Raw genomic sequence first — 72,089 nt, 5'->3', positions numbered from 1 at the left:
AATACTTGACGGCAGAGAGCAAAACAAACTGGACTCCAGGAATTTTACAATTCCTAAAGCGGACTTCATTGACTTATTTATTTAATGCGCTTTTATATAGCGCAAACATTACCCGAAGGTGTCCTTCCCCTCCCTTGTTCCTCCCCTCCTTCCCGCGTGCACCATGCAGTCCTTCCGCGGCTCACTTCTTTCCCCACATTTCTACCTGGGCTGCTTCTAATCCTGTGACCACCCTCTCCACTTTGCTGTCTCTTACTCCACGTGGCCTGTCTCTTTTCACTTGTTCTCTGACTGCCTTTGTCCCAGTGCCTCCTGATGCACACCACCACACACGTCACTCTCTTGACCTCTCTGCGCAGTCTCTCGTGCTCCTTCACTCCTTCCGCTATGCCACTTCCCCTCACCATTCCATTGCACCTACTCCTCTACCCCCCCCCCCCCCGCCCCCAATCTCTGGCTACGCCTCACTTCTTCCACATCATTATTTCCCCAGCCCTCCCTTTGCTCCCTCTCACCATCTGTAAGCATCTTCAGGTGCATTCTTTGCATGCCCTGTCCTCACTCTCCTCGTGTACCCTCTAGAGCAGCACTCTCTTTTATAATGTTCTCTCATCCATTTTCTTCACATCACTTCTCTTTGCCTCCCATTTCTTACAATATTCCACCCTAGAGTCCTCACCCGTCACTCTTTCTTTCCTACCCTTCTTACGCATCCACATTTCATTCTTGTCTCTCTTCCCTCTGCTTCTCCTTTCTCTTCTCCCCTCCACTATTCCCTCAGAATCTTTTTCCCTCCTCCTTCCTATGCTCGCTCCCTCACCCTTCTCCCGCCCTCCATGCCCTTCACTTCTCCAGCCTCCTTCCCATCCTCTCATCCTTATCTCATTGTTTTCGTCCCCTCCGCCATCGTCTCTTCTGTATCTCGTTATCTTCTCCACTCTTGCCTCATTTTCTTTATTTTCTCTCCCTATGCTTATCCGTCCTCATCTCCTTCTGTTCTCCCCACCCCTCTTTCTCATCTTACGATGTTCTTTCCTCGCCTTGCAGCGTCCTACTTCCCCTCTTCCTGCGTAAACCCCTTCTCTTCCCCACATCTGTTTTATTCTCTCCCTGCTCGTCATTTCTAGCATGTTTCCGTTCCCACCGCCATATGTTCACCTCCTCTCTCCCCTCTCCATCCGCCCTTCTCATCTCTTTCTGGCCTCACCTCGACCTCGCACCTTATTTTCTTCAGGACAGTCTGGATGCTTCACAGCTCCTCTGGCCTCCCTGCCCCCTCCCCCCTGATCTCTTTCTTGCTCCTCTCCTCTCCAGCCTCCTTTTCCTCTATAGTCTCTTTCCACTCCCATCTCTTTTGAGTCTGTCTCTTCCACCTACATCCTCGCCCTTATCTCATCCACCCTCCTTTCACCACCTTCCATCCTTTTCTCCTGGTCCTTCTATCCAACTCTTTATCCTCTCACCCCCATCTCTTTCCTGCCCACTCCCCATGCTTCTCCATTTCTTCTATTTTTTGTGCCTTCTTCTCCTCTGATTGTACTCGTTTTTCGTGCCTTCTGCTCCTCTGAAGGCACTCATTTTCTTGCCTTCTGCTCCCCTGATTGCACTCGTTTTTTTCTTGCCTTCGGCTCCCCCACTCCATCCATCCATCCATCCATCCCCCCCACTCCATCCATCCATCCCCCCCATTTCATCCACCCCCCCACTCCATCCATCCCACTCCACCCATCCATCCCACTCCATCCATCCACCCCCCACTCCATCCATCATCCATCCATCCCCCCACTCCATCCATCCATCCCCCCACTCTATCCATCCATCCCCCCACTCTATCCATCCATCCATCCATCCATCCCCCCACTCCATCCATCCATCCCCCCACTCCACTCTATCCATCCATCCCCCCACTCTATCCATCCATCCATCCATCCATCCCCCCACTCCATCCATCCATCCCCCCACTCCATCTATCCATCCCACTCCATCCATCCATCCCCCACTCCATCCATCCATCCACCCCCCCCACTCCATCCATCCATCCACCCCCCCACTCCATCCATCCATCCATCCCCCCACTCCAACCATCCATCATCCATCCCACTCCATCCATCCATCCATCCATCCATCCCACTCCATCCATCCATCCCACTCCACCCATCCATCCATCCCACTCTATCCATCCATCTATCCACCCCACTCCATCCATCCATCCATCCCCCCAATCCATCCATCCATCCATCCCCCCACTCCATCCATCCATCCCCCCACTCCATCCATCCATCTCACTCCATCCATCCATCCCCCCACTCCATCCATCCATCCATCCATCCCACCCCATCCATCCATCCACCCCACTCCATCCATCCATCCATCCCACTCCATCCATCCATCCCCCCCACTCCATCCATCCATCTCACTCCATCCATCCATCCATCCCCCCACTCCATCCATCCATCCATCCATCCCCCCACTCCATCCATCCATACCCCCACTCCATCCATCCATCCCCCCACTCCATCCATCCATCCCCCGACTCCATCCATCCCTCCCCGCCCCACACTCCATCCCTCCCCCGCCCCACACTCCATCCCTCCCCCGCCCCACACCCCATCCCTCCTCCGCCCCACACTCCATCCCTCCCCCGCCCCACACCCCATCCCTCCCCCGCCCCACACTCCATCCCTCCCCTGCCCCACACTCCTTCCCTCCCCCGCCCCACACTGCATCCCTCGCCCACACTCCATCCCTCACCCACTATGCGCTACCACAGCATCACTGAACGCCACAGCATCACTCGTCGCCGCCACAACATCATTCAGAGCCACCACAGCATCAATCTGTGCAACCATTCAACAACAACTGATTCAAATATGTTCTCTCAATGTTTCAAACTTTATTACAAATGTCACAAAAAAATGTTAATATTTCACTTCTGTTCTTGTATTTTCATCACAATAAAATACACTAAACATAATCTTCCAAAAAGTTATTTGCAAAAGTTTAAGCTATTGCAATTAGAAATGACAATAACTTTTATTTAAGTATTAAATATTGGAAAAAATACAACCCATTGTTATTTTTAATATTAATACATCTAAGTCATGTAAATACAACACATATTGCATTACAAATGCTATAGGTGTCACGTTTGCAAAAGTTAACACTATTGGCATTGTAAATGACAAAGTTATTAATTTCGTTATTTTCAAAACAAAAACATAAATAAAAAATTTGTCATTTACAATACTAATACCCCTAACTTTACTAATGCGAGCCCTATTGCATTGCAAACGTATTATTTATAACATTTTTAAAAGATTGTGATTTGTCAGATCAATACATGTAAGACAGGGGAAAACTAAACATGTACCTTTACTAATGCCATAGATGTAACATTTGCTAAATGTATAGCTATTGGCATTTCAAATAACAAAATTAATACTTTTATAATTTGTAAAACATAAACAAAAATTAAAAAATATTTACATTTACCACACCAAAATCTTAAACTTTTCTATTGCGAGACCTATTGCATTTTCAATGCTTGTTCTTTGTTGTATTATATATGATATACTTTTTCTCTTTTTTACAGATTCATTGTTTATATCCTTCTGTATTTTGTTCATTTCATTCAGTTTCATGCCATGTAGGAACTGTAATATGTATTCTATCGCTGTTATTTTTCCTGTTTTTCTTCAATAAATCAAACTTTAAAAAAATGAAGAAAATGGCAGCCCCACTGAATCAGTGGTGGGATCTCGACAGGTTTGCGGGGCAGACTTGAGGGGTGATTCAAGGACCTGGCAGAGTGCCTGATAGATTCAGGTTTTGCCAAGGAGGCACTGTCAGAAAGTCTTAGACAGTTTAATGAAGAAAGGTTGAGGTAAAGTACAGGAGAGAAACAAAATGATATGTTGATGGAAAGATAAGTGTACAAGTCACATCAGTAGATGAGGGCTAATCAGTTACTCCTAGAATCGTAGACGAGATAAAAGGAATCCCTGATGTAGGATGAGGTGATGATGACCTTCAGCATTTGTAACTAGGGGGGACGCAGGCGTGTCAAACAGAATGATGCTGGACCTGTACTCATTCTTAATACCCAATGAAGCAGTAGCAGAGCAATCAATACTTCCCACTTTGGCATAGCAACAGTAGCAAAACTGCGAACATGAGGAGCTCACAAACTCCTGCACACTCCATGCTGCAGAACGCAGCAGCCCTCCATTGGGATTGCTGTCCTAATATAAAACTAAAGCCATCTCATGCAAGAAACATGCTAATAAAGTAAAGAATAATATTACTCATTGTTTAGGTTGTAAAAAATGCAAAATGTACACACAAACACTGTTGTGTTTTTCTTTATTTTCAAATATATACTGTCCTCCAAAACAGTGTTTTTAAATAAATATTAGGCTGTGTTTTGTGAGCAAACATGTTTTATAAAGTTAAAAGGGAGTGTACAGAAATGGAGTCTCAAAATGATCTCTTCACCTGTGGGCCCCTGGGTAGTAGGCCTGAACATGTCCTACACACATTTTGGGGTCGATTCGGATCCGGTAAAAACCGCTCCGAATAGCGAATCATACCCTGCGACGTCCCCCGTACATACGACGAAGTACGATTCGTACCAGGAGCCGGACTCCGTACGAATCGTACAGAGACCGCTCGACTCGAATCCTCGTACGAGTCTCCGTCGGAACCCGCTGTACGCGGCATCTGTGCGGCTTGCGGCTGATTTATATGACCCAGCAAGTACGATACGTGTCGGGAACGCACCGTACTAGAAAAAATGGTTAGGGGTTCTGCCCACCTCACCCTCCCGTACCTGAGCAGGAGACATCCACAGATGAAAAAGTAGAAACAAATGGTACTGAAGGGATCAATCTACTTTTAATTATCAAACAAGAAACAATCAATTGTCTTGTGATTTGCGAATTATACGCAGCGTAAGTATATATTAGTTCATATACACATATATGAGCGAACAGCCAGAGAGGCACAATATAAACAGATAACACAGTCTATATACAACACATCACATGTACATTATATACAAATACACAGAACACTATACAATACCAAAAACACTTCTCTGTACCCTTGAGACAAAAGAATATATATATACACCAATTTACATATGTACCTCCTCTCAATTTGGGGTGGAGTACACAACAAAATGGTAGTCCCAAAAACAAAAACACCAGGGAGTTGACTTATCAACCCAGCCTACATTTGTGTTGGTGCGCCTAGGAAAAAATCCAATCTTCCTTAAATTTTTACAGGGGACTCCGTTCAAAGCATAAGGTGTTGACGCAGTCGCGGTCGCGTTTCAGCCAGATGATATAGGCTTCATCAGGACATGGGTACTCTATTCTTCGCGGCCCTGGCTAAACCTCGGGCTGGTATCGCTGGCCCCCCACAACCACCAAAGTGGGTGGGGTAGAAACCACCGTCTAGACTCTATTCCCGTAGACTCTTTATATCTTCATAATGTCTGCCCAGATAGAGAATAATCTCTGAAGTGGCTCAAGTCTCGCACTCTTCCTTCAGCATCCAAACAAGGTCGGCGGCACGTTAACTCAGTGCTCGCTCCAACGCCTCTCCAGCCAAACCACCAGAGTCAAAATGATCTCTTCACCTGTGGGCCCCTGGGTAGTAGGCCTGAACATGTCCTACACACATTTTGGGGTCGATTCCGATCCGGTAAAAACCGCTCCGAATAGCCGTTCGGAGCGTTTTTCCTGTACGAATCGTACCCTGCGACGTCCCCCGTACATACGACGAAGTACGATTCGTACCAGGAGCCGGACTCCGTACGAATCGTACAGAGACCGCTTGACTCGAATCCTCGTACGAGTCTCCGTCGGAACCTGCTGTACGCGACATCTGTGCGGCTCGCGGCTGGTTTATATGACCCAGCAAGTACGATACGTGTCGGGAACGCACCGTACTAGAAAAAATGGTTAGGGGTTCTGCCCACCTCACCCTCCCGTACCTGAGCAGGAGACATCCAAAGATGAAAAAGTAGAAACAAATGGTACTGAAGGGATCAATCTACTTTTAATTATCAAACAAGAAACAATCAATTGTCTTGTGATTTGCGAATTATACGCAGCCTAAGTATATATTAGTTCATATACACATATATGAGCGAACAGCCAGATAGGCACAATATAAACAGATAACACAGTCTATATACAACACATCACATGTACATTATATACAAATACACAGAACACTATACAATACCAAAAACACTTCTCTGTACCCTTGAGACAAAAGAATATATATATACACCAATTTACATATGTACCTCCTCTCAATTTGGGGTGGAGTACACAACAAAATGGTAGTCCCAAAAACAAAAACACCAGGGAGTTGACTTATCAACCCAGCCTACATTTGTGTTGGTGCGCCTAGGAAAAAATCCAATCTTCCTTAAATTTTTACAGGGGACTCCGTTCAAAGCATAAGGTGTCGACGCAGTCGCGGTCGCGTTTCAGCCAGATGATATAGGCTTCATCAGGACATGGGTACTCTATTCTTCGCGGCCCTGGCTAAACCTCGGGCTGGTATCGCTGGCCCCCCCACAACCACCAAAGTGGATGGGGTAGGAACCACCGTCTAGACTCTATTCCCGTAGACTCTTTATATCTTCATAATGTCTGCCCAGATAGAGAATAATCTCTGAAGTGGCTCAAGTCTCGTACTCTTCCTTCAGCATCCAAACAAGGTCGGCGGCACGTTAACTCAGTGCTCGCTCCAACGCCTCTCCAGCCAATCCACTAGAGTCAAAATGATCTCTTCACCTGTGGGCCCCTGGGTAGTAGGCCTGAACATGTCCTACACACATTTTGGGGTCGATTCCGATCCGGTAAAACCCGCTCCGAATAGCCGTTCGGAGCTTTTTTCCTGTACGAATCGTACCCTGCGACGTCCCCCGTACATACGACGAAGTGCGATTCGTACCAGGAGCCGGACTCCGTACGAATCGTACAGAGACCGTACGACTCGAATCCTCGTACGAGTCTCCGTCGGAACCCGCTGTACGCGACATCTATACGGCTCGCGGCTGGTTTATATGACCCAACAAGTACGATACGTGTCGGGTACGCACCGTACAACCCTTTTTCTACGGGAGCTAAAAACAGCCGTAAAAGTAGAGTTCGCGACGAAACAGGTACGGAACGGCCCCCCCCGGGTACGGTGCATACCCCCCACGATCGCAGGGGTACGCACCGTACACCCAGCGTACATGGGGTACGGTGCGTACCCATGCGATCATGGGGGGTACGCACCGTACCCCATGTACGCTGGGTGTACGGTGCGTACCCATGCGATCATGGGGGGTACGCACCGTACCCCATGTATGCTGGGTGTACGGTGCGTACCCCTGCGATAATGGGGGGTACGCACCGTACAGTGTGTATGTGATTGTGCGCTTTTCTGAACGAATCGCCCTTACCTGACGTGGACCGTACGGAATGCGTCCTGATACCCCAATCCGGATCGTACTCGTCGGGTCGTACGGCGTGTGTACGAGTCGTACGGAGAGGGCTCCGGATACAAATCGTACGGACGTTTTTTTTACCGGATCGGAATCAACCCCTTTGTCTTTTCAACCATGGCAGAGCCTTAAAGTTGAATATTGGAGCATTGAAAGACCAGGGAGTGACTCTCCTCTCCTATCCCCTTGAACCATAAAAGTTGGATTGTGACCCAGCCCAGGAGAGAGACAGTAACTGGTAGATATTGTAAATGTGAAGTATTCTATGACACCGCCTTTAAAATGCTCATTTATCACCCAACACTGCAGCATTAGCCTGTAATAAACAATGATAGGCATTTGACTGGACTAAATATGTGGAGTAAAATGAAACACCCATTGCGACAGAGTATCTATGCTGCCAAGACATAAATCTGCCAATTTACGTGGTAAGGCCATAATACTGCCAAACTGACACTATTCAGGACAGTACCCTGCAACGGTCAGAGGCATTCTTTTACCCAATGGTTCACCTTCTCAGGCATGCAGTTAGGCTGATGCTGCCCATTGGTGTTCAACCTCCACTTCCATAAAGAGTGAAACAATTCTTCCTTAAATTAAATTCTGCTAACACTTTACCAAACCTATTAAAAGACATTCAGTTTTAAACCCACTAACATATTTGAGATGGATACATCTCAATGCTTAGTTATATCCTGGAGGTTCTGTGCAAAAGGGCAATGTTTGTTTAACAGAAGCTGTGTTAAAGCCAGTTTGAGATTGTAATAATGTACAGGTTTTTGTAAATGCTCCAGGTCTACGCATCTAGTTTCCCTATTGGGTAAACAAGCCCTTTTGATGTTGGCTGCTGGTAATCAAGCCCAACCATACAGTACTACCTCCAGATAAAATTATCAGTGGGCAGAAAGGGAATACATATAACAGACCATCCAGGATTTCGCAATTCATAGCATTTTTTCAAGATCAGCAGTTTTGTAAAAATCCTGTACATTTAACAAAAGGACCCACGAAATTCCCAAATTTGACAAAAAGATAAATAAGTCCCCTCTGGGCCCAGGCAAGCCCTGTGGGCCCAAAACTTGATAAATGTAACACCCCCTGGGGCACCCAGGGGCATTTGTTTTTATCAAGTTTTTGGCCCGCCGCCCATAGGGCATGCGGCGGGCCCAGGGGGAATTTATCTTTATCAAGTTTCGAGATCAGCAGCCGCTCCAAAACTTGATAAAAAATAAATGCCCCCTGGGCCAGCCTCATGCCCATGGGTGGCGGGCCCTGATTGTTTAAAAACATCAATATCCCCAGGGTGCGTTGCGTGCCCTGTTGGCCCAAAACTTGATAAAAACGAATGTACCCCAGGCAGCGGGCCGATGGGGCATTATTTTTTATCAAGTTTTGTTCCGCGGCGCACGTGGGGGCACAGGGGGCATTGTTTTTTTCACATGACTAGGCCCACTGCCCACACTATATGCCCTAACCATTTGTAAAATTAAATGCCCTATGGGCCCGTAATGTGCCCCTTGGGCGGCAAACCCAAAACCTGATAAAAATGAATGTCCCCCAAAGGTCCGTCGTCCACGGGATGCCCAGGAAGCATTCAATTTGATCACGTTTTGGGTCTGCCACCTACAGGCCAAGCGGCAGGACCTGGAAAATGCTGCCCACTGAGCATGTGGCAGGCACTGGGAGCAATAATGTTTTTGATTGATTTGGGCCCGACTCCCAAGGGGCACGTGGCAGTCCCTGGGGGCAATATTTTTTTTCTAAATGATTAGAGCCCGCGCCCACAGGTTATGTGGCAGGCCCTGGGAGGCAATAATTTTTTTTAATTAGGGCCTGCCACCCAAGAGGTATGTGGCAGGCCCTGGGGAATTTAATTTCAAAATACACAAAAAAGTGATGCAAAAATGATGCAAAATTTGCATTTTTGTGGTGGAAAATTTGCACATTTGTGCGGCAAAATTTGTTAGTCCAGGCCACAATATCCTGGGGGTCTGCAGAAAAGCTCTAGGATGGAGGTGCTGACATTTCTAGTATTTCACTGGTACATGACACTCCACAGCTATGGATTTAAGACTACCGATTGTTGTGGCTTAACGAGTGGCACAATTTAATCACGTGGCCTGTCTTTTACAGTGTGCACTATGCATATATTATACCTGTGAAACATGCCCAGGATCGGAAACATGAAGGTCTTCTTAGGGGTTATGTCCAATTTAGCCACTTGCCAGGGATGATACATAATTGGTAGCAGCTGCGAATATGTGAAGTATGTACTGGAGAATCAATATTAATTATTGGCAATGTTTTCCCTGCTTCCTGCATTGCATATTAGAGGAAGTCCAGTAGTTTCCTGCTCCTTCAATATATGTTCAATTATTGGTCTGTTTTCTGATTTCCCATATGTACAATACCAAAATAATGGACTTTTTATCTGCTCGCCTTTTTCTGACATTGAATACTATGATGTCTGATTTACTAAGCTCTAATAACAAATATTCACAAATTAGGATCTTGAAATATAGTCTCCTCTTTCAAGCATGTCTCTTATTCTTGAAATAAATATCCATATGTGACCTATGCGCATGAGTTGGGTGGGAAGTGCAAGTCTATGAAGCCTGCGTATGCAATTATCAAGTGCATGGTCACAATTTATTGCATTGTTTTGCAATTACATTTATATAGCGCTTCATTCTCATACATGCTTTGGTGATTACATGATTACTTTGGTACTTACATCACACACATATATAAAGAACACATTGTACAGGATATGCCTTAAAGTAATGTGTCAGGTTTAGCATGATACACCTAACAGTTCACACATGTGCATGCGTCTGCTGTACAGCACAGAAAAAGAAAAAGAAATAATGAATCTAAAGGGCTGCTATCTAATTTGGCCATTGTGGCTTGAGGGCGATATCTGCCTTACCTCGCTCTCCACCTTGACTTGCTCTACAGACTCACAAGCTCCTAAAACACAAAAATGACATGGAGTCTGGGGTGCCAGTGTCTCATGTTCGGCCACCAGGGCTCGCAGAAGGGCGATCAGCCAGTGTCTGGTGGGCCCATCAGGGATTTCCAAGCCATAGCCAAGGTGCGTTTTGTTGCAAATGAAGTTTGTAACTTCCAAAAGAAGATAGAGAAGAATCCGTTTTGGTATGGTAAGAGGAGCTTTATTAACCCCTTCCACGCTGATGACGAGCTGGGCTCGTCATGAGGTAGCCTCCTGCTACGCTGATGACGAGCCCAGCTCCTCACGTAACATGCGCTTTTAAAAATCTCCGCGTACGAGCGGAATTCCGCCCGCACGCATGCGGTTAAGAGGATCACCTTTAATGGTTAAAAAGGATGGAGGAGGTTGAATCCCCGTCATAGTCGTTTAGAAGTTAATAACAAATCAATATAAGCAAATAAATGCAAATGAGTTATTTCACAGTTCCTTTCCCTTTTAAAATAAGAGAAAAATGAGACTCGCAATTTTGTGTGCGAATCACAGAAGTCACTTACTGTTCATTGTATCGTGGCACAGAAGATTATTAGTATTTTCTCCTTGTAAATATCCTCACTGTAGATATATTCGAGTTATCTACAATTCTTGGTCAGGTTAACTGATTTTTTTTTCCACAGAAATGCAATACCGATCAACATCCAATGAGAAGAGCCGTTTTAAATCTGTCCTTGTTATTATCCAATGAGGAGAAGAAATTAACATCCAATAGGAAGAGCCAAAAGAGAATTTTCCAATGTCAATGACCAATGAAACGAATTGTAGCCAAAATCTAGTAATTTCCTTGAAAATCCATTTTAAACACGCATGGAAACGTGTTCCCGATCGTCGCCAGTGTTGCAAATGAAGTTTGTAACTTCCAAAAGAAGATAGAGAAGAATCCGTTTTGGTATGGTAAGAGGAGCTTTATTAAACATGTGACTCCAGCAGCGTACACGTTAGAATACCGGTAAACTGTCCCCGTCTTCGCATTCATACCTACCGCTCTCATTCAAAGCACAACACGCACACGAGACATCTGATCTACTCACACTTAGCACGCGAACACAACACGCGACATACACACATTCAAATCACAACAACGCGCACATTGTTTGTGGATGACGCTTGTGCATGCACGCGCGTCATTCCAAACAATAACATTATACCACACGTTTCGCCAGAACAAGCGCCAAGTCCAGGAATTTATTGAGGTTCTTACGATGTGTATTACGTTTTGTAGTGCCTAGCAAGTAGTGTGCGCTCTGAGTTGGGATTGTTGTTCCCGTTACTGCTGCCAGAGCATCGGATACTTTCCCCCGGTACAGAGCTAGAATATCGATGTACAGAAATACTGAGGTAAAAATATTGTGGGATAGAATTATCGATGGAAAAATATTGTGGTCAAAAATATCGATTGTTAGGTAAGTAATATCGATTGCAAAAATACAGTTGTTAAAAATATAGATTTATTATTAATGTTATGTATTTTAGTATTTTGTATGAGAATTGTTTTTTATTTTTAGTACTTGTTTTAAAATTTTAGTAGGTAATATATATTTTTTTACATACAATTTTACGTTACTAGTTCCGTAGCGGGTTGTGGGTTTATAGGGGAATAGGGTGGGAAGTAATTTAATTATATAGATTTGATTTATTATTTATAGTAGTTAATAAAAAGAAATTACATTGAATTTTGTGTTTTTAGTTTTGTAGCGGGTTGTGGGTTTATAGGGGAATAGGGTGGGAATTAATATAATTATATGAAATGTATTAAATATTTTATATTTTATCATAATTGTATAATTGTGATTTTGTTGAGTTAAATGTGTACATTCATTTCTTAATAATTGTTCGATAATTAGTTTTTAATAAATTCAAATTAATTAATTATTAATTAATTATAGTAATTGTTTAATTCATTTTAGGTGTGTGTTGTGGTGTTTATAGGTGTAAATGGTGGGAAGTAATGTATTTTTTATTGACGACTTATTAATTATTTGTTAATTAATTTGTATTAATTAATTAGTAATTATGAATTGTAAATGTGTAATTAATTTTAGATGTGTGTTATGGATACTATAGTGTTAAACAATGTGTAATTAATGAATGTTTATTATATTTTTTAATAATAATATATTTACATTTGAATATTATTTATGTTAATAATGGAGATTATATTTAATAAAAATGTTGATGCTTTATTTTTTTATTGGTGTGGTATCCAGTACTTTCCCTGTATAGTAATTTTTACCCCTCCGCTAACCAACACTTTTTTCCTGCTTTTTACTAAGTGGAGTGGGAATAGCAATTTTTTACCCCTCCACTATCCAACACTTTCTCTACTGTTGCCCTCACTGGAGTGGGAATAGTTATTTGTACCCCTCCGCTATCCAACACTTTCCCTACTGTTGCACTCACTGGGGTGGGAATAGTACATTTTACCCCTCCGCTATTCAGCACTTTCCCTGCTGTTGCACTCACTGGAGTGGGAATAGTAATTTTTAACTCTCCGCTATCCAACTTTTTCCTGCTATTGTAATTATTGTGTTGTGAAATGTATGTTTTTTGTAAATAATTTAATGTGTTCATTAATTATAGGTTGTTTTATTGTATTTTAACTTATTGATATATGTATATATTTTATTTTTATATAACTTAAAAAGTTTATCTATTAAATAAAGATAATATTTAATAAAATGTATATAAGAAACTATGTGTGTATGTACACATTTTTGTGTGTTTATATTTTTTTATTACATTTATTTGTTATACTTAGTTAAAATATATATATATATATTAAATGTAATTTATTTTGATAAAAATATTAATATTATTTAATATATTTTGTTTAAGTTATATATATTTTTTAAGTCGATATTTTTTACATTCATGTTTTTTACTTCGATATTTTTGATTCAATATTAATGTACTTACCTGTTTAAATATAGGGAGTCGATTTTTTTGTATTCGATATTTTTACATCGATATTTTTGTAAACTATATTTTTTATATCAATATTTAAACATGGAACGTTTCCCTCAGTATGTCGTGATGTGACATCCAGACCATATGCACAAAGTCAGCATTAGAGTTTTGGCATCTGGGACATATATCGGTGGAAGTCAGGTACATTCACGTATGATGTAAATAGTTAAATTGAGTGAATTTTAGTCTGGCATTCATTGAAATGGTTTTGGGATTCCCCACGCATTGCTTCCACTGCTTGTCTGTTATTCAGTGGAGAGCACTATTGTTCAGTGTTCGCGTAGTGGGGTCAATGAGTGGGCTGTATCTGCTCTAAATGAGTTATAGACGGCCTTGATGGCTTCCTGCCTGTCCCATGCATCAGTAGTGTCTGCAGGGCTAAAGAAGTTGGAGGTACCGTGCTTATGTGCCCCCAGATTCATGTTGCTTTCTGTGTTAATGTCGCATAGAGAAGGAACGTTCCAGATGACACACCATAATTGTCCATCAGAATGTCATAATGACATGGGGTGGAGTCAGTATATAAATCACCCATGTTGTCAGGCCGGCTACCTGCCATTCAGCCAATTCCGGGCTCTTTAGGCGGGTCTATGTCCCTGGTAACGTCTCGATGGGGAGATCTGGGGCGTACGGTGGATGACTGCGTCTGGCTATTACATAGTTCGACCAGGCATTGCGGCTGCCCGCAGCCGAGTGCAGTCCTCGGTGCTCTGGAGCGGAGTTTTAGAGCCTGATAACCATTCAAGCAGGGATGGTTGCGATACGCCATTGCCCATATGTCTAGTTCAGCTAAGTTCTTCTTTGCAAGCCAGCGCATGGGCCACTGGAGCTGAGCGGCTGCATAGTACAGCCCGTAATTGGGCGCGCCTCTAGACCTCCCTCCGAGATGGGGAGATAAAGCTTCGAGAGTGCTACCCTTGCCCTGGAATTGCCCCATATGAAAGATACTAGCAATGACTGTAGGGCTTTGAATAGTTTCTGAGGTGATCTATAGGGGAGGACGGTGAAAAGTATAGGAGCCTAGGGAGCAGGAGCATCTTGAATATGGCTATCCGGCCCATGGGGGAGAGCAGAAGAGTGGTCCAGAATGGAAGTGTCACTCTGGCCCTGGTGATCGCCTTGCCCAGGTTACCGTCTATCAGATCGGATGGGGAGAGGTAGACCTGGACCCCCAGGTATTTGAATGAATCATACGCTCTGACGAGTGGGGTGTGAGGTTGCCTCTGCCTTTGTTCGACTGGGATGGGTGACATTGGGAATAAGACAGACTTATCCCAGTTGATTTTCAAGCCCGATAACCGTGCATGGGCGTCTAGTAATTCATTAGACTGTGGAGTGCCTCACCCTGGTTGCGGAGATAAATCAGTGTATCATCCGCATAAAGGGACTCTATATGCCACTGTGCATGCACACATATAGCCCAGTCTATGACGTGGCTACAGAGCGCAGAGGCCAGGGGCTCCATGGCAAGTGCATAAAGGATTGTTGAGAGTGGGCAACCCTGCCTGGTGCCACGTTCGATGTCAAAGGGTGGTAAAATAACGCAGCCCAATTTGTGGGCTGGTATATAATATTTTCTCCCAGTGTAGGAACTTGGGACCTATGCCGAATCGAGTCAGCACTGCCAGTAAGTAGTCCCATCTCTGGGTGTCGGAGGCCTTTTTTATGTCAAAGGCGGCAATCCAGTGCTGCTCAATTGCCGTTTGGGCCCATTCTAGGAGTTTGAATAAGCGATTAAGATTTAGCCCCGTGCTGCTGCCCGGGATCAACCCGTTTTGGTCCGTGTGGACCAGTAGGGGGACAGTCTTCAGTAGCCTGTTGGCCAGCAATTTTTCCAAGAATATATAATCCCAGGTAAGTAATGATAATGGCACAAGCTCAAAAGGAGGGGGTCCCTACCAGGTTTTGGGAGAACCACTAGCACAGCTTCGCGAAGAGAAGGAGGCAATGTGCCCCTATCAAAGGAATCTTTGTATATAGTGAGCAACCGGGGAGCCTTCTGGGTTGAGTATGTGGCATAGAATTTCGTAGGCCAGCCGTCTATTCCTGGGGTTTTACCTCTGGCTAACTGTTTGATGGTGTCAGAGATTTTGACCTCCGTGAGCGAGGCCTCCAGCTCTGTATATTGGGCGTGTGTTACCTGTGTGAGAGCCGCTTGTTCCAAAAAGAGTTGCGTTGCTTGAGGGTCACCTGATTCTGGGGCCTTATACAGTGTTGTATAGTATTTATAGAAGGAGTAGTTTATTTGCTCCTGCGTGTTGACTAGGTTACCTTCCAGGGCATATATTGTAGTGATGGGTGGTTGCGTGAGGTTGCTGTTCAACAACCATGCAAGTGTCTTGCCTGCTTTGTCACCCTCCCATTAGGGTTTAGCTGAGTATTGCTAGTAGTCTACGGCGCATAATTTATCCAATGTTTCCTTATGTGCTAGTCTGACTTTAGTGAGGGACGGTATTATGAGCAGTTCTGTGGGGGCCTTATGTTCATGTTGTTATGTGTCAGCTTCCAGCTCTTGTAATTCCCTTGTCAGTGTCATATGGGTACCATAGACTGCCTGTATGACCTGCCTGCACAGGACAACCTTTAGGGAGTCCTATTCAATGCCGGCATGTGTGGCCATCCCCTCGTTAGTTTGGAAGTATGAGGTTATAAATTGCAATATGGTGGCGCTCCAAACTGGGTCTTGAAGTGCCTCCAAAGGGAGGCACCAAGTTGGTATGCTAGATCTGGAGGTGCCCCAGGTTAATTGAATTTGCAGGAGGCTGTGGTCCGATATCGTGCGAGCTAAACAGTCAGGGTGGGTTACATGTGCCTGTGCCGTTTCCACGCAATAAATGGCATCTATGTGCATGTAAAGGTCATGGAGAGTGGAGTAGTGTGAGTATACACAGTCTGTGGGATGTTTTGGGTGCCAACCTTCGAACAACTGCATCTGTGTGACCCAGGTGGACATATTGTGTGCAAGCCCATAGCCTGTGCTCCAGGGAGGGGAGTGCGGGAATGATCCAGGACTAGGTCGGGCACGCCATTGTAGTTGCCCCCCAATAAGTAGGGACTGAAGGGTTCCTAAGAAGTGCCAGGGTTAATGTCTGAAGGAGTGCGGATTGCCCTGAGTTAGGCGCATAAAATGAAACCAGGGACAGTGTGAGACAATCTAGAGAGCCTTCTAATATCGCAAAGTGGCCATGGGGGTCAATGCGCGTGTACATTATCTGTAGCAGAGTGCCTGGTGCCACCCAATATCAGGACTCCACATAACCAGAGTACGTTGTGCCAATTGCCGTGCCCCTCCATCGTTTACTGAGCAACTGTAGTGTTTGCTGTGTTAGATGAGTCTCCTGAAGTAAAGCTATGGCAATTTTGTGTCTACTTAAGTATTGTTAAACTTTATGCCGCTTGACACAAACGACCAGGACACACACATTCCGGGGCAACAGCAGGTAGTTATTCCCTTGCATCTACTACAGTAGAAAAAAGGAGAGACAGTAGAGATACATTCCCCTCGTGCAACATAATTTTAGATAGCACGTAAAGGACAATTCTGCATCCTAGCACAGCATGTGGCCATATATTATGGACTAGCACTTTGCGGCGCATAATAAACCAAATCCCCACCCCAGGCCTAATTGCCAATGGGCAAGAGGTCATATGCACTTGAATGCAAACACATTAAACTAAAGAGAAAGAAAATATTAAATCACAGAACTCAAGATAGGTCCATAACAGACTCTTATCGTGTGTGGGGCGTGTGGAATCTCGCTCGTTCTCACCCTGTTCTCCATGACCACCTTAGTAGAGTGTTTGTATGTGAGCCGATCAGGGGTTGGTTAGATCCGTAATCCAGTGATTAATACCTGCTTGAATATAATGCTTTGTTAGTGCGTGTAGCACATTCCCAGCGAGTCCCAATATCGTGATTGATCAACCCAGTTCATCTAAGTCACGGTGGGACCGTCGCCCAGCATCAACTGTTGCTGTCAGTCCGATAGGGAGTATTGCTGCTCCGATGAGGCCTCCGTTTCTGAGTCTGAGCGGAGAGGAGAAGTGGCAGCTCCGTGCTTCTCAGCATGCTTGAGAGCTTGCTCCCTTTCCTGCACTGCCCGGGCTTTGGTGGGGTGCTGCTCATGGCTCAGACCACGGCGCCGGCAATGTGCGGCCTTTTTCCATTGTTGGTGTAGGCCCGACGTAGATTTTGGAGCTGACGCCACCCCGTTCTGATCCACCCAGTTCCAGGCGTCATCGGGAGAGTGTGTCAGACCTCCAGGACGTTCAATAAAAACAATCTGCACCTTGCTGGTTAAAAGGTTCAACAAAACAAACGATGGACGAGATAAATATCTCTCCTGGAACACGTCATGGCAAATGAAGAACTCTAAGATGGCTGCCGATCTCTCAAGCCAGTTCGCGGTCTAGTTTACTCACCACGAGCCGTTTGGAGTCTTGCTGAAGTGCGGGTCACCTGGGGAATGCGCACTTCACTGAAGTATTTTCGGAATCGGAACCTAGTTAATGTCGCTCCAAGAAATTAGTATTCATTCCCTTTTGCGTTACGTAGTTGCGTCCGGTATCCCCTTGTACTCACCTACTGCCTGTCGGGTATATGTAATCCCCTAAGTGTTGGAGTCTGGAGCAGTCTCAAGTGACCTCAATCTTGAGACTGCGCACTCCGACTGACGTACAAGTTTCTGTGGGCGTTTCCAGTTGAGGGGCTTGTTCTTGTCACTGTCAAGAAAAGGAGAAATGAAAAGCAAAGGGGCATATCATCAAGGGCCCGGGGTTAACATTATCGCCGCTTTTGCATCCCTTTTTGGCCAAAAAGCGGCAATAATGTTAACGGCCCATCAGCATGAAACGCTAACGCGTGAATCCATGCTTTAGCGCCCATATTCTAATTGCCTCTCCTCGCAACGCTAATGAGATGTGAGGTAGGCGCTCCTGTGTGAACTACAACGATTTTAATCGCTAACAGGCATTCTCACTATCATCAATGAAATCACTAACCGGCCTAGCAACATTTAAACGCTATATCGCAGGTTTCTTACGCCTGCTAGTTTTATGACTTGGCTATTTTTGTAATGGGAGGTGGATTATCATCCTGCGTCCACATCTCCCTATCAGCAATGTTATCGTCTAACTCTACTTTGTATCGCAGGTAATTGCTCCTTATTGCCGATATTGCCTGGATTTCTATCACCTCTGCGATGCGCGTTGCTGATAGTGCGCTCACCGGGCCATAGAATCCGGCGATAGGTGGCCTTAATTTTCTTCACGCTAAACACGACCAGCGATAATTTTCGCTGGCCATTGATGATAAGCCCCAAAGTTTTCAGCTGGCAGCCCACGTCATTGACGAAAGGAAAAATTCAAGACCTAAGTAACAACTAATAGCAGTTTGACTAACAAACAATTAAACTACAAATAATTAGACTAAATAAATGAGAGAACTGAAGGCTAAAAATCTGTAAATATTTTTGGGAAACTTACCTGAACGAATTCTTGGTTCCTTATATGTTTTTAGGTGGGTTTCAGTACAGTATGCCTTATCTATTTTCCTATTCATTACTCCTAACTCTGAACACCTTATTTCTCATACGTTTTTTCTTTTTTTAGATATAAACACCCCTTTGCTCACAAGAGTTACCAGAATTCACGGAAGAAGGGAATTATTCAGGTAGTTACAAACACGCATATAAGAGCCTAGATTAGAAATTTCCTGCATATGTACCTCTTTTTCTGTACTTTTATTTAACAGAGACCGCTCTTGGCTGGCTGGTTCTGTCTCAGAGTGGGGTGTGCCGTCGGACCTTTTGTTTTCTTCCTTGTTTTTCCCCTTCCTCCCCGGGTTACTGTTGGTACTTTGACTCAGTTGGGCACAATAGGTGACCAGGAGTGGTTGAGGACCTTTCATCATTTGCACGAAGTTCCTGCGGAAACGTGAGGAGAACCTGACAGTTACTGGTGCTCCAGACTCCAAGGCAGGTGATCTTGGTTTCCCTGGGTGATGTTACCTCATCCAGAAGGGAGACTAGCCGACTAAGCCCCTAGTTCTGGTCACAGGCAGAAATCTTGTAGAGCTTTCCCTCCTCATGCAGCCCAGATGGGTGCTCGACAGCTGACAAATTATGGTGTCTCAGTCTCCCCTACTTATAGTTCTTTTCCAGACACAAAATAAGATTTAGGGTCCGGACATTTGAAGTTTTTTGTTGGGGCTCTGCCTCTTTGATATGGACATAACTTCCCCCTTCATCCTTCCTTCTGAAAGATGTCACAGTAGGTAGAACTCCGAAGCTGATTAACCCACAAAACGATTAATTGGAGTGACCATATCTCACACCTGGATGTCAGCCATAGTGATCTGTGCTTCAAAGGTTAATACCAAGTCCTCATCGCTACCCTTTTTGATTCTTTTATCAGCCCATCTCCCTCTTCCTGAGATGTGTCCAGGCCATTTCCTTGTGGTCTGTCACTAAATCAAAGAGCCCTTTGAAATGCACGGGGAGAGCCTGGCTCCCCCTCACCCAGTGCTTGTCCCACCCATCTTACAGGAATGCAGCAATATACAATTCTGTCTGCAGGAGATTCCTCTACTCTTATTGCTTTCACCAGGCAGGCCTGGGCTTCCCAAAATGGAACCAACGGTCCTCCCTGTAATGTGCCAGTGCAGGTACTTCTGCAATTAGCATAAATTCAAAGCACAATCCACTGTCTAGTATTGTTGTGCCCATGTATCCTGCTACCACCAGCATTTCCACATGCAACACACACTCTCAGTCTGGGCACACTGTTCAATACTACAGTCTCTCTGTACTGCACCAGAGTGTCAATTTAAACACGAGCACACACACATTTAACATGTGCACACTGTTCCACACTACAACCTATGTGTAGTGTATTTCCTGCACGCTCACATACACTTAGCAAATGTTTTCACTACGCATCTACTTCTACTTCAACCTGATATAGGCGAAGGGTGAGTTAAGCACACAGCAGTGGAACCTTTTAAAAAAGGTGAGTGAGCCTGTAGGCTCCACTTCAATGACACAGGCTAAAAAGGACCCAGTCATTACTTCTAATAATCATATGGTATGCTGCCAGCACCATATTTCTGCTGTTTAACTGCTGCTGGCCTTCCACCACTATGAGGGTAGCACTTTGGGTGCCTCTCCCAGTCCAGCAAGACCCCAATCCGTGAGACAGCCCTATGTCATGCCACATGTGCATGAGCTGTGTTTGCCTCTGACAAAAAAAATCAGCATTAGGGATGCTGACAACAAAACAATTGGGCACTCAGATCAGGAGTACACCTCTTTGCCATGCCGAGGACTTTTCCATCCCAACACTATCCATGATGGTATCACATTCCATTTCACTACACATTCCCACACTGTCAAAGAGTCAGCTAAGAATCAGTGTAGAGCAAGGTTGCCAGTCCTTAAGACAGATAAACACCAGTGACACTGTTGGACGTCTCTCTGTAGGACCATAACAAGTCCTGAATAGCTCTCTCTTTCTGAATTCAAGACATGCTAGATATTTGTATGCATTCCTTGGTCAGACAATTCACCCATTCCACAAGACCATTTACTCTAGGACAATAAAATGCAGTGTTATGATGTATGACAGACTATTCATGGAGGAACACTTGCATACAGTGTGACATGAACTGCACACTGTTAACAGTGACTAAAATCCGTGATGCCTCATTGGCAATGAAGACATCACTATGGATGATAATGAGCACACGTTTTATGATTTGCTTAACAAGCTTAGTTTCGATCCACCTTGAATGTAAATCAGCCTGTCCATTGATGAATTTACCCCTGAACATAGGTGAACATAGTGGGCCTATTATGTCTAAAGGCAGTTTGATCCATTGTCTATCTAGTACTCCCACTGGAGAAAAAGGTGGATTCCTAGTTTGCGGAGTTGTGTCACTAGTGGGACAGCTGGTGCAGTACCTCACCTTCTGCTCAATGCAGCTGTTCGTTTTCAGTCACCAATAGTGACTCCAAACCTTGCTCTTATACTTCCCCTCACAGATCGCATTCATGGACCAACTCTATAATCTTATCCTGCAACACATAGGATCAATCCTACAGTCTCTTAACATTTTACCATCAACCAAACTCAATTAATTGCTGAGCTCCAAAAAACCCTGGGTGCTTTCTGGCAGCTCATTACACTTGCTGAACCACCGTTACGTAAACTTTACTGCTGAACTTGTTTCAGTTAAACATCTTCTTCTATGCTTCTATACTGTTCTCCCTTATTGAGCCTTTTTGTCGCAATCGAGAGCACCAGCTCTTCTAGATGCTTTTCTTAGTGATCAGATCTCAAGATCAATAACCTAGATTAAGAATCTACAGCCAGATTTAGATACAATTGAAATTATACCCTGCTACCCTCAGCTGCCTATGAGCAATTCTAGGAGTGGTCGTTACACTCTGTTTAAGGAAAATGCAAATATTAATAGTTTGTAATCAATTCTTAATGCGAAGGGAATCCCTCACAGGAAAAAGTGAAGTGCCTTACTGCCCAATAACAGGCTGAGGCTTCATTTGCTGTGGCAGAATAGTTGCATTCAGATCTTTTAATCAAATGTATTTATTTATTTATTTTAAAGGTTTTATATAGCGCTGGCTAGACCCGGAGGTATCAGAGTGCTTTACATGAGAATCAGATCATAGTTACAGGTTAAATCGTTACAAAGGTTACACAGTTATTAGAGCATGGCAACATAGTTACTTGTAAGGTCGAGATAAACAATAAGCACAAATACGTAAGGGGAAAAGAAGGCAAGGGGAGAAATTCAGGGGAGGGGGGTAGGAGCAGGGGAAGTAGACAGATAATGAAGGCGGGAAAGAGGAGGGGAGAGTGAAAGACACCGCATGGAGAGAGGAGGGGAAGGGCGACAGGGACACAAACCGGTAGACCAGTCAAAGCAACGTCCTAAGTCCAGTAAGCTGTGATCCCAGGGGAAGTGGTATCACTTCCGTATCTCTGTTGCGAGAGGCTCCCTTTACGCAGTGGACTCTCTCAGAGGGGGCTCTGAGACTCCAAGGCATACATACTGGATCCTTCCCCAAAAAGGGAAGAGTGAGTGCTTTGGCAAAGGGGTGCCATACCATACAGCAGCTGTGAGTGGCTCCCTTGGCGCAGTGGACTCTCTCAGCAGGTTTCTGAGACTCCAGAATATAAATATTGGATCTTTCCCCAATAAGGGGAGAAGGAGTGCTTAGTCAAAGGGCACAAAGGACAGGGGGCTAGGCAGTGTAGCAGGCAAGGGGAGAGATTCAGGGGAGAGGGGATAGGAGCTAGGGAAGTAGACGAAGAGAGAAAGAGTACTAAATGGGAACATATTTAATTAATGAGTTATTATATAGCGCTGGCTAGACCCGAAGGAATCAGAGTGCTTTACATGAGGAACAATAATGTTTCAATTAACATCAGTTAAAAGTTACATAAGTATCAAGAAAAGCATTTAAAGAACATAGGGGACAAGGTGAATGGAGCAAGGAAGGGTAAGGGGATAGGGTAAAGGGGTAGGAGGAAGAAAAGACATAGAGACGAGGGGAAAATCTGTCCAAGGTCCAGCTGGGTAGGTGACGGCAGGGGGGTGGAGGGGGGGCCATAAACCCATCTCCTCTTTAGCTACCTGGTAGCTCCACCAATATTGGGGTAGCTCCACCGGGCATCAGTCAGAATAGCTAGGTCTCAGTCGAGGGAGGGTTCCCAGAGTAAATGTCCTTGAGCAGAGGAGTGTGAAAGGCTTCCCTCATAAGCAGCAGGTGTTCGGTAAAGTTGATATAAGTACTCCTAGGCTGGTACTCCATATTCTCTTGGGCAGCTCTAGTAGGGCAACATGTCTCTTGCCTCCTGTTGTGCTTCCCATTTTCTATGCACTGCCTGGTGGCGAAGAGCGCCATCTTAGGGTCAGGCATCCAGGTTCTGGGCATGGGGGGGCCTGGTTGGAGGGAAATAACATGGATGGTTGGGGTGTGGTTGGGGTGTGGAAGCAACACAGAGGGCACACCGGATAGTTAGCGAGTAATCCACAGTAATTCAGTTTAAATTTCCATTCTGATAATGGGTTCGTTGTTATAATTGTCTGGATTAATGTCAACTTCTTTCAAAACATTATTTTCCCCAAATTTAACAAAGAACATTTCAATGGAAATGGTGAACAAAGAGTCTGCATTAAACTCTTACCATGTGTCTTTCCAATAAAAGCTTGAAAGATGATAACTTTCCAATGATTTCGTCTGTAGTAATCTCAAATGCGCTGGTTTTAGGAGCCTCTTCTAAAGATTCTACAGCCTTCACATTTCTGTTGTTTGATCCATGCATACCCTATCAACGCCACACTGCCTTCAAATAGCTTCTTTAGCAGGACAAGTTGGATTATTGAGATGCACACTACGGCTGTATTGCTAACACTTGAATTGAGCTCCATCTTGAAGGTATTTACTCCTGTAATTCAGACAGTTTTTTCCTTACCAGTATCTTCTTGTCTGTTATCCATTCAGACTCTATCAACAAGAGTTTTAATTTCTTTAACACACTCAGGGCCAGATGTAGGTAAATCTCATTTACCGATTCTTAAATACCGAATTTTACCGATTCAGTATTCATGAATCGGTAAATGAGATGTAGATAAAAAATCGGTATTTTTACCGAATCGGTAAAATTCGGAATCGGACTTTCGGAATATACCGATTCGGTATTTACCGATTCTGTATTTACCGAATCGGTATTTCCCATTCATTCCTATGGGCCAAAAGGCCCATAGGAATGAATGGGAAATACCGATTTGGTAAATACCGAATCGGTAAATACCGAATCGGTAAATTCCGAATTGGTAAATTCCGAATCAGAAAGCAAGCAAAAGTGAAACTTAAGAAAACAGCCAATCAGGTGCTACCACCCTCCCCCTCCCTACCCGGAAGTGGCTACCCAGGCAGCTGCAACTAATTAGAAGGTTCTGGAGAGGCAGTCAGAGCTGAGCAGAGACACGGAGCAGCAGGGAGAGTTTTTTTGAAACTTTACCAACTGAAAAATGGCAAGCAGCACTGAAAGCCAGAAGGCAGAAAGAAAGAGGAAAATAAAGTTCAGCAGCATGGAGCTGCAGGTACTTGTGGAGGAGGTAGTGAGTGTGCACAAGAAACTTTGTGGCATGCAATCCCTCACTGTTCCCGAGTCTGGCAAAAAAAAATCTGGCTGGCAATAGTTGAAAAAGTGAATGCTGTGGGAGTCACACCCAGGAATACTGAGGATCTCAAAAAAAGATTCTATGACCTCAGGAGCCTCACCAAGAAAAAAATGGCTGAAATCCACAAGCAGGCTGGCTTAACCGGTGGAGGCAGGAACCCAGCGCCCCCACTGACTGACCTGGAGGAGTTGGTGGCCTCAACCATTGAGGCAGGCAGCGTCTGCGGACTGGGAGATGTGGACAGCTCAGCCAGAGTTGCAACTAAAAAAGGTAAGACGCATGCGCTGCATTACACCCCATACCAACCTGCTTCCCTTTACCCTTTGTGGACAAGCAAACCCCAGTCCAGTACTGCAATCACTACACAGGAGCAATGCATTATGGGAAATGTAGTCACCAAATGTAAGACCATGTGTAACAGCGCGGACATCAGCAAGTTAGTGAAAGTAATGCAGATAAATGAAAGTGAAATGTGTAATTCATTTATTGTAGTGACTGTGACACAGTAGCACTCAGTTGATATACGCTTATTTATACCTAGGGGCTAAATCAGGCAGTCGACCCACTGACACAGAAGGGACTGCACCAGCGAGGGAGGATAGTGAGGAAGCAGGTCCAAGCCAAGTGCAAGCCTCGCAGGAGGAAGGTGACACGACTGGCATCTCCCATGAAGATGAGACTGTACAGACCCCAGAGTTGCTGCACTCCCCACAGCTTTCACAATCCCCTCCCTTGGTATTCTCACCAGAAACTTCACCATCACTGCTACAGTCCAGTCCTGCAACCCCACCAGCCAGGAGGCGTGTTGTGGCCCCACTGCCAGTAATGGAGGCAGCAGAGGGTGAGGGGGAGGCTCAAGACACCGTAGATGTGAGTTCAGCAGCACTGCAGTCCAGAAATGAGACAGCCACAGCTCGCAGAAGACAACGCAGACCCAGCAGTGCAGGTGGACGTGGTGAAGGCACTGTGTTCCGTGGGCTGGAGGGGAGCATGGTGCGCATTCAAAGGATGCAGGGCAAATCCTTCCAAGCCTGTCAACGCCAATTCAGAGCCCTGAATGTGCAAATAGGAGACATGGGGAAGGGCATGAGAGACATTGTGGAGGCAAATAAAGAGGTTGCAAAAAAAATAGACATTGCAGCAGGGATGCAGCAGATGAGCAACTCAATTACACAGCTATGCTCCAAACTAGACAGTCTGTCACACACGAGGCGCAGGGATGCCCGTGCCCACAATACGGCCATCAATCGCTTGGCCACTGCCACATCTCTGCTATGCAGGAGGGGCATAAATATGCAGGAGGCTTTGACACAGAATACAGCAAAGGTCACCAGGGGCATGGCCAGAATTATGAGTGCACTAGAGGCAATGTTGATTTCCAACACAGCACAGAATCCTGCCCTGGACGTGGCAGAGGCTGATGACACTAGTAGCCGGAGCAGCATAGCAAGCGCTGTTGTGGAGACACGGAGGAGTAGCAGGCGCCCAGCTGAGGCTGCAGGGCCTGCTGAACAAAGCGAACAACATCCTAGTGGCTCAGGAAAGCACGGGCGTAAGTGACATTACCGGTCATGGGTGAAGTAACCCGGGGCATGCAGTCCCCACGTTTATAATGTTAATTTTGTTGCACTTAAGTGCTTTAATGTTGTGGCAACATTAAAATACGTTGGTCCCATACACAACCTGTCTGTGTCTCATTACTTACTCAGAAATAGTTGCGTGTAATCTCCTCACGTCTGTATCTGCCATCACTTGGTGATGACACTCCAGCAGGTTGTGTTTCAGGCACAGCAATCTCGTCGTCAGGATCCTCATAGTCTGACAACTCCACCTCAGTACCCTTCTTCACAGCAAGGTTGTGCAACGTAGCACAGGCAGCAATGATCTTACAGCAGGTGATGGGGGTATACTGCCGGGCACCTCCACTCTTGTGCAAGCATCTGAACCTGCTTTTCCAGATACCAAAGGTACGCTCCACAACATTTCTTCAGCTCTTGTGGGCCCGGTTATATCTCCTTTGGCTGGGTGTTGAGGGGTTGAGGTAGGGGGTGAGTATGAAGGAGCGGCGGGCATATGCACTGTCTCCTAAAAGGAAATGGGAATACATTACTCACATGCATACATGCACTTCTTACTGCAATAGGCGTTAAAGGGGTTGCACACTGTGTCTTACCTAGGAGGTATCCTTTACCAAATTCCCCTGCTGTCAGCCGTGCATAGATACCGCTGTTTTGAAATATAAAGGAGTCGTGGGTACTCCCAGGAAATTTTGCCACAAGGTCAGTGATGGCGCACTTGGCATTGCAGATCACCTGCACATTGATGGTGTGGGTGGACTTCCTATTCCTGTATATATATTCGGTGGCAGCAGGGGGACAAATGGGAATGTGTGTGCCATCAATGCAGCCAATGATATTGGGGAAACGCGCCATCTGGTAAAAGTCAGATTTTGTTTGGACCAGTTCAGCATGGGTTGCAGGAAAAGATATATAATCGTCCATCCTCTGTAACATGGCGTCAAGGAATTTGTGGAAAAACCGTGACAGGCTGCTCTGGGTCACCCCACCTACCGCAACAACCACACTCTGGTAGCTCCCAGACGCAAGCAGGTGTAGGCTGCACAGCACCTGCACGTGGGGTGGAATAGCGTGTGCCCTTGGGGTAGTGTGCTCCAACAGTGGTTGGAGGTCCCTGATGAGGTCCAAGATGGTGTCTGGGCCAACCTGTACCTCTGGAGTATCTCTGCCTCCGTGAGCATGAACAAGGTGATCCTCTGTCTGTAGACCTGCTCCTGTCTCTGCCATTCCCTCTCTCCTTCCTCCTGTAGCCGTAGCCGTCTTGCAATGACATAAAATGCCGCCATTGTGCAAAAAGAATTGCATTTTGGGTCCTTTTTTATAGGCTGCACCTAGATACCACCTGATTTCAATCCATGGTAAATACTGACTCTTAAATACCGAATTTCAAGCAAATTCCGATTCGGTAAATGTACCGAACCGCAAACCGTTGCGATTCGGTAAATTTACCGATTCGGTAAATTATCCGATTCGGAATGTTTACCGAATCGGTAACTTTACCGATACGGTAAATTTACCGAATCGGACGACTTTCGGTCTCCTACATCCCAAATGCTCAATACCGGTCGGTAACGGCTGAAAATACCGATTTTCGGCCGATACCGACCGGTATTGGGCTACCTACATCTGGCCCTCAGTGTGCTCTATTCCCTTAGTGATGTCAGATCAGGACTGTGGGCTAACAACGTTTCCTGTATGTGTGGGTTGTTGGTGCAACATATGAGTTTGTCTTTAACCAAACAATCAGAAAGAGCTCCAAATTCACTTGTTTGACATCCCACATAGAGCTTATTTGTAACTGGGCACTTATTCCTACCTTGAATGAATTCTGCTGAAGAATTTGTGTCTCTCCAGAACAACCTTAACCTTGCCTCCAAAATGTTCCTCACGCTTCCTCAATGTAGACAAGCAGACATCAAATTGAGGTTCATCTCCACCATCCTCAACTAAATCTGGAAGAGTTTCGTAAAATGTTCCTGCTTTCTATACCTATATAATGGAGAAAAACTTGCTGTTTCCCAAGAGAAGTATTTGTTGTCCCTCTATTGTAATCAAGTTTGAGTCAGATATTTTTATCTACTCCTTCAAAATTAATAAGACTCACCAAACTACTGTATGAATGGTGGAGGCTGTGTCATTCTCACTGTAGCCTTTTTAAAGATGTACAAAGAAGAAAAGCAAATTAGTTGGGAATACTAGTGGAATGTTGGAAGGCACAATTGAGGCAATAAGCACAGTATCAAAAGTCCATGCAAATAGTATGGGAACTGTGATCTTGAGAACAATGGGTTCAGCGTCAGTGTGTGTTGGCTCGTGTCAGATAATTAACAAGCATTTGCAATGCAATAGGTCTCGAATTAGGAAAGTTTGAGCTATTTGTATTGTAAATGACAAATATTTTATGTATGTGTTGGTTTTGAAAATAGCTAAATTAATAGCTTTGTCATTTACAATGCCAATAGTTTTAACTTTCGCAAACGTGACACCTATAGCATTTGTAATGCAATATGTGTTGTATTTACATGACTTAGATGTATTAATATTACAAATAACAATGGCTTTTATTTTTTTATAATTAATACGTAATTAAAACTTATTGTAATTTATAATGGAAATAGCTTAAACTTTTGTAAATAACTTTTGGGAAGATAATGTTCAGTGTATTTTATTGTGATGAAAATCCAAGAAAAGAAGTGAAATATTAACATCTTTTTGTGACATTTGTAATATAGCTTGAAACATTGAGAGAACATATTAGAACCAGTTGTTGTTGAATGGTTGCACAGAGTGATGCTTTGACGTTCAGTGGTGCTGAGTGATGCTGTGGCCTTCAGTGGTGCTGAGTGATGCTGTGGCCTTCAGTGGTGCTGAGTGATGCTGTGGCGTTCAGTGGTGCTGAGTGATGCTGTGGCATTCAGTGGTGCTGTGGTGTTGAGTGGGGTGCTGAGTGATGCTGTGGCCTTCAGTGGTGCTGAGTGATGCTGTGGCCTTCAGTGGTGCTGAGTGATGATGTGGCATTCAGTGGTGCTGAGTGATGCTGTGGCATTCAGTGGTGCTGTGGCGTTGAGTGGTGCTGAGTGATGCTGTGGCGTTGAGTGATGCTGTGGCATTGAGTGATGCTTTTGCGTTGAGTAATGATGTGACGTTGAGTGATGCTGTGACGTTGAGTGATGCTGTGGCGTTGAGGGATGCTGTGCGCTGAGTGGTGCTGTGGCGTCGAGTGGTGCTGTGGCATTGAGTGGTGCTGTGGTGTTGAGGTGTGCTGTGGCATTGAGGGGTGCTGTGGCATTGAGTGGTGCTGTGGTGTTGAGTGGTACTGTGGTGCTGAGTGATGCTGTGGCATTGAGTGATGCTGTGGCATTGAGTGGTGCTGTGGTGTTGAGTGGTGCTGTGTGTGTTGAGTAGTGATGTGGTGTTGAGTGGTGCTGTGGCGTTGAGTGGTGCTGTGGCATCGAGTGGTGCTGAGTGATGCTGTGGCGTTGAGTGATTCTGTGGCATTGAGTGATGCTGTGACGTCGAGTAATGCTGTGGCATTGAGTGATGCTGTGGTGTTGAGGGATGCTGTGCGCTGAGTGGTGCTGTGGCATTGAGTGGTGCTGTGGCATTTAGTGGTGCTGTGGTGTTGAGGGGTGCTGTGGCATTTAGTGGTACTGAGTTATGCTGTGGTGCTGAGTGATGCTGTGCCGTTGAGTGATGCTGTGTCGTTGAGTGATGCTGTGCCGTTGAGTGATGCTGTGGTGTTGAGTGGTGCTGTGGTGTTGAGTGGTGCTGTGGCGTTGAGTGGTGCTGAGTGATTCTTTGGCGCTGAGTGATGCTGTGGCGTTGAGTGATGCTGTGGTGTTGAGTCGTGCTGTGGTGTTGAGTGGTGCTGTGGTGTTGAGTGGTGCTGTGGTGTTGAGTGGCTGAATGACCAGCAATGAATACTGTCTGCACAATATTATTGGATATTTACATCTGAAGAAGTGACCCATGCTGGGATAGTTGCTGCATTCTTCTCGCGTTGTACATTCTCTGTTGGTCTAATAAAATACATTTCTATCTCTATATTGTAATTAGTAGCGGGCGCCTGATTACATACATGCAAGCGTGTAATATGACCAATTCTACTAGCCAGGTTAAATCCCTCATGCAGTTAATGCAGAGCCTGCAGTTAATGGTCACGTTATGGCACCAATGACTTGCTGCGGGGGCAGGCGGCTTTTATTAGAAGGAGGAGTTAAGCAGAGGAAATGGCGAGACACTTGAGTTCAAGCATGACACGCTCTGACACAAAGTAAACACTCCGGAGCTGGCAACTTCACCACAGAAATAAAGTGTTGCCAACAATGCGTTGTCCACTAAGGTGAATAAAGAACAACCAAACTCAAAATTATCATAAAAACAACTGACCGCAAGAGTGGAAAGACTTTGGCCATGATTCCGTGGGGAGAGGAGGCGGATGTCACATGTGGCTGCTATGTCTCAGGCTCATAGAACGGGCGCCGATGTGCTGGCTCAATCGTGAGATAAACATTACCTCACAGAGAGCGGCGAACAGTATGGAGTCAAAAAATGTCATAGCAGTGAGTGCGTGCATTCCGGTGCACAAATGCGTGAGGTGTATGTCCGATATCAGGCAAAGAAATGGTGTTCATTGAGATAAATACAGACTGCGTATAGACAGTCGGAAAAAGCGTTGGCCGCGCGACCGCAAAAGTAAGGCCACTCGGCAATAAAACATGAAAGAAACACGAGGGAGGAATGTTGGGGTAATTAAAGCTGCTTCAATTAAGGGGTGTTGGGAGGGTGGGTACGTCTGCAGCTGGTGTGGGCTGGCGAAAAATGAGGGAGGTGATGGTGTCGATGGGTAGCAATGGGGACGTTACCTGAACTGAAGTGCGTCACTTGGAACGTGCGGGGACTGCACACTATGTCCAGACGCCATAAAGTACATGCGTATTTGGTGAGACGTGGGATTCAGATTGCGTTGCTCCAAGAGACCCATCTCACCAAATTGGAATGTGCGGCACTGCAGAAGCGCTGGAGAGGGCAGGTATTTGGTACAGCATACTCAGCATTTGCGAGGGGGGTACTGATCTGGGTGAGGGCTGGGACTCCGTTTCAGGTTGTGAGTCAGATAATTGATCCGGAGGGTAGGTATGTGGGAGTGATGGGGAGACTGTATGGCCGAGAGGTGGCGCTTTGCAGCATTTACACCCCGAATGTGGAACAACCTCGTTTCTTCTACGCCATTTCAGGTGTACTGGCACATTATTTGGCGGGGCCAGTTATACTGGGAGGCGATTTTAATTCCATTACAGATATTACCTTAGACGGGTCACATCCACCACTGGCCGAGTCCTCGGTACGTAGGGTGGCGAGGCGGAGAATGGAATGGCAGACTGAATGGGGGCTGGTGGACGTGTGGCGAGGGCAACACCCGGGGGATAGGGACTATTCCTTTTTTTCCGCACTCCATGAACTACATGTTCGGATCGATACGATCCTTTGTGACCGTGCCACTGCTAACATGGCCATACGTACTGAATACCTAGCTAGACCATCTCAGATCATAATCCCCAGCTGCTCTCTCTCCAGTGGCAGCGAGTGAGGACAGCGATTCCCAATTGGAGATTGAACCCGGACACCTTGGAGGATCAGGTGTTTCGGGCTGAGGTTCAGGAAGGAGTGGAGACGTACTTTGCAGTTAACGAGGGGTCGACTCCTACTAGAGGGCTAGAATGGGACGCTTTTAAGGTGGTGGCGAGAGGCTTATGCATTGGTAAACACTGCGGGGTACGGAAAGTGGTACTGGAGGAGGTCAGGAAGGCGGAAGAAGAGCTGCGGAAGATAGAGCGACAGAGGCCAGAGCAGGGAGCATTGCAAGCGCAGCTTTTGGAGGCTAAAGATTTAGTGGCAGCGGAGACTGAACGGTTGCGATGCTATGATTATAAGCAGTATACGGCAAGGGTCCATGAGGAGGGCGACAAGGTTGGTACGCTGCTGGTGAGATTGGCGGACCCGGAGCCACGGGGGTGCTCGGTCCTGAGTCTGAAGACGGAGTCGGGGGACATAATCTATTCCCAGATGGCGATCCTCTCGTGCTTTACGGAGTACTATAAGACCCTGTACAGGAGCCGATTAGAAGCAGGGGTTGGAGTCATGGAAGATTACCTGGCGGGGATTAGGTTTCCGCAGTTAGAGGAAGAAGATGCTAAGGCACTGGGCGCCGCGGTCACGTTGGCCGAAATTAGGGGAGCGGTGCAACACATGGCGAGAAAACGGACTCCTGGGGTGGACGGCTTCCCGGTGGAATTTTATGCTGCATACCTGGACACTCTAGCGCCCCAGTTATTAGGAGTATATAATGAAGCACTGGAACGTGGCTGCCTACCCAGTTCTATGCAGGAGGCGTTGGTTGTACCCCTACTGAAGCCAGGGAAAGATAGCACGGATGTGACTTCGTATAGGCCGCTGTCAATGTTGACGGTGGACTATAAAATCTTGAGCCGTATCCTGGCTACCAGATTACTACCATATATGACGACGTTGATTCACGAAGACCAGGCTGGCTTTATCCCCACCCGGAACACTTTGGCTAATATCCGTCGCTTGGTACGTGTCTTGGGGAGCGAGCTAGGTCAGGATGACTGGCCGGCAGTGCTGTCTATTGATATAGAAAAAGCTTTCGATAGCTTGGAATGGGCATATCTGGATAAAGTACTGGAGAGGTTTGGCATGGGGACCAGGTTCCGGCGTTGGACGAGAGTGTTATACTCTTCGGCCACCGCCAGGGTGCGACTGGGTTCAGTGATATCAAGCGCGTACCCGGTGCAGAGGGGTACACGGCAGGGGTGTTCTTTATCACCACTGTTATTCGCGTTGGCGATCGAGCCCCTGGCGATTCGCGCTAGGACAGGAACGGTGTATGGGGGGATCGCCTGCCGAGGCGAGCGCCACTATATCTCGCTCTATGCGGATGACCTCTTGATGTTCCTGGAGGATATGGCAGGGGCGTTGAGGAAGGCGGTGGCCATGCTTGTCACATTTGGGGCCATATCGGGTCTCGGGGTGAACTGACGTAAAACTTGCCTTTTCCCACTGAGAGCGGATACACCCCAGCCGCAGCTGCCTGTGGATGTGGTTTGGGAAAGGTCTTGCTTTACATACCTAGGAGTGAGGATCTATCATGGAGCTGAAGATTTGCTGGAGGGGAACATAGGACGCTGCATTAGAGCCCTGAGGGTCTCGGTGGCGTTTTGGGCCACACTCCCCTTGTCGGTGGTTGGAAGGGTAGCACTGCTCAAGATGGTGGCCTTGCCGCGCCTCCTGTATTACTTCAGGACGTTACCACTGTGGATCCCGGCTAGGTTCTTTAAGGACCTGCGGACCCTTACCATTGAGTTCCTCTGGGGGAAAGGCAGGAGAAGGGTGGCGTTGGACACGTTGCGTCGGCCGAAATCTGAGGGGGGTATGGCGGTGCCAGATTTTGAATTATATTACTTGGCGGCGCAGTTGCAAATCCTTACGCAGCACGTGGCTAGGGAATTCCGGGGCCCTGACCAGCACCGGGGGACGGGGATACAGAGACATGTTTTGTCTTATGTTGTCTTGCAGCAATCCTTGATGTGAGAGACCTGACGCTCGAGGAAAGAACATTGCGGTTGTGTTGGAATAGGAGTCAAAAGTGAGCAGGAGCGGTGCACCCATATGCCCCGGAAATACCCTTGGGCATGCTGACGGCGTTACCGCATGGAGGAGACTGGTCCCCCCTTATGGAGTGGGAAGAGATGGGGCTCCACATGGTGGGTGATCTGTACGCCGATGGCGAATTGCTTCCCTTCCAAGCGGTGCAAGATCAATTTGGACTCCCGGCTGGGAGTTTCCTGTTGTACATGGCCGTAACTGCGGCCATAAAGAAGCATTGGAAGGTAGGGCACTCGGAGCCAACGACCACGATGGCGTGCCAATATGTGGTGATGACGGCGGGAACGTACAAAGCGGTGACGTGTTTGCATTCTCGGATGCTTCGCGAAGGCCTGGCACCCCTAACAGTGTTGAAACAGAAATGGGAGGAGAGTGTAGGGAAGCCCATACCAGATGTAACATGGGGTCATATCCTGAGGAGGGCGTGGAAAGGATGTAGGAATGCCCGCTTTCAACAAGTACACTTCTTTGTCGTACATAGGGCTTATTTGACTCCAGGCAAGATACAAACGCATTTTCATGCGGAGGGGGCGGCATGCCCGAGGTGCTTCTTCCCTGGGGCGGAGCTCGATCACATGATGTGGGATTGGCCGAAACTGGGATTGTATTGGACGGCGGTGGGAGAGTTATTGGACAGGCAGATGACTTTTGATAAGGCAACCTGTCTCCTACTTTGGTTCCCACACACAAAGAAAACGAAGGTCACCAGTAAATTTATGGACCTAGGACTTATTTTGGCCCAGAGAGAGATCACCTGGCACTGGAAGTCATTAGAGGGCCGTCCAGCAAGCGCTGGGCGACGGAATTGGAAAAATGGGCCAGAAGTGAAAGTATGGTCCGGCTTAGACAGGCGACCCGTACCGCTAATGAGAAAGGCTTGGAGGTGGCACGGGCATGGGAGGGTCTGGTGCAAACCCTGCATGCTTACCAGTCAAGGGAGAGGGACCAGGAAGAGTGTGGCTAATTGAGGGTTCTAGGTGATGCATAATTGCATGAGTGTTGTTCCTCCAGCTCCTGAATGACGAGATGTACTCCTGAATTTGGCTCACACCAGCGAAAGTTTAAGGAATGGGTGGGGGGTGGGGGGGCCGCTATTGAAGTGCGAAGATGATTGCTGAATGTGGATAGACAGATGGTAGAGGAATGATGGGCTTGTTTGGTGGGTTCCATTGGTTGGGGCAAGGGTCTTTGATCTTGTTTACCACTCTTCATTGCGGCCGGGGGGGACAAGTTAATGTTTGGGGTTAGGGGTTGGGTAGGTAGAGAAAAGCAGATCTATTAAACAAGCCTGACTGTACTGATATCAAGTAATTCTTAATGTTATGGCCTTATCGCCTGGTTTGTGTACGGATTTCTAGCTGTCACCGCCCTGCCTCCGGGATGTGGGCTGAATGGCTGTGTGTTGTTTTGTTTACGACTAAGGAATGGCGGTAAGCGGAGTTGGGTAAGATTGTCCATACGATTGTACATTTCTGATTCTGCAATAAAAATTAAAGTTCAAAAAAAAAATTAAAGCTGCTTCAAGAGCCTGGTGGTGTGGGGATGGGGGAGCGAGGGAGCGGGGGAGCGGGGGAGCGAGCGAGTGGGGGGGAACGAGCATATGGGGTGTGAGTGAGACCAAGCGCGCGCTGGTGAAGCGTCACACTTCAATAGATCACATGCATTGGGGGGAATCGGCTTGTTCAAGAGTGTTGTTTCCCCTACAATATGTCAGAGCTATATAGTAGATCGACCTAAAAAGGAACACAATATTCTGTAGCTATATTGTTGGACTTTCACCAAGAGTAACTCCACATAAAATATAATGCACATACCTGAAATGAACTAATATTTACAGTGCAGGTGAGGAAACTCACTACTTTCCTTTCAATCTGAGACAATACAAGGTCATCATTAGCTGTTAAGAAACAGTTATTCCTAGACTAAAAGTATGAGAACATTTTTCAAAAAAATAAAAAAAAAGTTTGGGAACATAGTTCCCAACAGATCCCACCCACTTCAACCTGTGATAGATGGCAGGTGTATGAGGAAAATGAAGGCTCCCACACCTTGGGACGCTGGTAAAAACAGTTGCCACACAATGGTCCATGAGCAATAAAAAATATTTCTGCAGATAGGTGACAGAAAATAGCAGCACTCCCTGTGCCTGAGCAAGCACTAAACTAGCTCACTCAGGCCAATCCCTCCGCTGGTCTCATGGATTGGATGGGGAGTCTCTGATGGTGTCCCAGGGACTGCTGGGAGCTGGAAGCAGAGGAGCACCAAGGCTTGAGGTGGCCGGCGGCATCAGGTAAGTTTTTTTAATTATTAATTCACCTGCCGCCTCCCCCCTGCTGCTGCCCAGCAGGCTCCCCCACTTTTTATTGCCAGCAGCCGCGACAGGAAAATAGGCTACAAAAGCCAAACATAAGAGCTTTCTGAAACACGAGAAAGCTGTTCTGGAATGAGAGGGTCCTTGCAATGTTGTAGTTCTGATACTCACAAAGGAGATAAGAAGGAAGCGATGGATGGTTGGGAGCGCTGAATGCTTTCCGATCATGCATCAACGCTCCTGCCACCTAAAGGACAGAAGATGGCGGCTCAACTGCAATCCTAACTTGCTATGTTTTATTATGTTATGTTACGCACTAATATGTTATGCTATGCCATTGCATGGTATGTTATGCCATGCTTTGTTATTTCGTTGTGTCATATCATGTTAGGAAATTATGCTACTTAATGCTACATTGTAGTGCTATGTTATGCCATGATATGTTTTGAAATGTCATGATATTATTAAACGTTATGCCACATTATGTTATGCTGTTGTGAATTTGATAAATGTCTGCAGGTCAGATGCTTGCCTTTCAGTATATTTTTATAGCACATTTTGGATCAAGAACATACGGTTCTATGCATGGTCGGGACATTTGTTGCAGCCACGCTGCGGGCTCTGTGCAGGCGAGAGTACAAGCACCCAGCACGCAGGAGTTAATAATCACATTAGCAGATCTCCAACCCCATTTTCCTGACACTGTTCCAAGAACCCTCCCCTGCCAGTGCTCAATAAGGGCTTTTATGTGCTAACCTTGCAAGTGAAAAGCTCGTTTATGAGCTGGTCGCGTCAATGTACTTTTCATCGCTAAATATATAAGAGAGGAAAATTAACTCCCCGCAACCCCCCCCCCCCCCCCCCCCCCCCCACGCGCCTCAGAGATAGAAAAACGCCAGCCGCATTAATGGCAAACATTGAAACTCAAAAGTAAACATTAGCAAGTGCTCCTAGTCAAGCAGTTAGGTATTTACTGCGAATGAGGCTGGCTGCCAGCACACTTTGCCTTGTCACACAGACATGTCCACGTCATAGTTTCAGCTTTATAATGTCGGGATTGTGTGGGCCCAAGGCCTGAGCAGTGCGCGTGACCAGGACAACAGAGAAGTTCTGCTCTCTGGGAAGTGCAGCCGAACCTCAGGCCTGGGGTCTTTTGAGAACTTTCCCATCATTATGGCCCTGACCGGTGCATGCTGGGTGTGCACTGACACAGGGAGGTGTTAATTAACGGACACAAGCTCGGATTTTGTGCTAATCTGACAGCCCAGGTGGATACAACTTCACTGTATTGTACTCAAACTGTGGTGATCAAAACCTCCCCTTATTTGGCTGCCCACGTCCACCGCTCCCCCCTCCTCCTGGAGCACAGTAACAAGTGGCATGCTGGCTCGTTTCAAGACATTAATCAAAGCGGATTACAGTTCTTTTTTTTCTGATCTGTCCACTTGGAGCCTCTAAAGTTCATCACAATTGAGTCACCGGTGCTAAGACCCACAGTCAAAGCCACCGCACTGTATTTTGAAACCCATGGCTGAGTCAACCATTTAATCAAATACCTCTCATTTTTGTCACAGGTTCATTTTTGTCTGATTGTAGACCAGTTAGTACATCAGGCGCTCCATTAGTGGAAAATATGTATTTATCCACTTGAAAATAAAAAAAATAAAAAAATTAAAATAAAAAGAAACCTATTTGGCAGCCACCGGCAACCCCAGAACACGGCCTATCCCTGCTGACGAGGGGTGATACCCCGAAACACGTGTCCAGGGATGGCGAAGATAGCGAAGATAGCAGATAATTGAAAGAAGATGCATCACGGAACACGTAACTACATTGACCACAGTCCTTAAGGGCGATAACGCTGGTGTGTGAGTAGTGTGCGACCCCACCCCCAATTGTAATGAAAAGAAACCTCAGTTTCAGTCACCTGCTGTTTAGTCCCTCTATCAAACAATATTCCATTATAACTCTAATGTTTAAAGTATTTCAGTCCCACTTTTGGATTTAAATAAATTAGCCAAAGCGTGGTATGCTTCATATATAATAGTCGGCCTGGCACTTACCGGCTGGCAAACACAAATATATATGCAAGTTTAACATTGTGGCCTGTGCTTTGTTATCCATTATTATGGTGGATTGCTGAAATGAGCACTTGACCTTCATCAAGAAGATTGCCATTCAACTTTATAAATCTATTAAGGAGTTTCTTGCAGTGATCCATTCTCTCATAGACTGATCTTTCTGCTCGATGGATGTTGTGGGCTGCCTCCAATAATCCACACAGGTAAGTGTGATTATTCAGATGTTTATTTGTAGAAAATAAGCCAAGTAGAAGAGCCCGTCTGCCAGCGTCCTTCCAGTTCAGTTGTTCCTTCTAAACAGACTACCAGACTTCCAAGCCAGGAATATGGAACTTGGAACAATGCTTAGTAGATGCAAGGGCTGACAAGCATGTGCTACCAATAAAGAACAATAGCTGTGCAACATCACACAAGCTAGAAGCTAGAATTCAACAATGAAGCAATGAACATCTTAGCCTCTGGTTATCCTGCAAATACCCGAGAGTTGGGCTTTTGCGGGGCAAATCATACTTTCTGAGCAGAGAGTCAGAGACTAAATTAAACAGTATGTGCCAATGTTGTGCCCTCGGTTGCTTAGCTCTGAAGTTCATGGACGAACCTCATAGGGGCTTTCAGTCTTGTAGACCATGTGGAGCTGAGAAAAAAGCGATCAGTTCTGAATATTCCTTCTGGTTTTCTAGATTTATGGTAACTTGAACACACTGCCAACTTAATCAAGGCACTACTGGGTATGAGGAACAGTTGTCAGCTACTAAACTTTGCACTGGCCCCTTTCTTACTGTGCTTGCTGCTGGTGAACCTACCAAAATGTTTTTCAAAACCTGCAGCTCCCAGGGAAACATCATTTACTACGAAGTCTTTACCATGCGTGACGTTTACTACGGTTCACTTACCACGCAAACGTCTTTTCAACGCGGGTGCATTCCATGACCGTCTTTACCACGCAACGTTCTACCCTTCCAGTCTTCGTTCTTTCGTCCTGCATGTGCATCATTAAGAAAAAGGAACTATAAAAAAAAGGGGGCTTGGAAGGCTGGGGGGGGAAGAAGGGGGGGGGGGATCTCCCTCCCCCCAAAAAACAAGCGGATTGAAAAAAAAAAAGAAAAATGAGAAAAAAACGATATTAAGTGCCTCTGACGATCAAGAAAAGAGCCTCCCCAGCGACGTGTCGTGTACGTCATTATAGTAGTCCTATCTCTATTTTTCAAAACGTGTTTTGACGCTCGTTTCCGTGAAGGGCAGCTGGTGAAAGGCGTGGAGAGGTGAGATAAGGATCCAATGTTTATACATAAAAAAATATAATTAAAGCGCATTGTAAATTAAAAAATTAAAAAAGAAAGGTAATCTGTAGTATTGGTTTGTTATAAACATCGATATTTTGCTTTGTTCGGCAGTTTGGAAATTATTTTTTTTAGCCTATCAGTATCATTATGTACAGGACGTAAGAGGTTAAGTAACGTAAATTTTGCCGTGTATAATCGTGCATTGGAAAATGCTGCGTGGTAAAGACGCATGCGAAGTAAAATTCGCATGGTAATGCCATGCGTCGAAAACGTTAGCGTTGTAATATCATATATTCCAGCTCCCACTCCCATGTAAGGAATAAACATACCAAAAAGCGAATATATACAGATGACCTGGTCATTTTCGATAATATATGATGGGATGCCAAGATAGACTAGGCCCCTTCATGTTATTGTATGTTAAATAAGCTGATCGTTAATATGCCAAGTTTTTTCCGAAGCATAGTGACTTAATGAAAGCCAACAGCTGACTCTGGACACTTATGCTTACCAAGGGTTGAAATTTCTTCAAGTCACAGTGAGCAGGCAAGTGATACCATGAATGGTTTGAATTGATTCAATACGGCATACAAAGGAGTTCTACTGCTGCAAATGAAACAAGCAGTGGCAAAGTCAGTATGCTACACCTTTTGACTGTGAGCACAAGCTATCGGATTTGTCAATGCTTGTTTTTTGTGGCATTGTTAATGACCAGAACCATTCTAAGATGCCTGCCTGAGCTTGTGCATGCACGTGGACGCAAGGGTGGGCGTGAAATGTGTTTTTCAAAGATTTTTTAAAAATGATAGATTTTTGTAATATTTTGAAAAAAATATTACGAAAGAAGGAGTTGAGGCATGGAGAAGAGTCAAATACTAATACGTCTGTTTCAGACATAGAAAAAAAGAAAAACATTGAAAGAAAAGTCGGAGAAGAGGGATAAGAGGCACAAATGTTAGAGATATTTGAAGTGAAATAAGTGGTAAAGTCCTCTGCTGAATGAGAAGAGAGAAGTGAGGGGTGGGGGCAGTTCAAAGCAAGCGACGAGAGTCTTGAGTCTGACCGTGAATAAGTTTCTGAAAAATAGATTGTTAGCATATTTGAGTTGAAGTGCCATGAATTGACAGGATGTGGGGCTAGGAGGACAGCAGGTATATGCATACACTTGTTTGGAGTGCAGAAGTGTGAAGAGCAGAGAGCTCAGCTGTAAGCCAGGACTGGGTGGTATTCCCGGGTCGGCCAGAAAACCTTTACAAGAAGGAGAGACGAGGTAAATGCAGAGCGAGTCAGACAGAGGAGGATTCATTGTCTGAGAGAAGAAAATAGTTCAATTTAATGTAATGACTTGAGAGCGTTAGATTGTGTCGAATGTCCATAGGAGAAGAGGCTTGGGCAGAAGCCGTGTAGAAATAGAGAGTAGTGGAAATAGGAAAATGATTCGATGGATGACAATGAAGAATAGAGGAAGGAGAAACCTTGAATGAGGTGGAGAAAAAGATGAGATACACGGTGCTGCCATAGATGTGGTAAGTCAGAGGTCTTCAAACTTTTGGATGCCGAGACCCCCCGTCAACATTTTGAGGTCTAAGGACCCCCTCCTGACAAAAATTTCTAAACCTGCAGAGAGGGCTACTGAAATAATGAGGCAGGTGAGGACCAAATTACGTGACAGGCTTGACTAAATTATGTGGGAAGAAAATGTAAATTATGGTATGTGAGGCTGCGTGTTTTGGGATAGCATTGCTTCATTATTTTGAAATTAAGTTTGTTACACACAGTAACACTGAGGAAAGATTTCACCCATCAGTACCTGTTTATAACCAAAATACAGCAATTAACATCAGAAAGATTTCTAGTCAACCTTTGTGAAGGGTCTTCCACTCTGCAGGAATATGTGCTGCCACATTAGAAGCTCACCTGGCCCTGGGCAGGAGAAGCAGGGATCCCTTAAAACCCTGGCGGTTTTGTGCAGAGTTAAGCAGTTTGCTCCTTTCATCTCACCCCCTCCCTTCCATCCCTCTCTCCTCTCCCAACCCCAGATCCATCTCTCACCATTGCAGGCCATTTTCTTTCACCTCTTTTCACAACTTCTGAACTCTCCCCATTCAACCTCTCACTTCACCTTTAATCACTGCCCTCATCTCTAACAGTCTCTTGCATTTATATCATGGCCTCTCTGGCCCTGTCACCTCCCATGCTCTTCAGCACTTCTCATTCACCTCCTCTCTCCATTAAATTTGTGTCTATTTGTATCTTACACCTCTCCAGTCTCCCCATTCATCTTTCACAGCTCTCCTTTGTTCTAACAGAAGCCCTCACCTTTGACTCACACTCACTTTTTGCGTGTCCACACTTCTCTTTGGCAATTCACATTTCTCCTCATCCCTGACTGCTGCAATCAAATTCTCTCCCTCCCTTGCTGTCCTCCTTCATCCTCTCATCTCTCCTCACCAAGCATACGGGTCGAACCCGTGTGCTCCTCTCAGCCTGTGCCAATCTGCTTATTGTTCCCTAATTCAAGAAGGCATGAGCTATCTGTTTCGCTGTTTTGGTGCAGGCCGCGCAGTTATAGAACTTTCACCCTCCTTTGTTTTGCTCCACCAAGAATCTATTATCCTTCAGGAAGATATAAAAACGTTTCTCTATGCTCTGTAGGTTAGTCCATTTGGCTGTTCTCCTTCTCCTTCTGTGTGTTTCTCATTTGCCTTCAGGCAGCAGATGGTTATTAGCCCCAGGACATCTTTTGGTAACAGTAGCGCACTACAAATGTAAATAATAATAATAGGCAGAAGCAGGGGAGCCACTAGACCAGAAGGTCTGGGGTGTGGGGGGGGGGCTCTTTTTTGGTGCCCCTTCCCCGTTTTCTTCTCCATGAATTCCCTCACTACCACTCACCAACAATGCACCTCATCTCTCTATAGCACCTTTCTAACAACCATTTCATTTTTTTATAGCACTAATCATAGTTTACTCACACTCATTTCTGTGACTAGCATGGTACATATTCTTTGTAGCAGGCACATTAAGCCTCTGGACTATGTGGGTGACAAGAGTGCCCATATGAGTGCATGGTGAGCAATGCAAAAGGGTGAAAGTAGGGTGTGACGAGTGACTGCAAGGTGAGTGAGGTGGCCGTACGAAATTGGGTGCGGATGCATGTTCAGAATGGGACGAATGAATGTATGATTACTGATGGGCTGTTTGAGTAAGTTGTATATTGAGCAGTGAGGGGGACAGGTGAGTGATGTGCACATGAGTGCAGGATGAGTAGTCTGCTTGGGTTATTGCAGGGTGAGGTATAGGGTGAACAGCGCAAGTGCATTGTGAGTGCATAGTGATCACTGTGTGCAGAGTGACAGGTGTGCTTATGTGAGCGCAGGGCAAGTGGAGGGAAAACAGTGTGAAGTCATGGCGAGTGGCATAAGTGCAGTGTGGTCACTGTGAGTACAGGGTGAGCGGGTGAATGGTGTGAGTGCATGGTGATCAGGGTGAGTGCATTGTGATCTCTGTGAGTGAACAAAGTCAGAAAAATCGCATAATGAATGGATACATACTTTTTTATTTATAAGTCTATTTTGTGTCAAGAGGAGGTATTTGCAGGCTCTTTAAACAATACGTGGCTGGCATTTTTCTTTTGGCAACCCTACTTTATATTCCTTTTCATGAAATGCATTCTCACACTACAGCAGTAAATGTAAAATACAAATGTAAGGAATCGGCAGAGTGGGGACCCAGGGGGTACTGGATCCAGGAAAAACACTAAGCTCCTGTAACCAGTTTACAAAGGCATGTAAATATGCAAATGGTGTTTAAAGACCTGTGAAAAACTTGGATGGGCGTGCAGGAGATAAGACTCCAGACACTGCCCAGCCGAGCCCCCAGCAGCTCGAGTTACACTGCAGCAGCCTGGGCTAAGACACAGGATGGGGGAAGCGGGGGCTGAAGCCCTGGGGCCTAGGCAGAAGTGTGACTGGGAATGCACGACCCCCTTTGCATCGCTCCATGGCCCCCCTGGGTGTCTCGCCCCACAGTTTGAAGACCCCTGGGATAGGTGGTGGAGCCATGAATGCGAGGTTAGGAGACTCGGTAAGAATACCGAGAGGAAGGATATATGTTTTTCAGTGCGACGAAAAATGAATTTGGGAGATGAAGTAATGAAAAAGTAACTGAAAGACAATAGTGAACATATTCAAGTTCATGAAAGAAAGACAAGGAAGGGCCTGGAGGTCTGTAGATGATGAGTAGAGGCAACAGAAGAGGCTTAGTGAAAGAAAGAAAATGAAAATTTTAAACAGGGTGAAGGTAAAAGAATAAGTGGAAGGAGATGGAGTCCGTTAAGGGCCTAAATGCATGTGAGGTGGTGTACTCTAGTTGGGGGTCATCCCTGCATGTAAGCCTTGCACTGTTGGGTGCTGTTGAAAGTGGCCTTTTTTGCACGGTTATCCCCAAACTTTTTGCTTCTTCTTCCGCCACCGAGCCGCAGCTCACACTGCGACCTGTGGGCACTACACTTCGCACCGCCTTGTTTCATGATGACGCCTTGGCCTCCCTGATGACGCCTCTCCACGCCGAAATCGACACCGCTGCTTGCACCATGGTTTGAGGGCACTGCTCATAAAGATACATGACGCACCACCCTCATCCTGCACTGCAGCCTTGCCCTACCGACGTCAGCGCTATCGACTCCATTTCATCAGCCGACGACAGCGCTTCAGCAACGATGCCACCGCTGCTTGCAACGTGACCTGCCAGCACTGTGACAAGCACCGCCTTCATCTCGCACCGCGGGCCTGGTCTCACCGACGATGCCATCTGATGCTGCCACCGAGCCGCTGCTCGCACCACGACCTGAGGGCACCGAATGCCCCACCGCTGCACTTCGCACCGCAGCACCAGACGCCTGCTGACGCCAGCGCTCCTGACTCCATCAGAGAGGAGATCGCCCTGCAACGCGCGTGACTTCGAGGGCCCCCGACAACTCCTGCACCGACCTCTGGAACCGATACCTGCGGACTCCGTGTTTTCGGAAGCTCAACGAGAGGTCATCGACGCCCTGCAATTCTGAAAGGTACTGATTGCGGGTCTTCCCGACACCATAGCTGGCCCTCGACGCCACAGTCTGTCAGAACTGTTTGGATTTGTTTGCTCACGACTCCGTGATAGCCGCGGACGGAGCTATCGACATCAAGGAACTATTTTTAAAGCATATTTTGATAGTGAAGATTTTGAAGTACTGTATTGTGGATTTTTATCGTTTTTGGTATATAAAAATATTGGATCTTTTTTCTAAACTGGTGTGGTGTCCTTTTGTAGTGCCTAGTTTACACTGTTTTACTGTTGGTTATGTGCAAATGCTTTACACACTGCCTTTAAGATAAGTCTGACTGCTGGAGAACCGAGCCTTATGGGCCCAGCGGCGCAGGGCACGCCTAAAATCCCCGGGTTCACCTGCCTTGTCAGACAGAGACATGAGACACTCTGTTAGGCGTAGAAAATCAAGTTTGTTAGCTGCAGCTAAGCACAGTTGTTTCAGAAGTACACCAATGGTAAGTTCTCAGGAGAATGCCAGTTAATTCCGTGGCTCACAGTCTCTTATAGTACACATATTTACAATGGCTACTCCCAAAATATACAAAACTGACAAATAAGAAAAGTTCGAAAACAAGCTATCAAGTATCTTAAACACGCCCTCCTTTCAGACCCCATGTGCTCTCCTCCCCTCAAGTTAATCAACACTAGTGCCCGTAATTCAATTTGCAGGTGGTAGAACATGTTTGCGTGTTTCAAAGGATAGTTTGTGTAATAAGAGAATACACGAAGAGAATAGCGAAGGCCAGTCAAATAAGATAAAGTAAGAAAGAATGGTGGGACCCAAACAGTGGAGTAAGACAAGGATTAATCAGTCTAGACATGGATTAACGAACTCGGCCAGACCCTGACATCGGTTTCGTAAACAAGGACAATGGTTTACTTTTTAACTAGGGAGACGCAAAACAGCTGAAAAAGCAAAAATACTCAGTGCGCCGTGCTGTCTGAGTAAAAGGCAACACAAAATGGCTCCGGATACAAAATGGTGGCTAGATACGAAGCGAAGTCGAAAATCACAGAACCTCAGACCCTCCTTTTGCCATTACTCAGGCAACGCACAAAGGGCTCATGTTAGTCTGAGTCAATGTCAATGGTCATGAGGTCATTGAGTTGTTGCTGCAACATCATTTTAATGTTCTCCGTTTGCTGCGACACTGGCTTTGGGACACACAAGGTGGCACAAAGTCCACAGATGGCGGGCCCACACTGCAAACGGAGACAACAAGAAAAGATGATCGCTAGAATCGCTCCAAGGAAAGTTAACACTTTCTATCCCCATGTTGACAGTAGTCCCCAAAACCATCCCATCACAGACCAATCTCCGGTGTCCTGATGAATGGACTCGGAAATCACATGTAACTTAGAGATGGCTTGATATACTGTAGGGGCATTATCAGGAACATAAACGCAGCAACTAGACCCAATCAATTTACAGACTCCTCCTCTATCTGCAAGGACAATGTCTAAAACCATTCAGTTTTGCAAAGTCATAAGGCGATCCGCCTGAAGTTCAGCTGTCAGATTACTCAGGGCTCCAGAAGTCACATTTATCGTAGCGTCGACCACACAAACTAGTTGTCTAATGTTTCTGCTATTGACCATTGGACCCCAAAAAGGAAGAAACCCTTTTAGAAAGTCTCCTCCCTCTTGTCCAGCTGTGTCTCCAGAGTCAATAACCCCTCTACCATATCTTTTTCTGTGATGATCTGAAGGAGCAGTGTATGTCGGGGGATGAAGCAAAGCCACATAACATGTTCCTGAAAAATAGGTGGGAAGCCATGTGTAGGCTCTATTGTGGCAGATAAAATATGTACCTTGAGATGGTACCAGTGGTGAAGAAATCAGAGGTGTATAGATGCATGTATGGGAGCAAACACTCTTTTCCTGTTTGTTCTTAGTGTTCTGACCATTTATTTGCAGACATAGGTTACCTTTATGAGGTATGGTCCAAATTGGTGAAGCTCTTCTTTGTCTAGCCTTATCAGTAAGACTGGTAACGTAACGAGTCACGTTCCAACCATCATGTGCTCGTTTCTCATCGATGGGAATCTTACTAATGTCGGCAATTTTAGCCATTGTCACTATTCCCTTTATTAACGGACTATGACTAAAGTCTGCTCCACCATTATATGGACCACCAGGAGGATATCGGAGTTGGTTCTGGTATGCATTAGAAAACATAGCCAGATAAGCCCAAGCAGAACCTTCATATGAAAATGGAAGGACTAAATACGGCATCCCTCTCTCTGTGTTATGGGGCATGAGCCCACAGACCCAACAGTCGGTAGTGTTGACTATCAGTTGATGCTGATGTAACAACTGGATGAACGAATTGTTGAGATATTCTGTTCTCCTAGTTTGCTCATGGTCTGGGAGTGCATAGAATACATGCGGGGAAACAGTAGTAGGAGAAGGCAAAGAAACAGAAGTAGGAACAGGTGCTTGCTGCATAGTGTGGACAATCCATCCTACACAAGCTAATAAACTACATAGACTTACTAGAATACATAATGCTACGCCACATCGACTAAACAATAATTTTTTATACTTATTTCTTTTTACAATTGTAATGTCATCCCCTTCCACTTGGTTACCCATTCTCTAAAGGCGTTGCTCACGGTAATCTTCCTGGATCACTTAGTTGTGATTATTAGCCGTCCTATGACACTGCAAGTCCTGTTGACCTAGTCACTATTCAGGTCACAGCCTAAGACTCATACCGTGACCCTGAAACTTGATGGATAGTGGAAAAGGAAATGTCTTTCAACAAGAGTAATCAAAAGGAAAAAGGAAAACAAAAAAAGTTCAGTTGTCCTTTAACAACCTAGGTCTTAGGTTTTACCGTGTCTTGCCAGGTATCGTTTGGTCTCGAAACAAAGTCTCTGGATTAGTCGTATTCAGGCGTAAATGTGGTGGTACAGCTTCTTGCAACACATCGTCGTCTTCTTTCTCAGAACTTGTCCAGTCCAGGCGTGCACTACTGAATGGCACAAATCGTGGTACTTTCTCACATTCACTATCACCAACACCTTCTCGGACCCATTGGTCATAAGGTAAAGGTAATGGTACCCTTTTACAGTGCACGCCGTGGACCCAATTTTTCTTCCCGACGACCTTCACAGCTGTAAGTATCGTCAAAAGCACTTGGCGCTGTGGCCCCCAGCGAGGTTCCAAATTCTTTTTCCTCTGAAAGTTTTTGACACAAACAAAATCGCCAGGTTGGATGGAATGACCTGGATCTGAGGAAGCCTCCGGCAAAGCGTTTTGGACCTGTTGATGAATAACACGTAATTTAGTGGTGAGGTCATGCAAGTAATCAACCAACAATGGATATGGAATATCAGAATACTTTTTAGGTCGAGGGGCTCCCCAAACATTGACTGGGCATCCAAAAACGACCTCATAAGGGCTAAGTCCTAAACGAGAGTGAAGAGTCGTTCTTGTTGAGAGAAGTGCCAAAGGCAAAGCATCAGGCCAAGAAAGGCCTGTGCTGGCCTGAATCTTTGCTAATTTGAGCTTGAGAGTGCCATTATAGCACTTTACCAAACCCGCTGACTGAGGATGGTTTGCTGCATGGAATTTCTGCCTAATACCAAGACCCGCACATACTTTCTGCATGATTTGACCAACAAATTCACTTCCATTGTCACTCCAGACAATGCGCAGCAAACCAAACCTCGGGAAGAATTCCTTCAAGAGGACTTTGGCAGTGGACAAAGCAGTATTGTCCTTTAGGGGGTAGGCCTCTATCCATCTGGAAAAGGCACACACCACCACCAGGACATACTTAAGGGTTTTGGAACGTTCCATATGAATGAAATCAATTTGTAATACCTCAAAAGGATACGTAGGGGGAGCAAAATGACCTGCCGGAGTTGGGGTTCCCTTTCCTGGATTATGCATCAAACAAACAATGCAATGCTTTACCACATTTTCCGCACATTTAGGGATACCTTCATTCTGCCACACTGGAGCCAGAAGCTTGCATATTCCTTTCGTACTGATGTGAGCTGGACCATGCGCCATAGTAACTACAGGCAGTACATAGGCATCTGGTAACAACCAACGTTGGTGTTCTGACAATTCCGTCCAACATCCTGTCGCGTCCAACATTCCCGTACTCTCTCTCCACTTACTCAATTCCTTCTCTGTTGCTTCTTATTGAATCATTTTCACACTTTCTACTGTGTCCTCACACATACCTGCTTCTCTGACCCATCTTGCAGGTCCTGCCACATACATATGACTCTTGACATCTTTCGCTGTTTCTTTCGCTACTTCATCTGCAAAAGCATTCCCGCGACCCACATCATCAGTGATCCTTTTGTGTGCACTGCACTTCACAATCGCTATCTGAGTAGGCAAAGCAAGTGATTCAAGAAGGTCAGTCACCAACTGACCATGCTGTATTTTAGTCCCATGGGAAGTAAAGAATCCTCTTTCCTTCCACAAGCGACCGAAACTATGAGCCACGCCAAAGGCATATTGGCTATCGGTGTAAACAGTCACTCTCTTTCCCTTAGCCAACACACATGCTCTCGTCAGTGCAATCAACTCAGCTGCTTGTGCTGAATTTTGTGTAATGCGTGCAGTTTCCACTACTGTATACAGAGTAGTAACAGCATAAGCTGCAGTCGTCTCGCCATTAGGAAGCTTGAAACAAGACCCATCTACCCATAGGATCCCATCCGGGTCCATGAGTGGTGTATCTTTTAAATCTATTCTGCCTTTAGTTTCCTCTTCTGTACGAAGAAAACAATCATGCTGTTCTTGTGTATTTTTCTCTTCTGGAATAGGTAACAAAGTTGCTGGATTTAAAACATTACATCGCTTGATATGTATGTGACTAGCCAAAAGCGTCAACTCATACCCAGACAAACGAGCACTAGTGAGATGTTGCGTTTTCGTTATGTTCAGGGCAGTATCCACTGCATGTGGTACCGTGACAACAAGAGTATGATCCAACACCAATCCAGCAGATTGACGAATGGAGATCGCTGCTGCTGCTGCTCTGAGACAACTAGGCAATGCCTTAGCAACTGGATCCAATGTAGCCGAAAAATAGGCACATGGCCTTTGTTTGTCTCCAAAATGTTGTGTCAAAACTGACAACGTGCAACCTTCTCTTTCATGTACATAAAGTGTGAAAGGCTTACTATAATCTGGAGTACCCAACACAGGAGCAGAACACAAAGCAGTACGTAAATCTGAAAAACTCTTCTGACATTCATCTGTCCATGGGAGAGGTTGGGGTGTATCTTTCAGAGTAAGTGCCAACAAAGGTTTAGCCAACAAGGAAAAATTCGGAATCCACTGTCTACAATAAGAGGTAATGCCCAAAAAGGCACGCACCTCCCTTTGTGTGGATGGTACAGACATTCGTGCAATTGCATGAATACGTTCTGGGGTCAATCACCTTCCCTCCTTCGACAAGAGATGACCTAAATAGGTAACCTCTTGGCGGCAATATTGTAATTTAGAAAGTGACACCTTATGATGTAAATCAGACAACTGACACAAAGTGAAACAGTTGCATTTTTACAAACATCCTCCGAATCAGCAGCCACTAACAGATCGTCCACATACTGAATAAGAGTAGCAGCAGGAGGCACAGAAAAAGCATCAAGCTGAAATTTCAAAGCCTGACTATAAATTGAGGGACTCTCACAATAGCCTTGAGATGCACGCTTAAATCGAAAACTTCGGCCTCCGAGAGAGAAACCAAAGAGATCCCTACTCTCCTCAGCAATAGGAATGCTAAAGAATGCATTTTTGAGATCGATAACTGAGAACCAAACAGCTGAAGCAGGGATCATTGTGAGTAAGGCAGTAATATCCGGAACAACAGGAAACTGAGGGACAACAATTTTGTTGACCTCTCGAAGATCAATCACAAAACGATATACAGGAGGCTTAGAAGGATCAGTAAGTTTAAGAACAGGCAAAACAGGACTTTTGCAAACATTTCCTCTTGTTTCTTTAATCACATCCTTCTGAACTAAATCATGAACAATCACCAACAAAGCTCTTTCGCCATCGTTAGAGATCTTATACTGAGGCATGCGAGGCAACTTAACATCAGGCTTGACAGTGATCACATAAGGTGGAATTTTGAGCAAACCAACATCATTCGGACCCGCAGCCCAGAGCGTAGCAGGAAGTGAACGCAACTCAAGTGCCAGCTGATCTTTAGACAAATACATGGGATAAACCAATTTGTCACCCAAAGTGAGATGTACACCAGAGGGGGAACAATACAATGTTGCATGTAGATGTTTCAATAAATCCAAACCCAACAAATTCTCCCCGCAACCAGTCGTTAAAATGAGCGGGGCTTCCAAATCATAAGGACCAATGGAAATAGGCAAAGGACAAGAAACCGTGTTGCGAACTGGGGCGCCAGAGAATCCTACAGAAACATTCGTTAAGCCAGACAAAGGTGCCCCAGGAAGTTTGGAGTGAATAATAGAACTCCTTATTGCACCAGTATCCAAAAGAAATGGTTCCGAAACACCCAATGCAACAACGTTAACATAAGGCCCATTCTGATCAACTGGAACTGATACCACTCCCTTGCTTTGTCCATGGCTGTCCTAGCTAGTATGAAAATCCTGATTTTCACTTTCAGTACAATAATCAACATTGTAATATTGTGCAGACTAATTCATAGTATTCTGAGGGGGAAAAGAACGCTATTCCTGAGACAACGCACCTCGTCCTCTACCCCTAGGTGCTGACTGTAAACCACCACGGCCTAGTTGCCCTGGCAGTCCACCATTACGCTGCAATAAAACCGGACAACTACTTTTAAAATGACCTTCCCCTTTACAATAGGCACATTGATTAGGACACAACAAAGGTCGCGGAACAAAAGGTGTAGGTTTCTGTAACAATCTTTGGAACTGCGGAGGCTGTTGCATTTGACGCTGAGCAGAACGAGGGGGATAAGCTTGTTGTAAAAGAACCTTTGTTTTCAAATCTTTAGTCTTTTTCTCCACTCTATCCTTTTCTTCCTTATCCCTATTCTCATAGTACTGAGCAGTGGCTAATATCTGGGCGGACGAAGAAACGGCCCATGCACTTTCAGAATCTTTCAATTTATGCGATAATTCTGGAAGTAAATGAAATACGAATTTATCCACAAATAACCGCTGTCCACCTTCAGTACTCATATCTTGACCACTATGGTCGATGAACGTCTCCTCGAAACGGGTAAAGAAATCGGAGACACTCTCGTCTTTCTTCTGTTTACACGCGGCCAACTTATCCCAATTAACACGCAAGGCAGGCATCAACGTTTTCATTAAAGCAATGATTGTACTGGGCAATTCTGTAATCAAAGCATCAGGTTTAGCACCACCTACTTGTGCTGCATCTGCGGCAATAATAGCAGCCCAATTACCACCTAAAGCTTGATCGTGATCTTCCCTACGAATCGGAGCCCAAAAAGCTTGAAGGACCACATTTCCCATCAGCAAATCATTATCTGCTAAATTCATGATACATGCATCAACAGTCTGGGACAGCTCTTTATAATACCCAGCAGGATTCTTACGAGGGTCCGGTAAAGACTGTTTAAGCTCTAAAACTTCCGATCGTTTCCAGGGGACGTGTACCCATATATGCTTAAAATGAGCTGGGATAGCCAGAACAGCACCTGCTTGTGGAACCTCGTCTCTCCATATCGGAGGAACTTCTCGCATAGGATAGTGTTTCATTTTACGCCGAACCGCAGGATCAGGTTCAAAAGAGGCTTGAGAGAAAAAGGAAGACCTAAAATTAACAAGTGTCTGGACAGCATCCTCAACATCGGGACCCACAATAAGTCCTTTATCAAATTTATCCTGTATGTCAAACAAACCCTGGGGAGGTAAATCCAAATCCATATCTCCCCATCCTTTAGCAAGAATATGGCACATAGCATTAAAAACATATCTCTGCGTGGGCGCATTCCACTGAAGAAAAGTGTCCAAAATATCGCGCACACTATATTGTGGACCACTCATGATCCAATTGTGAGCAAGAGAGTCTACCCTAACTCGCTCGTCAGAATCTGGAATTTGACTACGGGATTGCCTTCGGGACGGACCAGGAGTCAAGTTAAGAGACCCAAAGAAAGGTGAGAGAAGACCAGAAACAGTATCGACTGATCGTTGACGAGCTGTAGGAAAATCTGACAGCAAAACAGGAGACAATATATTAGGCGCGGCAGGAGAAGGGCTAGTAGTTAGAAGAGAAACCGACGGTAAAGGAGACTGAGGTACAGAAGTCGGCGGCAAAGGAGGTGGAGGTGGAATCACTGGAAGAGGCAATTGTGGAAGAATCGGAACAACTGGTTGAGCAACTGGTGGCTGAACAATAGGTAGTAATGGGGGTGCATTAGCACCTAATACATAAGGCGGAGGTAATCTCAACAAATGAGACGTTAAGGGATCTTCATCAAGATCTTTAGCATGTGGGGAAGTAGGCAACACGGGATAACATTTATCTATTGCCATACGATGCTGTCTTTCTGAGACATCAACCATCTGATCTGTCTCATTATTCTTAAACTGTTGAGCAGCCTGTAGATTCGTCATATCTTGCGTTATCTTATCTCTTTTAGCCTGTTTAATTTCTTTCTGTTTGGCTTCCTTACGCCATAGGCGGAAAGAGTCAAACATTGCCGGACGGGCTTTTCTCCTAAACAAAATTGTTTCTAAGTTATCTGATATATCAGACTCAAAGCTACCATTTTGTGGCCACTGCAAAACACTATCTTTCTTCGTATATCGGATCTATGTTTCATTAAAAATAATGGGACTAAGACCATGTTTTGAATAGAGCTCATAAGTGGGAGTTCCAACCGGAGGAATCGGACATGAATCCTCTAGCCGGGAATCCCTATTACAGTCAAAACAGCAGAGCGTCCTAAATTTACTAAGCCCAGGCATTTCGTAAAGAACTGGACTATTCACAAACTTCAAGGGGGTTAAAGCAATGAGCACAGCACAAACGTACTTACCCCTTGGCTTCGACTAATGCCTTTGTTGAAATACAAAAACAAGATAAAAGAGTGGGCGCTACCCACAAATACTTAACTAAATGTTTTTGTACGCCAACAGGTGTTCGTCTAACATCTCGCGATACCAATCATCACCAGAGCGCCAAGGCAGGGCGGCAGTCAGGGCAGCAATCGTCTGCAGCCGTTGGAAAGGAGTAGCCGCGCTTCAAAAGACTTTCGGTCCACTTCGACATACAGGGGTCGCTTGACGTGGTTCGCGATTCCTCCAGAATTTTCTTGCGAAGCTCCTCTCGATCCTCAGGCTGTACCGCTACCACTGAAGCCGCCCACACGTTGGGACGCCAATTGGAGAACCAAGCCTTATGGGCCCAGCGGCGCAGGACACGCCTAAAATCCCCGGGTTCACCTGCCTTGTCAGACAGAGACACAAGACACTCTGTTAGGCGTAGAAAATCAGGTTTATTAGCTGCAGCTAAGCACAGTTGTCCCAGAAGTACACCAATGGTAAGTTCTCAGGAGAATGCCACTTAATTCCGTGGCTCACTGTCTCTTATAGTACACATATTTACAATGGCTACTCCCAAAATATACAAAACTGACAAATAAGAAAAGTTCGAAAGCAAGCTATCAAGTATCTTAAACACGCCCTCCTTTCAGACCCCGTGTGCTCTCCTCCCCTCAAGTTAATCAACACTAGTGCCCGTAATTCTATTTGCAGGTGGTAGAACATGTTTGCGTGTTTCAAAGGATAGTTTGTGTAATATGAGAATACACGAAGAGAATAGTGAAGGCCAGTCAAATAAGATAAAGTAAGAAAGAATGATGGGACCCAAACAGTGGAGTAAGACAAGGATTAATCAGTCTAGACGTGGATTAACAAACTCGGCCAGACCCTGACATCGGTTTCGTAAACAAGGACAAGGGTTTACTTTTTAACTAGGGAGACGCAAAGGAGCTGAAAAAGCAAAAATACTCCGTGCGCCGTGCTGTCTGAGTAAAAAGCAACACAAAATTGCGCCGGATACAAAATGGCGGCTACATACGAAGCGAAGTCGAAAATCACAGAACCTCACTGCTCGTGCCAACCTACCAAGCGGGTGAGCAGGGGTTATTTTAGGAGTGTAACCTGACTAGAGGGGTGGTTTCTGCCTGGCTTTGGCACATGCCCTAGACTGCCAAAAATCCCATTTCTAACAGGTACTTAATAGGGTTAGGGGTAGCCAGAATTAGCTGTCCCTCCTCTTTCTTCATGCCCCACTGTGCTGCTCCTTAGTGTATCCCTCCTGGGATTCTTGGTAAAGTCAAATGCAATGTTTGGCTTTGAAACAGAAGGACTTTTCTCCTGCAAGGTAATACAACAGAATCAAATCCAGCAGGCCAAGGTGTGGCCTGGGCAGAGAGGAAGAGAAAGAGCATGGCCTAGAAATCTGGCCAGAGGCACCACCAGGGATACCCCACCCCCTATAGAAATCAGTGGCCCCAGCCCCTCTTGCATATCTTATCTTTGTGCTGAGAAGAGGAGCTGTTAACCTGCAATCCACTAAAGGAAGGTACCACTGTTACCTCCAAATAGTTGCCATGGAGCTGAAGCGAACCAAAAGGGAAATGTACTTTACATTATTCTGTGCCCTCCAAAAGTTTGGTGTGAAGTTCGAAATTAAATGGATTTTTGCAAATGGTAACTATCATGTAGGTGCTCCTGCTGCTTGCTACCTGTCCTGTCACGTGGCCCAGACTATGGCCAGATGTACGACCGATTTTTGCGGTCGCAAAGGGGATTTTCGCATCTTTGCGACGGCAAAATAGGCCAGGCCAATGTACTAACACTAATTTGCTAGTCGCTAATCAATTAGCGACTCGCAAAATAGGGTTAGTGACTCGCTATTAGGAAGGGGTGTGCCAAGGGTGTCCCTTCCTAATAGCGACTCAAAAACCCATGTATGAATGTTTTGCGACCGCAATTACGGTCGCAAAACACTCATAGTTTACCAGGGTGGTAAACCACTCGCAAACGGGAAGTGGTCCCCAGGGGACTCTTTCCCCTTTGGGAATCGATGCGTAAATATTTTTTAAGGGCAGGCAGTGGTCCCTTAAAAAAATTAAACTGAAATGTTTCATTTTTATTTTTTTTAAATGCATCCCATTTTCCTTTAAGGAAAACGTGCTGCATGGTTTTAAAAAAAAAACTGTTTTATTTAAAAGCAGTCCCAGACATGATGGTCTGCTGACCCCAGCAGGCCACGATCCCTGGGAGTGCTAGTCATTCCTAATGAGGTCGCACATTGCGAAAGCCTCATAAATATTCACGAGGCATGCAATTTGCGACTCCAGTGGGAATCGCAAACAGTGTCTTAGACACTGTTGTACATTGGATTTTGCGAGCCGCAAATTGCGACTCACAATTTATCACAATTTGCGAGTTGCAAATTCCAATGGTCGTACATCTGGCCCCTAAGACTCTTGGCATCTGCTGTCCAGCAATTGTGTAACCACTTCCCATTGCACGGTCTCAGTTTGGGTGGCACCCACACTATCTCCAGCAAAAAGAATGGACAGTCCGATATCAAACTGTGATAACTTGAACACTTGTAAGCAAATGTTCTGCTTGGTTAGTTTTTGGGAATTAGCTCTCCTGAATGTAAACTTTCATTTCCATAAGCCTAAAGTCCGAATAAGTTACTAAGATTCAGGGTCAGGTATATTTGTTTGTGCCAAACGTGTATTAAATTTGATTGATATTGTTCCTTAAAACAATAACATTATTTTATCTTACATAATAGTAAGGTGTTGAGTTTTCAGCATTTATGCCCCCTGAATGTAAAAGTTCAAAAAGGAGATCCCAGGCTTTTGACTAGACTTGAGAAACACGTTACAAGAATTGCCAATCCCTCCCTGAGTAATGCAAGCCCCTGCGGAGTGGCTTGACACAAGCTATATGTTGAGAGCTAGAACTGCTTTTATTCATAATGTAAGCAGCAGTGACAGCCTGGCACATTTTATTACATTTTCGTAAACGGAGACAAGCAAAATCCTTTTATAAAGACATTCATACTTATGTCGTTCTCCTACCAATATTTTCCCCTGGAGATCTGTTATGTTTTAGGTTTCTCTGGCAGAGCGCTTACCATTACTTCTATTTGGTTGGCTCCCACGTCACTCTTGTTTCCATGATTCTCATTGGTCAGAGCATTCTCTTCACTTCCTCTTGAGGCTTCGCTGTATGTCCCTGTGGTAGAGCATGGAGTAGGTACAGCTTCCTGTCAGTGGCTAGTGCCTTTCCACTAGGTGCAGGCTCCTGCAGGTGCTATTTTTTTTATTTTCCCACATGCACTGTTAAAGAGTGCATGTGTCTGCAGACCCCTCCCTCATTCCCACCCTCCTTCCGCTTTCAGTTGGTTGTTTCTCCATCCCACACACTCTCCGCTGCTTTCAGTTGGTTGTTTCTCCATCCCACACACTCTCCGCTGCTTTCAGTTGGTTGTTTCTCCATCCCACACACTCTCCGCTGCATCCTTCAGCTGCACCATCTGCCTTCATTGTGAAGACAGGCACAAAGCTTTGAGGTGAAATCTGTGAGCCTTCCACACACTAACCCTGGGCGTAGTGGGCGTAGGGGGGCCACGCGGAGGGCCATGGAGGTACGAACAAACTCCGTGGCCCTCTGCGTAGCCCTGCTATGCCACACGCCTCCACCCCCCTATATTAACAATGGATTTTAGAAGTTAAAAGTAAATGAAAACCCACTTACCTGCACTGCGGCGTTCCAGGGCTGCCCTCCTCCTCTTCGTTGTGGTTTTTTCTCATGCAATCGAAAACTGTGCATGCACGCGCGCTTGCGCATGCGCATTTCTCACAAGAAATGCGCATGCACAGAGACAGCCACCACTGTTTGAGAGCAGGGCCTGCCATCTTGAATATAGCAACAGCACAAAGAAAAGTACGCCTCTCCCTTTGAGGACGTATCTGACTGATGTACCAATGAAATGACCTTATGACAGTGCACAGACAAAACTTTATAAATCATGAGCAACAGTTACCAACAACTAGTGGCTTGCGAATGTGGACTGAATTACACTTATAGAAACCAATGGCTGAGGAGAACTAAACTGTTGCACATCTCTCTCGATGGGGCTCATGTAAGTGTTGGGACACAGCTAAGGCAGTCTGTAGGCGGCAAGACAAGGCAACGGTTAAGAAATAAAAATTAAAAAATGATCTACAGAAAACCACAAAATACCTGTAGAGATATAACGATAAAATGCCGACATAGGGGGGCAGAGCTTAAAAAAGTACGGATAAGGAATAAATGAAAAAACACTAAGGGCCAGATGTACAACCGTTTTTTGCGGTTGCAAATGGGAAAGCGGCCCATTTGACACCGCTAAAAAAAGTGTCCAGGCATGTACAAACGCTATTTTGTGAATCGTTGCCACTGCCTGCCCTTAAAAAATTAAACAGAAACATTTAATTTTTCTTTTTTAAATCCATCCCTTTTTCCTGTAAAGAAAACAGGCTGCATTTTTTTAAACTGCTTTATTTAACAAGCATTTACAATGCAATGGTTTCGCCTTTGGAAAAGTTAGAGCTATTGGCATTGTAAATGACAAAATTTGTATTTATGTTGTGCTTTCACATGACCACACTGCAAGTACATGCCCTTTCTAACCAACCTCTTCCTCGCCTTGTAGCGTGATACCTTAAACCCATCAAAACCCATAGGGCGGTACCTTCAGCCCCTTGGTACTCCGACGAGCTTCGGCAGAAAAAGGCCTCCTGTAAATCTCTCGAACGCCTCTGGAGGCAGAACTATTCCCCGGACAGCAAAACCATCTATAAAACTGCCCTCAAAGAATATCGGAGAATGATCGAGGAGCATAAACGGGATTTTCTGGCCTCCAGAATCAAACTGGCCAGCAATGGCGCTAGGGAGATTTTCAACATAGTTAGATCCTTCACAGACCCCAACGCGCTGATCCGATCCCAGCCCGCCTCACAGGCGCTATGCGATAAACTCTCACAATTTTTTGAGGACAAAATCGAGATTATTTACTCATCCTTTCCCACCCCCAACAGAGAAGGAGGAGAAGAGCAATCCATCTCTCTCACACCTCCGCCGTCCACCCTGTCTGAATTTGCAGCCATATCGGAAGCTGATTCTATGACAGAACTACTTAAATGTAAATCAGGTTCTCCAAACGACCTTTGGCCAGCCAAGGAATACAAAAAACTGGCACCCCTACTTAATCCCTACCTGAACCACATTTGGAATGACTCCCTGAGAACGGGTAGCTTCCCTACCAAATGGAAACATGCTTCCTTAGTCCCCATTCTGAAGAAGCCCAATTTGGATCCCGACCTCCCCAGCAACTACAGGCCTATTTCCCTTTTACCTGCCCCAGCTAAGATCCTGGAAAAGCTGGTACACTCTCAGTTGGCGAACTACATCGAATCCAATTGGCTTCTCCATGACTCCCAGCATGGCTTTAGGTCGGGCCACAGCACGGAGTCGGCCCTTATCGAAATGGCCGACTCGGTGAGGTGGACGCTTGACCGAGGGTCGAGGGCGGTGTTAGTGCTGCTGGATCTCTCAGCAGCATTGGACACCGTCTCTCATAAGATCTTGCTGAGAAGGCTGGAGGACTTAGGTTTGGGCGGCTCTGTGTTGAAATGGCTGTCATCTTATCTTTCCGACCGCACACAGCAAGTTTTCACCCCTCCCTTCACTTCCTCTGCCAGACCACTTAAATGGGGAGTCCCACAAGGTTCTTCTCTAAGCCCGCTTTTGTTTAATGTTTATTTCACCCCCCTGGCCAAGCTGATTGCTCAGACTGGGATTAAATCCACTTCCTATGCTGACGACATTCAGCTACTCTTCACGTTCGATACCCCCTCCGCTTCTGCCTTCGACCCGCTGAAATCCTGTCTTAGAGACATCTCTAGTTCGATGGATGCCAACTCCCTCCGTCTCAATGCAGGCAAAACGGAGATCTTGGTTTTTAACTCACCTTCTCCCCTTGATTCTAGTCTGTGGTGGCCGGAAGACTTGAGCCAAGCCCCCACGCCCAAAGACTCGGTGAGAAACCTAGGAGTACGTTGGGACAACCACCTCAGTTTCAACACTCAGGTACAAACAGTAGCAGCCTCCTGTTTCGCTAAGATCAGAACTATTAAACGGCTCATTAATTATCTGCCGGAGGACTGCCGTAAGTCTGTGATCCAGGCATTAATCACATCCCACCTCGATTATGCCAATGCCCTTTACCTTGGCATCACAGCTGGCCTGTGTCCTGTGTCACAAACTACAGACGGTCCAAAATGCCGCCGCTCGGCTGGTGGAGAGAATCCCTGCCAGACATCATATCGCTCCACATCTCCGTAAACTGCACTGGCTACCCATTGCTAAAAGATGCGTTTTCAAAGCAATGACGCTGGCTTTCCGAGCATCTAAAGGCAACGGGTCGGCCCATCTGAAAAACACCCTGCGTCCGTACGTCAAATCCAGGGCATTACGCTCCAATTCCCTACTTTTCCTGGATACTCCACGATTTAAACGATCCCGTGCAGGTGGAAAAACCTTTGAGGTCTGTGCCACTCAGCATTGGAACAAGCTCCCGGTAGCTCTACGCACCTGCCAAACAGATTCAGCATTCCGTAAGTCCCTGAAAACCCATCTCTATTCCTCTTAATCTGGCACCTCGATCCTGTACCTCCTGTTTGCAGAGTTCTCAGCGCCGGGACGCCCCGTTGGGGCAGCTGCGCGCTTTATAAAATACACAAATAAATAATAATAAATACCAATCCAGAAGAGCACTACAACCCCCCCGTTCTCCCTCCCCCCCGTTCTCCCCCCCCGTTCTCCCTCCCCTCTCCCCCCCATAAGGGACACGAAACGTTATACAAAGGAAGTTTCAATTGCAAGAAATCCGAGAAGAAAAATGCAATGTATGTGCCCAGTGATGCAGAAGCGCGTGGTCTGAGAGAGCTTGTTTCAGTTCCCATTTTTCACCTTAAAAAAGAAACTGACGAGTGTGCACACTCAAGCTAAGGAAGTGGGCAGGCTCTTTCGTACTAACAAGACTTAGTGCAAAACGCTAAAATGCGCCTACTTTGAAAACACGTCCACATACGAGGATGAGGGTAAATTAATAATGTAATGTTCCCTCGTCCTCTGTAGAGTCCTTCCACCCACCGTTCTAACCTGCACCGGCCGTTCCTGGCTAGGCGTGAGGGTACCCCTTGTTTGGAAATGGACACAGGCCGTCGGAGTGCTGCTGTGTCGTCTGCCTCATTCCTGGTCCCTCAGTTGAAAGCTGTACCAGCTAGGATCTAGATTTGGCTAGCCTTGTAACATTACCTCGGTGCTGCATTCTGGGCTCCGGTTGCATCATGACGACTGCTGCTTTCTAAAGAACTCGTTTTTTTATTGTATTAGCTTGTGCTTGCTGTTTGCAGCATCCTTGCCCAGGCTCGCGGTATCACTCTGTCGCCTTTACTGTCGCCTGGTAAGTACGTAGCATGGATGCCCTTGGCAGTTGTCCCTCATGGTAGGGCGCACCGGAGTAGGTGTCTGTCAAGCTGCTGCTGTGTATGTGAAGGGCTTCTCCGTCAACCAGAGCACAGATGCTGCTGTGTCGGGTGTGGGGCGCCTGGTTTGCCTTAATGTAAGGAATGCAGCTTAATCCGAGTACAAGGACTTTCACTGGCACCCGCGTAGCCCCGTTTCCTTCTCTCTGTAGTTGGCAGGTATCAGGGACAGTACTGTTACCTCATCTCCTCCTTTTGCTTCCACCGGTGGTCCCCTCCGCTTCTGAATGCCCTCCCTCCCCCCACTGATGCTTGCGCTCTGATCCCATTGTACCCGCACACACTTTGTCATAAGGGTTCTGTGTCGGTGGGAGTTTTTGGGTTATGCTCGCTGGGGGCACATAGGTTCCAATCCATGGCTTGCACCCTTACTGGCCCCTGCACACCATAATTCGTCCTCTAAATGGTTGCTTCACCCGAGCCTTAACGTTGCTCTCGGTAACCTTTAAGCATTGACACACGGAGAGTTGGAGACAAACCCTTGTCTGCTGTCTCCTGGACAAATCGAACGAGACCCCCACAGGGCTGCATAGACTACCTGTGACTAACTGGCCCCAAGTCCTGTATTCTCCTGTGTGCGAGATGAGCTCCCAATGCTGCAGCGGTCTGAATATTCATCGCTCTGAATCAGTAATCTGTTGAGAGAAAAGGCCTACGTGTCCTGAATGGGAGATGCGAACTGCTGTGTCGGGTGTGGGGCGCCTGGTTTGCCTTAATGTAAGGAATGCAGCTTAATCCGAGTACAAGGACTTTCACTGGCACCCGCGTAGCCCCGTTTCCTTCTCTCTGTAGTTGGCAGGTATCGGGGACAGTACTGTTACCCCATCTCCTCCTTTCGCTTCCACCGGTGGGCCCCTCCGCTTCTGAATGCCCCCCCTCCCCTCACTGATGCTTGCGCTCTGATCCCATTGTACCCGCACACACTTTGTCATAAGGGTTCAGTGTCGGTGGGAGTTTTTGGGTTATGCTCGCTGGGGGCACATAGGTTCCAATCCATGGCTTGCACCCTTACTGGCCCCTGCACACCATAATGCGTCCTCTAAATGGTTGCTTCACCCGAGCCATAGCGTTGCTCTTGGTAACCTTTAAGCATTGACACACGGAGAGTTGGAGACAGACCCTTGTCTGTGCCTCCTGGACAAATCGAACGAGACCCCCACTGGGCTGCATAGACTACCTGTGACTAGCTGGCCCCAAGTCCTGTATTCTCCCGTGTGCGAGATGAGCTCCCAATGCTGCAGCGGTCTGAATATTCATCGCTCTGAATCAGTAATCTGTTGAGAGAAAAGGCCTACGTGTCCTGAATGGGAGATGCGAATGCTAAATTGCATTTACAAGTACGTGCAGGATATTTAAAAAACTTACCTCACAGGGAGAGCCGTCCGGCTGGTGTGAGGAAGGATGCCGGAAAAAAAAAAATAAATAAACACGCCCACCGCCGCGATGACAATCGGAAAGGGGTGGAGAGGGAAGAAATCGCGGGAACGCCCACGAATCTGGTCCGGCAATGACGGACAGATCTCTGTTCCAATGGCTAGCCTCCATTTATGGAGCTAGCCAATGGAACAGAGGGGCGGATTCCCAAGCACATATTATTCTCATTAGGTTTTCGCCTGCGCCGAAAAGCTGCGCAGAGCGCAGCTTTCGACGAGGCGAAACCTAAAAAGCAGCCACAGACATGGTGGTCTGCTGGCCCCAGCAGGCCACCATCCCTGGGAGTGCTAGCCAATCCTTATGGGGTCCAAATTGCACCTGCTTCATGAATATTAATGAGGCATGCAATTTGCGACCCCATTAGGAATCGCAAACAGTATCTGAGACTCTGCTGTACATTCCATTGTACGAGTCGCAAAACGTAAACATTTGTGACTCACAAATTGGAAGGGTCGTACATCTGGTCCTAAAAGTATTTAAAACAGATACACAAGACGCCAATATTTAGGTTAATTTTGTTGCGTGCACTGCATCGCATTTGAGGATGCAGTGCACGCGACAAAATTTGTTTTATTTATTTATATGTTTACTTACCTGTAAACCTCCATAATTCATAGTTTTCTACACCCCACCCTACCCCTTCCCCTCCCCATGTGACCGCCCGGCAGGTACTCCCTCTACCAACCGCGGCTGTAGAGATGCCTCACTTGGTTAGCGCTCAAACGGTCGACGCCCATGTGTAATTTGCATGAATATAGTTACTTTCCTCTATAGCTAAACCACCGTTTCAAGGAATATTTTGCGAGGTCTGTGTTTAATTAACAGGTCACTGGTTACAATTTAAATGAGCCAGATTAGGGGGTTGAAATACATATCTGTTTTTAACCGCGGAGCACAAATTCTAAGGCAGGCGAATTACTGCACCTACAGCATAGCGCTGTGTGTAACTTGCTGTCTACCGGTCTATCCTGGTCAGTAGGCTGCCCCCATGAGGTGCATGAGCCCTTTACCACTGATTAATTCAGAGAAAATGAGTCCAGACTAAATAACTATTGAAAATTAATGTGTATTCCCTGACTGAATTCACAATGTGGCCTTTGAAAGCAGCAACCCTTGGTAACCTATTTTAGTAACCGATAGAGTGCGTGGTAGACCAAAATGACTGGAAAAGCGTGGTTCGTCAGGGACAGCTCAACACGATGTACATTTATAGAATATTTTTAGCTTTGCTCAGCAGGGAAAAGTGCACGCCGCTTTATTCATTCACTATGCAGAAATAGCCTATCGGGTGCAGCCACACTTTAAAAATAGTAACACTGGAACCAGGAATGTTAAGATCCTCACCCACTAAAAAATACGCTCTCTCATTTGAGTGACTGTTGAGAGAGGGTCGATGTTGCATCCAAATAAGACAGATCCAGTTCAATAGTTTAAGAAGATTTATTCTTAAAGACAAGTACAGCTCTCAAACTGCCAGAGTGTCTCTCTATCAGCTCCAGTCTCAAGTGAGCCACAAGAGCCTAAACATTCTATTATCGCTAAGCAACAATGACATGTTATGAGAGGCTTAAAGGAGAAGCATATTAATAACAAAACTTAAGAGAAAGTACAATATATACAAAATGGGAATAAAGATGAAGAATACTGAAACAGGGATATAACACACCTCCTCACCTGTAAAACAAAAAGTTAAGTCACATAGTCATCAAGATACTTTGGAGTGGTCCTCAGCCTGGAACCGACTCTAATGGAAGGGTCAGAGACAAACCCAGGACCATCCAAAACATCATCGGGAAGAGTTAAATCATTATTTACAGAAAATCCATCAAAAGAAGAAGAAAAAGGAACAGTGGAAACAGAATTGCGAGAATCATCAACAGGGTGTAACAACAGACCAGGGTCAGAGAGGGTTGGAGAATTATCACCAACAACTCTAGCAATACGTCTGTTACTCCACCATTTGCCACCTGAGACCATGACAGAATGTTTACCAACTCTGATAATGGTAGTTTCAGGATAAAATCTTGATCCTCTGACTTTACCTGGTCTCCTTATTCTGACTTTGTCTCCAACAGAAAAACACAGATTCTTAACATGTTTACTGTCATCATATCTGATTTTTGACCGAATTTGAGAATTCTCAACCCTGTCTTTTACTACACTCAGATCAGGGGAAGTTCCACCAGATTTGGTTTTGGTAACCACCCATTGAGGGGATAATTCATTAAATGATTCTCTACCACGTAGCATGGCAAAAGGAGTGATGCCCGTGGTAGAGTGAGGAGTGTTATTATACGACCACACTCTGTCACTGACAACGTCTTGTACAATTTGTCCTGAAGAGATGGCAAGTTGAACAGAATCTTTTAAAATGCGGTTCACCCTTTCTACTAAACCATTGCCCTGTGGACTGTACAAGGCAGTGGTTAGATGTTTAACTCCATAATTGTTCAAAAAATCTCTCATATTGTGTGAAACAAACTGCACACCATTGTCTGAGACAATAAAACCAGGAATTCCTTCTGACCTAAACAATTTGGACAAGAAACGAATTACATTTTCTGTATTGGGATCCTTCATAAATTTAAAGGACACCCATTTAGAGTGATAATCCACAACAGTTAAAATAAACCTATAACCTTGGTTCAAACCACCGATTGGTCCCAAAAAATCTATACCTAATTTGACCCAAGGATTTTCTGGAAATTTCACAGGAGACAAAGGTGAATTGACTGTGCGTAAAGATTTTTCAGCATGAGAACATTCAGTACAGTTGTACAATAATGTTTCAACCGAAACATCCATGCCCGGCCACCAGTAATGCAGTCTTAGTCTTTTCTTTGTACTGGGGATTCCTCCATGTCCCTTATGAGCTAAAGTAATTACTTTGTTTCTGATAGATGTAGGGGGAACAAGTAAAGATCCTCTCATAACCAGATCTTCTTCAAGGCTTAGTTCGTCCTTAATTTTAGCAAAAGGAATCATGTTTTTATCAATCTGACTTTCTCTCGGCCAACCATCTGATATCCATTTTTTTAAGAGAATCTGGGAGTTGTTACCATCTGAGGCTTGTAGCCATTCCGATTTGGAAATGACTCCCTCAGTTAACTTTAAGCCATCAACTAAACTTATTACCACCTCCTTATCATCAAGGATGGATTCAACCTCCGAAGAATTCACAGGACATCTTGATAAAAAATCTGCCTTGAAATTATTTCTTCCTGGAATATGTCTCATTGAAAAATTAAAGTCATATAACTTAGAAAATAAGCGGACTAATCTAGGACTTGCATTTCTCAACCCTTTATCATTCCATATGAAAATAAGGGGTTTATGATCAGAGACAAGTATAAACTCTTTGCCCCATATATATGTGGAAAAATGTTTGACACCCCAGACACAAGCAAGAGCTTCCTTTTCTATAGTACTATAATTTTTCTCTGAGGACGAAAGTTGTCTAGAAGCAAAAGGCAATTATATTTTCATTCCCATTGTCTAACTGACTAAGTATAGCACCCAGACCCATGTTACTTGCATCAACAGTAATGTAAGATGAGAAAGCCTCATTGAAAGGTTTCAGTGCAGGAGCAGAAATGATCAAATCCTTTAACTTCTCAAACGCAGAACTTTGTTCATCACCCCAGGCAAATTTAACTTTGTTCTTGGTTAATAATCTTAGAGGTTCACTGATCAAAGCGAAATTCTGTACAAACCTTGAATAAAATTCGCTCAATCCTAAAAATGATCTCAATTGATCCTTATTGGATGGCTGAGCACATTCACGAATAGCCTTAAGTAGGTCTTGTTTGGGACTAATGCCTTCCTGAGATATGACATGACCTAAATACTCCACCTCGTCAAGTAAAAATTTACACTTCTGTTTTTTTACAGTCATACCATGTTTGTTCAAAATGCTTAGAACTTGATCTAACTTAGCTAGATGTTCATGAACAGTATTCGTGGAGATAAGTATATCGTCTTGGTAAGCTAAAACATCCTTTACATTACCAAACAGTTGTGACATTAATTTCTGAAAGACTGAGGCCGCTGAAGCTAGGCCAAAGGGTAGTCTAAGAAATCTAAAAGGACCAAATGGAGTGTTGAAAGCGGTGAGATTCTTAGACTCATCATTCAGCTGAATTTGGTGGTATGCCGCTATCAAATCAATCGTAGAAAATACCTTAGTCCCTTTGAGTTGTGCAAGCATGTCCTGGATGCGAGGCAAAGGAAAGCAATCAATCTGAATATTCTTATTTAAGGACCTAAGGTCAATGCAGAGCCTGATCTCATCACAATTCTTTTTAAGAGCAACGACAATTGGAGAAATCCACAATGATTAATCAATTTGCTCAATCACACCTTCATTACATAATTGATCAAGATGGGTTTTGAGTCTATCCCTGATACTTAACGGAACATGTCTGACCTTGTGAACTACAGGAATAGCATCTGGTTTTAGGATAATCTTGTGTTCATATCCTATGACTGAACCCAACTTATCAGAAAAAACACCCTGATGTTTATCAATTAGGGTGTCTAATGAAGGATGTTCAATAGTAATAGTATTAATGTTTTCATAACGATCCAGGGAAATAGGATTATCAGTACCTGGTCTCAAAACCATTTTAAATTTACCCTGGTCCTTCCAACCTAGGATTTTATAACCTTTTTTAGAAACATAAATTTTTGTATCAATGGTTCTATCCTCAAAGGTAATATTATCTAAAAAATATCCCATCATTTTAATTTCAATATAATTGAAGGCAACAGTGTGTATATCAGTCGGTAATAAATCAATCCCAACCCATTCTTTAAAGAAGAATACATCAGGAATTATGGTAACTGGAGAACCAGAATCAACTGTAACTTCAAGAGAAACTTTTCCTATTATGATATCACAAACAGGATCACCACCATCTGCATCCTCTTGTGAATTAATCATTTCAACAGATAGTAAAATTTTGTTTATAGATTTGTCTTTGGTTATTAAATTCACTTCAGTGGTGGGATTATCTGATAACACACGCATGGTTTTAGCTTTAAACTTACAAACCGAATTAAAGTGACCAATTTTCTTACAATTAGTACATTGTTTTTTTAAAGCTGGACAAGTTGGTGAGTTAGCAAGATGAGATTTTGAACCACATCTATAGCATTGAAAGGATTTATCAGGTTTCTTCCATTCAGTCTTATTAGGTGGCTTATCTTTTTCACGTTGTGAAGAAGGTTGTGAACCTTGTTGAGAAATTTTATTAACTGTCTCTGAAATGGAAGGTTTGTTATTGCCAAGTTCTTTGGAAGCCGAGACCGATCGTTCTATACCTCTTGCAATTTCTAAAGTTTCAGTGAGTGAAGGATTTCTACAACAGAGGATTCTTTTTTTGGACTTCGTTGGAATGACAATTGACAACTAGTTGATCTCTCAAGTATTGGTCAATAGGGCCTTCAAACTCACAGGAGGCTGCTAATACTCTCAATTCTGCTAAAAAGGTATCAATACTCTCATGTTCCCTTTGTTTCCGAGTGTAAAATTTGTGTCTTTCAACAATAATACTTGGTTCATCAATAAAATGTCTCTCTAACCTGAGAATTGCTTCAGTGTATACATTCCAATCATCAGAGGGCGGGCGTATGATTTTAGGTTGATGGTCAAAGATCCTCTGACCCTCTGCGCCTAATGCATTGTACAACATAGCATTTTTACGTACAGGAGGAAACTTAATGCCATCAATGGCTATAATGTAACTGTCGAAAGATTTGAACCATTGAGTCCATTTTATTTTGGGAGTGGAACCTGGTTCAGGGAGAAAAGGGGAGGGAAGAATAGCCGTTTGCATAGCCATAATAAGGCAATATAAAGAAGACAATTAAGAAAAGTAATAAGAAAACAAGAAAATGCAATACACACAAATAATAAGCAATATAAAATGAAATTTGACTTAGCTGTGCCAATCAGCGTGAAGGCAATGAAGTAAAATTGGTAAGAATCAATTGAAGTTGCTGTGCCTATCAGCGTGAAGGCAAGGACGAGAAGTTCAGTGCTGTGCCTATCAGCGTGAAGGCAACGAAGACAAAAGACGATGAAAAATGTAGCTGTGCATATCAGCGAGTGCACTGTGAAGGAAGAATGTCGGCAAAGGTGAAAATAGTGATAAAACGTTGAAGTGAATCAGCTGTGCACATCAGCGAGTGCACGGAGCGTATTGAAGGAAGCGCGTTGTTGTGTTGATGGCGGTTGCTAGGTGACTACTAAAATGGCAGGCACGTTGCGTAACGTAGTAATGTTGCGCGATGACGAGCCCGTGAAGACGAAGACGAAGCTTCGCTGTGAAGCCTCGAAGATGCCTGCAGGGACGTCAGAGCTCTGAAGAATGGTCGCGCTGTGAAGCTCTGAGGATGTCGGCAGAGTTCTGAATCCGGTAAGCTTCAGCTTCAGTTGAGATTTTTGAAAGTCGCCAGGGTCGCTAGTATGGAGGAAATCAAGCGCGAGCCACAAGAGAGTGCATTATTTGTAAAAGTTAAAACAACGCAATTTCGGAAATACTGACAAAAATGTGCTCAAAAATATTGTCGTTTTGTCATCTGTTGAAAATGATTTCAAGGCACACAAGTTGTAGCAATCATCAAAATGCTGATCCAGCAAGGAGCGTCTCAGTGGTAAACAAGCAAAGCGGTGAAAGGAGTGCTTGTATAGTAATCAAGTAAAACAGCAAGCGAGTGTTTCAGTAGTGTTTGCAAATTAGTTAAGTCTCTCTTTTTTCCCAATATCAAACGAATATTGATATATTAAAATTGAGGCTTTTAGTTGAAATATTAAAAAGAAGCTTTTAGTTGAAGGTAGAATTGTGAAATCAAGTCAGAGTTTGAGCACAGTTCAAGGTTAAGTAAGTCTATGAATTCGTGAATTTTAAGAATGTGGACATTAATGCAGAAATTGCAGAAAAGTTCTCAAATAGAAGGATAAAGGTAACTTATCTTGAAGAGATATGTTGGCTGAGTCTTGAATTTGATGATGTTGATTAAAGTTTCATGAATGAAGAAAGTTCAAAGAGGGCACTGTAGTCTGGCAGTTGTTGAAGGTGAGGTTGATGAAAATTGAAGTTTTTTTTTTTTTTTTTTTTTAATTGGATGTGGGTCTAAAGAGGGCTGACTTGACCACCTCGTCGCCAAATTTATGTTGCATCCAAATAAGACAGATCCAGTTCAATAGTTTAAGAAGATTTATTCTTAAAGACAAGTACAGCTCTCAAACTGCCAGAGTGTCTCTCTATCAAGCTCCAGTCTCAAGTGAGCCACAAGAGCCTAAACATTCTATTATCGCTAAGCAACAATGACATGTTATGAGAGGCTTAAAGGAGAAGCATATTAATAACAAAACTTAAGAGAAAGTACAATATATACAAAATGGGAATAAAGATGAAGAATACTGAAACAGGGATATAACAGTCGTGTTACAGAAAACATAACAAAAGAGCGAAAGAAAGATGAAAAAAACAAGTATGTAGAGTGGAAGGGCAAAAAAAGAAAGGGCGATTTAAGGAATAAAGAAAAAGGAAAGTAAGAAAGGAAAGTAAGAAAGAAAAAAAGGAAGACAGGAAGAAACAGGGATATTTGGAGTGGATCATAAGAGCACAACTAGACCCGAACTTCGTGCAGCTAGCAGTTTAGCCAATAATGGCAGGGCTAACATTTCAAGAGATGGGGCGGAGCGATCCTTAGAGCCAATAGAATCAAATTTAGTGAAAAATTGTGCATTTTAAACATTGGTCAGAGCCAATACGATTACAACAAACATGTTTCAGTGGATTTGACTATGTTTGTAGGTATGGCTCCCGGTTTTATGGCGGTACTGACAAAGTGGTCCCAAATGAACAATCAATAATTGCAAGATTTAGAACTCATACACAAAATGTTTATAACACCATTGTTTTTAATCACAACGTGCAGTATACAAAATCTTCTATAAAAATCCCTGCACAGTCAAAAGCATATAATGCCCCAAGGGGATGGGTTCAAGGAAGGGTAGTGGTGGGATAGTGAAGGTATGGGAATTACACATATTGGTCAATAGTACCCAAATGCAGTAAACATACTGGAAATAAATAAATCAAACTTACATTACATAATCATGCCTCAACGTAAGAACACAAATTATATTTCATAAAAGAGGCTGAACACAAAGAGAAAATGTCGACGTTTCGACCCAGGTAAGTGCAGGCGTGTTTAAGACCTTGCTATAGGGTCTTCATCAGGACGGGGGTAAGGAAAACGGGGCAATCAATCTGTCTGATATGTTCGTGTCGTTAAAGTATCTAGAATGTCACTGGACACCAGGATTCAGATGTTAGTGATGTATCTTGTACAGAAGTGGTATTCTCGGAGTCAGATTGTCGCAATCTGCAGGGGTAGACCCGCTGGCAGAAGTGGAAGGCTTTCGAAGCAACACAAAATTATGGCCGTAGCGGGGAAATCATGTTCAAGGAAACGCCTCGCAGTCTGCAGCCAGAGAACAATACGATCGAAGCACCACAGAGTTATGGCCGTAGCGGGGGATTCGTGTTCAAGGAAACGCCTCACAATCTGCAGCCAGAGAAGATACGGACATATCAGGGATTTTCACAACGGCATCAAAACAGCGTGTGTTTATACAGCACTCCCGGTTTTATGGGGCCTTATTTATGAAGGCCTTGCGCCACCGGTGCGTCACTTTTAACATAGGAAAAAGTGGCGCATCGGTGGCGCAAGGCTTTCATAAATTAGGCCCATGGCATTTATTTTCTGACATTTCTGTCTGTATGTTTCCAGATTTATTTTTTGTGACTTTCATCTGTATTAATCAATATTTATTTGTGTATTGCTGAATTAAGTATATTTCCACATTTATTTAACTGATAAATATGCACTCATGCTTGAACACCTGCCAAGTTTCAATGATTTGAACAGGTGCAGAAGATAAATCAGTGGACTTATATGAAAATATGCACTTTTCAGTATCACACTTCTGCATATCCACTGTTGTTTAAACCTCTTTACTAAAATTATTTTCTTTTTTTAACCCCCTTACCTATCAATCCACACCGCTATTTGCCTGACCGTCATGGCAGACAGTATTTAGAATCACTCAAAAAAGCATTGCGCAACTTGTGGCGACTCCACAGTGTCCTTCGAAGGCGCAACACGATTAGGGAGGATGTGACTCTGCTATTGTTAGATGCATCCATGGCATTTGACACCATTGAGTGGGAGTTCCTCTTCGCAGCTTTGGATAGGATGGATTTCCGGCCAAATTCCATAAAGTGGATCCGTCTACTATATGCCCACTCGACTGCACAGGTGACAGTAAACAAC

The sequence above is a fragment of the Lissotriton helveticus genome, chromosome 8 (assembly GCF_964261635.1).
Source record: "Lissotriton helveticus chromosome 8, aLisHel1.1, whole genome shotgun sequence".
Lineage (NCBI taxonomy): Eukaryota > Metazoa > Chordata > Amphibia > Caudata > Salamandridae > Lissotriton > Lissotriton helveticus.
The sequence above is the reverse complement of the archived record's forward strand: the minus strand, read 5'-3'. Positions refer to the sequence as shown.